Source organism: Rhinatrema bivittatum, chromosome 2 (genome assembly GCF_901001135.1).
Source record: "Rhinatrema bivittatum chromosome 2, aRhiBiv1.1, whole genome shotgun sequence".
Taxonomy (NCBI): domain Eukaryota; kingdom Metazoa; phylum Chordata; class Amphibia; order Gymnophiona; family Rhinatrematidae; genus Rhinatrema; species Rhinatrema bivittatum.
The window spans coordinates 40,581,258-40,652,608 of record NC_042616.1 but is presented as its reverse complement, the minus strand read 5'-3'; the positions used below and the strand labels follow the sequence as shown (position 1 = coordinate 40,652,608).

Here is a 71,351-nt window from a genome sequence, read left to right as displayed (position 1 = left end):
TATCAGATATCTTAAAGGTATAGAGGGTAAGAAAGCTTGCTCAAAAACTGCCCAAGACTTTTGATATGCAGACCTATGCCATTCCATCACCACCCTAAGGTGGCTGCTGCATAATACCACTTTAAGTTGGGAACCCCGAGACACAGCCCCCTCTTGCTTTGGGTAGGTTTAGGATCTTCCTAGCTACTCTAGGTTGCTTACCTCACCAAATGAATCTCAGCAACCTGGTTTGCCATTTTCCAAAAGTGGGGCGGATATTTGCAAGGGCAGAGTCTGAAACATAGTAACTTGGAAAGCACATTCATTTTAATGGCTGCTATGCACCCCAACAAGAAAACATGGTAGCGATCCCATTCCTCCATTTCTTTAAAGATGCCAGCAAGCAGTGGGGAGAAATTCAAAGAGAAAATATCACCTTTCTTACCCAGAAAAATCCCCAAGTACTTTATTTTACTGGTTGCCCATCTAAAAGGGAATTTCACCCGGAGCACTCGCTCCCTTTCAAGCAGTACAGTAAGATTTAAAATCTCAGTGTTCCAGTTAATCCGGAACCCCAAAACAGAGCTGAATCTCCCCAATTCTTCCACTGTAGCCGGAAGTGATACTTCCAGATCAGTCAGCGTGAAAAGGACATCATCTGCGAAAAGTGACAATTTGGCGGAAAAGGCTCCCATTGAGATGCTATGAATAGCTTGATTTTACCGAATTTTTGTGGCAAATGGTTCCAAAAAGATAGCGAATAATAGGGGTGATAAAGCGCAACCTTGCCTCATGCCTCTGCCTACTTTGAACATGTCAGACTAACTCCCGTTTACTTTGACACGAGCTTTGGGATCTCTGTATAGCTGCTGGATCCATCGAATAAAGAATTCCCCAAATCGCATTTTGTCTAAGATTTGAAATAAGAAGGGCCAATGGACGAGATCAAATGCTTTTTCTGCATCCACTGAAAGCAGCAGGGATGGTATCCTCTGTCTTTTAATCCACCACATGACATTGACTATTTTTTGAATGTTATCAGCCGCCATACACCCAGGTATAAAGCCAGTTTGATCAGAATGAATTTTTTAAGCAATAAATTTATTTAGTTGACAAGTCAGTATCTTCTTTTCTTTTTTTTTTTTTTTATTTATGCAATTTTACAATATTAGATAGCAATAGCTTATCTATGATGGGTCAAACAAAGTAAGTCAAAATTATATTATATATATCCATATTTTACTCAGGAAAAATCCATATCAATATACAATACTATCCCATTTTCAAGCAAAAATTCCAACCAAATATCAAGACCCGTTAAAAGAATTACAGGTGATCCAAGATTGCAGTTGGAGCGAATCAAGGAAAACAGAAAGAAAAAAACTTTCAATTTTTATCAATGTGTGAGTATCAGCACTAATACATAATTACTATGACTCGGTGGTTAACACTAACAATTTTTCAGGAATGAGAATTAAGAAAGGAACGTAGTTGCACCGGATCAAAAACCACATATCTATTATTATTGAATTTAACCACACATTTACTAGGATACTGAATCATTATCGTAGCTCCAAGTTTTCTCGCTTCTCAACACATAGCTAGGAATGTTTTCCTATGCAATTGAGTAGCCTTAGTAATAGCTGGATAAATCCAAATTTTTTGTGCAAAAAATACCTTATCTCTATTTCTAAGAAAATGTCTCAAGACAGTATTTATTTATTTATTTATTTATAACTTTTTCTATACCGAAGTTCAAAAAACAGAGTTAATTATCACTCCGGTTTACATATCAACCTTGAACAAACAGTGACAAAATAATTGTCTTACATAGAACAGGAGGAAAAACTTGGATACAACATAAGCAAAGGGAAAATATAACAAATCGAACTGTTAAGAACTAAACGAGTTGTCTTGTTGTGGTGAAAAGGAGAAATCTAAGGGAAGGGTTGAAGAGAAGGGGGATGGAAGGAATGTGGGTTAACATAGCTTTAATGAGACAAAAAATCAGTACTGGATAGCTTAGGCAGAGGAAAAGGGTGAGCTTAGGATTCTCCGCTTGGGAGGTGAGTCCGTGAAGGAGGTGGCCTTGACGAGTGGTTATGGGAAGGCTTGTCTGAACAGTAGCGTCTTAAGTCTCTTCTTGAAAGTAGTAGGGCATTTTTCTTGTCTAAGGTCGGGAGGAAGCAAATTCCACTGTTTGGGGCCTGCGGCAGAAAGCGCTCTTCTGCCTAGGGAGGTTTTGATTGTAGGTGCTCTGAGAGTGCCTCTTTGCACTAATCTAAGAGGACGGGTAGAAGTATGAAATTGCAGGGGGGTTGAGAGGTCCAGTGGGGCGATGCTGAGAATGGCTTTGTGAGTAATTGATAGAAACTTGTAGAGGATTCTGAATTTGACTGGGAGCCAATGAAGCTTTTTAAGGATTGGTGTTATGTGGTCCCTTTTGTTTGACTTTGTAAGAATCCTTGCAGTTGCATTCTGCAGCAACTGGAGGGGTTTGATGGAGTTGTCGGGGAGGCCATGAAGAAGAGAATTACAATAGTCGAGTTTTGAAAATATAATCGCTTGTAGGACAGTTCTGAAGTCTTGAAAATGAAGGAGGGGTCTTAGTCTTTTTAAAACTTGAAGTTTGAAGTAGCATTCCTTTATTGTGTTATTTATGAAGCCTGTGTAGCTGAATTGATTGTCCATGACTACCCCTAGGTTTCTAACTTTGGGAGAGATGAGAGGAAGCGCAGTAGAGAGAGAGTTGTTTAGTGAAAGATTACCATCTTGAGTGATTAGAAGGAATTCGGTTTTGTTGTTGTTGAGAATCAGGTTGAGATTTGAAAGGAGGCTGTTAATGGCGCAGAGGTAGGTGTTCCAATGGTGTATAGTGCTGTCCAGAGAATTAGTTATTGGTAGGAGGATTTGGACGTCGTCTGCATACACGTAGTGTGTTAACTTGAGCTCAGAGAGGACTTTACAGAGCGGGAGTAGATAGATGTTAAATAAAGTTGGTGATAACGACGATCCTTGAGGAACTCCGAGGGTGGAGCTAAAAGGAGAAGATTCTTTACTATTGATCTTGACTCTGTAATATCTGTTCTGGAGGAAGGATTTAAACCAATTTAAGGCAGTGTTTTTGATGCCGATTTCAGTTAGTCTGTCAATGAGACAATCGTGATTAACTGTGTCGAATGCAGCAGTTAGATCCAGAAGGATGAGCAGGCAGGACTGTTTATTTCCAAGGTTCATGAGAATCTTGTCTGACAGTGATAATAGGAGAGATTCTGTGCTTTGAGATTTGCGGAAACCAAGTTGAGCTGGGGAGAGGATGTTGTTGTTTTCTAAGAATTCAGAGAGCTGTTTGTTGACTATTCTTTCGAGTATCTTCGCAATGATAGGGAGATTTGCAATGGGCCGAAAATTAGCAGGGTTATCTGTGGAGAGGTTGGGCTTTTTTAGTAAAGGTTTCAAGATGGCAAGTTTAAGAGGGTCCGGGACGTGATCTTGGGATAAGGAGGCATTGATGATCTGGGCGAAAGGTTTAGCGAAGTTTTTGGCAGAAGCTATCAACAGGTTTACTGGAATCGCGTCAAGAGGGTGAGCAGAGGGCTTTAGTTTTTGTAGTATAATTTCAATTTCCAAGGCTGATGAGGATTCGAAAACCTCTAGTGTGTGTGCCTGTGTGGATGGGACAGCGGGTGGTTGGTTGTGTTTGGGGGTGAGAGGCTGAGAGGTGGAGTCCAGATGTGGTTGGGTAGAGGAGTTGTTAACTAAGTGGGAGGCCAGTAAGTTGGGTATTTTGTTCATGAAATAAGTGGCCAGCTCGGTGGCTTTGTTCGATGCTTTGTCATCTGGAATTTCTGAAGTCGGAGCTTTGGTAAGCGATGATACCAAGGAGAAAAGGGCTTTGGGGTCAAAGGTAAAATGGTGAATTTTCTGAGAGTAAAAGTTTCTTTTGGCTTGCAAGATGACAATTCTGTATTGGTGCATGAGAGATTTAAAGATTTGTAGGTTTGTCGGCGAAGGATTTTTGCGCCAGTTCTGTTCCCTTTTTCTGTCAGAAGAAAACACAAAAGTTACCAACAGAGTTCCTCGGTAGTCAACTTGCTCTTCTGTAGACTGCTCTATTAAATTCATCAAATTAAGAGATTCAATTTGCGGAATTACTGCTGTTTCTAGTTGAACTTCCCCTTCTTTCTTATTAAAATTCAAAAAATATAATTTTGCTATAGGTGAAATAGCCTCTTGAGGGATAGATAATATTTCTATCATATATTTTTTGAATTGTTCATATGGCGATATTAATTTTATATGGGGGAAGTTAAGAACTCTCAAATTTTTATATTTCATCTCGTTTTCAATATTTTCAAGTTTTCTGGAAATAACTTTTTCTCCTTGAATCCTCCAGACTGTGTTTTCTGTAGTTGAACTACTTGAGATTCCAAGTTACTTATTTTTTCAGTATGAGATGAAATTGATGGTTCTATTTCTTGGATACTTTGTTGTGTTTCAGTCATTATTCCCGCAAGAGTCACAATCGATGATTCTAAAGATATTAAAGCCTTCCATACAGCCTCTAAAGTAATGTTTTGTGGCTTGACCAGCTTCGAAGAAAATATGTGAGTGCTTACCGCACCTTCCCGTTGGCGTTCTTGTCCCGAGTCCGGGGCCGCAGTCGGGTTTTCATTCCGCTCTGATGTCAAGATAGTCAGGGTAGGAGTCAGTTTTTCGCTCTCAAACATTCCCTGCCGGAACACTGGCGGTGTTTGAGGCTTTGAATCCTTTTCCCTGATTTCCTGGGTGCTCGCGACCTTACTCTCAGGTTCCACCCCAGTGGGTACAGAACTTCCCGAAGCCATCCATCGCACGTTCTGCTCCGTATCCTGAAGTGTCTTGTATCGCGGAGGTGAAGAGGTCATAGGCGCTCCAGGGCTAAGTGATGTCATCAAGTCCAACGGCCCTGGAACCTGCTCCATGCCAGAAGCCGTAGCGGACAGCTCATCTGGAGTTTGTGTGCTGATAGGGGAGAAAAAGCCTTCAATTCTCGCCTGAGAAGAGGTAATAATAGGAGTGGATGAGGTTTCCAATCTAATTTTCCCCTTTCTTTTTGTATGAGGCATTGTGCAAAGAAAAAAATTCAGGCGTGTTAGGAGCGGCTTCCAACCTGACCTCACTTCAAGCGGCCATCTTGGATCGACAAGTCAGTATCTTCGCCAAGATCTTTAAGTCAACATTAAGTAAAGATATTGGGCGGTATAAACCGCACACTGCAGGGTCGCGCCCTGGCTTGGCCAATATAGTAATGCCGGCCACATTAAAATGTGGTGACAACACAGACTCTGTTCGCTTCTGGTAGAAAAAAGGGGTATAGCCATCCAAACCAGGTGACTTGACCATTTTAAGAGACTTGATGGCCATCATCACCTCAAGTTCAGAGATCTCAGCATTCAAAATATCCCATTGGGCGTCAGTTAATATAGGAAGATCAATTGGACTAAGGTAGTTATCTGTTTCATCCCTAGATGTCTGAGTATTAGGGCTATATAATTCTGCGTAAAATTCAAGAAAACGTTTACGAATATCTTTATTCTCGAATAATAAGGTTCCATCTCTGCCTTTAATTTTAATCACATTGTTTTATATCGCCCGCTTTTTCGATTTGTTTGCTATGAGTTTCCCAGCCCTATTTCCCCCCTCAAAGAAAGATTGGTGGGTTAATTCCAAGAAATGAGCAATTGCTGCTGAATCCAAATTGTCTAACTGATCTCTACATTGGATCAGTTGTTTACAGATTGATGGAGAGAGCAAAGCCTGATGTTGTAACTTCAGGGATTTTAAACGGGTCTGCAGCTTCATGTAGTCTGCCTCTCTACACTTCTTTAAGTAGGACACTCTGGAGATTAGGTGTCCACGTATCACTGCTTTCAAACCCACCCGCAGGACCATTGGTGAGACCTCCTCATTGTCATTCAACTTTACATAATCTTCTAAGTCTATCTTGAGCCTATCCATAAAACGATCATCATTAAGAATTGAATCGTTTAATCTCCAAAAGTGTTGGCCAGTGTCATAATTCTTGAAAGAGATGGTGAACCAACTGACGCGTGGTCGGACCACGTCACTGTTCTATGTCAGACTTTGTGATCCTATTTATTAACCCTTTATCAGCCAGCAACACACCTGTGTTTTGAGGCAATGATTGTCCGGATGAAAGAAATATTAACAGAATCAAAAAAGAAGCGGTGATTTAGTCATTACTGAAAGAAAAAAACATTGACATCTCCTGATGAAGCATTTACCCGCAAAACATGGGCCGTCAGTACGCTTGAGCCTGTATCTAAGATGAATGCAAGATAAATATACTATCACCGTCTATGAACAAATTATTTTGAACATTTTTAGACCGCAAATGATTAAAAGTCCGGATGGCCTTAGTTTGAAAACCAATGAGGTACATCGTCAGGCTTGCTGATGCGGCAAAAGAAAAAAGTGAAAAACAATTTTTAGTCTTTAAGTTGTGAGTGGCTTGTCATTGAAAAATAAGTATATATGATTTCCTTTTTGTAATTGTGAAAATTGTAAAATCCTCTAATAGTAAACTGTTGCGTCCGTCGGTTTCAGACGGCTTTGACCTCTGTGCCTCACCTTTCTTCCTGCTCTCTCCGCTAGCCTTGGGAAGATGGCTGCCACTGCGTCTTCATGCCGCTCTGTCCGGCGTCCCCGGAACGGCAATGGCAAGGCTATCCACCATGTTTCTCCTGAGGGCCTCCTAGGGTGTGCACGCACACGCCACCCACATCTTTATCCTCGTCAAGGCAGGAACCCTGGGGGCGTCCCCCTCGAGTGACGTCATGCCATCTGGGTATTTAGCCTGCCCTTCGTTTGCTAACAATTCGAGTTAGCAAGGATTGGAATGCTTTTGGTCTAAGCTAATCTGCCGCTTCCGTGCTGCCGCTGGAAGCTCTCTCTGCCCTTCGGAGTTATTCATCTAACCTGGGTACCCACTCCTCGGGGGCCCTTTGCTTTCTTTCAGGTGCCTATCTGGGATACCAGGAACTCGCTCCTCGAGGGCCTGCTCTCCCTGCTTTGGTGCCTGCAATCCAACTACTTCTGCCTGCTGGAGTCTCCATCTATATAGTGTGATGTAGCACAGCCCGGCCGTAGGCAGGAGCTGACAAGCTACCATAAGAGCAACACGAGTACCAGAGCCAGACAGCAGGGGACGCAGGGGAAGAGAAGAACTACGAATCCCAGCTTCCCTGAAACACCACCAGACAGGGGAGGAAAGCCTGAAGGCGAACAGGTGGCAGGCATAGACGTTAATGAGGCAGACACAGATGAGTCCATGGAGCTGGAGGAAGAGGGCGTGCCCCCTTGGTGGAACTGGCCACAAAAACCCAGCTCTTCGGAGTCGGAGGAGGAGGAGATGGAGGTAGGTTCAGGGATAGAGGAGTCCTCCAGTTCAGGCATAGATACGGAGTAATCCTGGTGGCTGGGTGAAGTATACTCCTTACCCTAAAGGGGCCTGTGGTGTAGGGGGCTTGTAATAGTGCTGAACAGAGGAGGTAAATGAATGCTCTGAACTAGCACTGCTTGTAAGGGAATCAGAGGGCTGGAGGGGGAGGGGACAAACCCCATGTAATGCATCCAGTTGTTACTTATTAAACTGCTTTGAAGGAACTATCCCTCTCTCTGTGTTGTCTCTGGGGATTGGGGGGACTGCTTACCCCCAACCCTGCCTGAAGGGAACCCAGCAGCCCAGCAAAACCAGGGCCAGCAGAGGCACAGACTCAGGGAGTTACTTGAACACATCAGCCTCCAGGGACCGGGGCAACTGGTGGCGACTGAGAACGGAAGACGGAAGAGCGGCGTTCGAGGCCTCACGGACGGTGAGCCATCACACATGGTGGCAGCAGTGGGATACGATGGAACTCGCTGTCCAGAGGACCTGGAAGGAGCAGCTGGACATACCAAGGCATTCGTTAGCCTGGGGGAAGGTAAAAGTACCTCGGCAACACTAAAATAGATTATCTGGGAGGTGGGGAGGAAGAGCCTAAACCTTCGCAGGGACCCTTAAAAAAAAAAATAAATTTTTTTGTGTTCTCTCTCACTCTTTTCACCCGGCTGTTTTTCTGTGGTCTCGCCCTGCTTGGGGACTGGGGGGGGGCTTGAGTGTTGAGCGGCCACACTTGGGTCTCGCTGTTGTTGTCTTCCAGAGATGGCGTCGGAGGAGGTATTAAAGTGGCTAACTGCACAGATGCAGCAGCAGCAGGAGGGCATGCAACAACTGATGAAACAGATGATGGAACAGCAGCAGCAGCAACAACGACCCCTGCTACAACTTCTTGATGAGCAGCAGAAGGTCACGCAGCTATGGGCGGCCCAGCTTACCGCAGGACCCTCAGGTACCTCCCAGCATGTTCCGGGAGCAATGGGGCTTGCACGGACGGAAGCTCCCTTGAACATTCACTTAGAAAAGATGGAGCCTGGTGATGATCCTGAGGCCTTTCTCGTTACTTTTGAGAGGGTGGCCAGCATTGCGGGTTGGCCCCGCGAACAGTGGACTGCCCGATTAGCACCCTGTTTAACCGGAGCAGCCCAGGCGGCCTACAGGGCACTGGCACCGGAACAAGCTGTCAATTACTCGGTCTTGAAGGCTGCTATATTGGACAGGCTGGGAGTGACTCAAGACTGGTATCGCCGGCAATTCAGGGCTACGGGTTTTCAACCCAGGGATCGACCTCGGGCCCTGGCTCAGCACCTTAAGGACTTGGCATATAGGTGGCTAGAGCCCGAGGGTAAGACTGTAACAAAGCTTATGGAAATGATTATTCTAGAGCGTTATATAGAAGCGTTACCTGCCCAGATGAGGAGTTGGGTGGTACGTCAGGGGGTAACTGGACTCGAGAAGGCCATTGTGAATGCAGAGAAGTACTTAGAGGCCGAAGCCACAGTGGCCGCTAGCCCTGCCTTAACAAAAATAAAAGCCCCTAGGGAGTTAGCCCGGGAAAAGGGAGAAGGCTTGGTAGGCCCTGTAACTGTGCGAAACCGATCCCCAAAGCCAGAGGGGGCGGCCCATCCGCTCGAGGGGCAAGGCCGGGGCTGGGAACCCCCTAGGAGGTCAGGGACCCTCAAGTGCTTCCATTGTGGGGAACCGGGGCACTTCCAGAGGGAATGCCCTCACGTGACGGTAGGCTATGTGCAACCCCCGAAGTCAGGTGGAGGGGAAGCCTCCAGGGAAACGACCCCCTATTTTCAATGGGTTAGGGTCAATGGCCATAGAGTGCAAGCTCTCCTAGACACCGGCACAAGTCAGTCCTTAATTTCGGGGAGAACCGCAGTGCAAGTGGGGCTGAATGCATCTCGGGTCCCAAAGGGAGAAGCTCAGGTACGTTGCGTACATGGGGACGTAAGAAAGCATCCGGTGTATGAGGTCCTTTTACAGTGGGGCCCTTATGAGGATATGTTGGAAGTCGCCCGGGCCGAAGCATTACCCATACCCCTCCTATTGGGGCGCGACTGGAAGCCTCTCGCGGAGGTATTAGCCGACAAACAAGCCCTGGTGACTACTAGAGCCCAGACCCAGGGCGCCTCGGACGCTGAACCCGGGATTGGGGAGGTTTTTCCCTTCGGGGAGGCGGGAGTAGTGGAGGAACCAGGGCCGAGTCGCAAACCACGCGCTGAGAGAAAGAAGGAAAAGCGAGGTCAGGTAGACTTTTGGGAGGGAGAAGAGGAGCCCCGCACGAATCAGATAGTGGGGACATTGCTGGGACGGTTTCCAGAATTCAGGGAGGAACAGCTCCAGGATCAGGCCCTTAAGGAGGGGTGGAAACAGGCAAAAATGCCCACTCCTCCTATTACTAATAAAGGAAATACATTGTACCCTTATTTCATGGTGGAAAAAGGTTTACTCTATAGGGTAGAGGAAGGATTGGTAGGGCAGGGTGCTCACAAACAGCTTTTGGTGCCCCTGTGCTTCCAGAACGATGTTCTGGCCCTAGCCCACGAACATCCCCTGGTGGGCCATTTGGGCATACATAGTACTCTAGCTCGGCTTAAGAGGAGGTTCTTTTGGCCGGGCATATACAGGAACGTTAGGAAATATTGTTCTTCATGTCCCAAATGCCAATTAGTCTCCACAAGAGCTCCGGCTCGCACGCCACTGGTACCCCTCCCCACAGTACAGGCACCCATGGACCGCATAGCGGTAGACATGATCGGACCGTTAGAAAAGACCAAGAGGGGACACCAGTACATTCTAGTGGTGCTGGATTACGCCACGAGGTATCCCTGGGCCGTCCCCTTGAGGTCCACAAGAGCCTCAGTGGTGGCGCCCGAGCTAGTAAAAATCTTCTGTGAGTTCGGGTTCCCCAGGGAAGTATTAACAGATCGAGGTACCAACTTTATGTCCCGGGAGTTGGCGAACTTGTGGAACCAGTTTGGCATAAAGCACACGTGCACTGCTGCGTATCATCCCCAAACTGATGGCTTGGTTGAACGATATAATCAAACCCTGAAATCTATGATGCGGGCTTGTTTGGAGAGGGATTCGGGGGATTGGGACAGGCTTATCCCCTTCTTATTGTTCGCCTCGCGGCAGGTACCCCAGGCCTCTACTGGGTTCTCCCCATTTGAACTAATCTTTGGGCGACAACCCCGGGGTATGCTGGATGTCATTCAGGAGAAATGGAGTGGGGAAGAGGCAGAGCCCCAAGACGTAATAAGTTACGTGGATGGTTTGAGGCAGCATGCAGAGGTTGCTTTGGGGATAGCCCGAGATAACTTAAGGCAAGCCCAAGAGAAGCAGAAGCAGTACTATGACCGAGGGGCAAGGGAGCGGGAATTCCAGGAAGGGGATCAGGTCCTGATACTGGTACCCACGTCCCCCAATAAGCTCCTTGCCAAGTGGAAGGGCCCAGGGGTCATAGTAAAACGTTTGGGACCCCTGAACTATCAGGTTAAGGTTGGTCACAAACGCCCGCAGGTCTATCACATCAATTTGCTCAAGTCCTGGATAGAGAGGGAAAGTCTGTCAGCAGGTCGGGTACCCGAGGACGAAGGGGAGCTGGGCCCCCAGGTAAGGTATCTTGATCTTAAGGAGGGAGTAAAAATAGGGGCAGACTTGACCCCATTACAAAGGGCTCAAATAGAGAAGATAGTGAGCCAGGCGGGGGATGTGTTTTCCCCATTACCGGGCCGTACAACCTTAGTCACCCACACCATACAAACACAAACTGGGAAGGTGGTCAGGAGGAGGCCTTATCGGTTGCCTGAGGCTATGCAGACAGAGGTCACAAAGCAAGTAGAGGAGATGTTGCAGTTAGGGGTCATTGAGGAATCTAGCAGCGCATGGTGTAGCCCCATAGTCCTGGTACCCAAGCCTGATGGGACCTTGCGCTTCTGCATAGATTTTAGACTTGTAAATGCCATCTCTAGTTTTGACGCATATCCTATGCCCCGAGTGGACGAGCTAGTGGAAAGGCTGGGGACAGCCCACTATCTAACCACCCTAGACCTCACAAAAGGGTATTGGCAAATACCTTTAGACCAGGAGTCGCGGGAAAAAACAGCATTTGCCACCCCGTCGGGCCTGTATCAATTCGTGCGCATGCCTTTTGGGTTGCAGGGCGCTGCTGCCAGCTGTCAGCGCCTTTTGAATATAGTGCTACGCCCCCACATGAACTATGCCGCTGCGTACATGGACGACGTCATAATTCACTCTACTGATTGGGCCTCCCACCTAGTTAAAGTCAAAGCAGTGCTCCAGTCATTAAGGGAAGCAGGTTTGACGGTCAACCCGGCGAAATGTCGCCTGGCGCAAAGAGAGGTCAAGTACTTGGGGCATGTAGTGGGGAAGGGGGTGGTTAAACCCTTGCTGGACAAGATCCAGTGTATTCAGGACTACCCTAGACCTGAGACGCAGAAGCAGTTGAGGGCCTTCCTGGGTCTGGTAGGCTATTACAGACGCTTCATACTGTGGTTCGCCGACCTAGCATGTCCTTTAAATGACATGCTAAGGAAAGGAACACCGAATCGGTTAGGCTGGGAGCACCCCGCGGCAGCCGCGTTTGAGTACCTTAAGAGAGCTCTATGCCGAGATCCAGTATTAAAAGCCGTTGATTTTGCCCTGCCCTTCATATTGCAGACAGATGCATCCAGGATGGGATTAGGGGCCGTTCTCTCGCAAAGCGAATACGGGGAAGAACACCCGGTACTCTACCTCAGTCGTAGGCTGCATGAGCATGAACGAAAATACGCCACCATTGAAAAAGAATGCTTGGCGGTGAAGTGGGTGATTGATTCACTGAAGTATTATTTGGCTGGGCGTCCCTTTGTCCTAGTTACTGATCATGCACCCTTGAAATGGCTCCATGTCATGAAAGAATCCAACGCAAGGCTGACCAGATGGTACTTGGCGCTACAGCCGTACTATTTTGAGGTCCGTCATAGGGCGGGCAGGGACCACGTGAATGCAGACTTTCTTTCACGCCTGGGGGAGGGAGCTGGAACTCCGGTACCCAAGAGTTCCAGGGTTTTTAAAAGGGGGGGGGGGGGTGTGATGTAGCGCAGCCCGGCCGTAGGCAGGAGCTGACAAGCTACCATAAGAGCAACAAGAGTACCAGAGCCAGACAGCAGGGGGCGCAGGGGAAGAGAAGAACTACGAATCCCAGCTTCCCTGAAACACCACCAGACAGGGGAGGAAAGCCTGAAGGCGAACAGGTGGCAGGCATAGACGTTAATGAGGCAGACACAGATGAGTCCATGGAGCTGGAGGAAGAGGGCGTGCCCCCTTGGTGGAACTGGCCACAAAAACCCAGCTCTTCGGAGTCGGAGGAGGAGGAGATGGAGGTAGGTTCAGGGATAGAGGAGTCCTCCAGTTCAGGCATGGATACGGAGTAATCCAGGTGGCTGGGTGAAGTATACTCCTTACCCTAAAGGGGCCTGTGGTGTAGGGGGCTTGTAATAGTGCTGAACAGAGGAGGTAAATGAATGCTCTGAACTAGCACTGCTTGTAAGGGAATCAGAGGGCTGGAGGGGGAGGGGACAAACCCCATGTAATGCATCCAGTTGTTACTTATTAAACTGCTTTGAAGGAACTATCCCTCTCTCTGTGTTGTCTCTGGGGATTGGGGGGACTGCTTACCCCCAACCCTGCCTGAAGGGAACCCAGCAGCCCAGCAAAACCAGGGCCAGCAGAGGCACAGACTCAGGGAGTTACTTGAACACATCAGCCTCCAGGGACCGGGGCAACTGGTGGCGACTGAGAACGGGAGACGGAAGAGCGGCGTTCGAGGCCTCACGGACGGTGAGCCATCACAATAGCTACCAACTTACAGGTCGATACAGTAACGTGCGGTTAAAGATTCCCCGTCTGTAACGTGCTGGGAGCGCACAATACAGACGAGTAAGGCCATCCAGCGATACAGTCTCCAGTTTCACGCGTCCTTAGCGCTTTGTAAAATAGACACATAACCCTTTCCGCACCCAGCATGTAAATGAACGAAAAAGCTGTATAATGAAGGAATTAGCTATTCCCCTCCGATACTGTAACGGGCGCTGATATTATCTCCTTAGGAACCCGCTGTTTTGCCGCGGCCTTAACGTGCTAGTTTACCGCCTCCCCCTAGTAGGAGTTAGGACTGTGAGTCTAGTAACAAATCCTTCGACACCGCTTAAGATACTCAAAAACAATAAAACAATAAGCCTGGCACCCTCCTTGATGTAGTACGTCCCGGATGCCCCCCCCCTCCCCAGCGCGCCCGCCACTACCCCTTTCATCAGCTGCATCCACCCATTATGCCCCTCACGGGCATGTCCCGCTTCACAGAGCGCTCCCACTCAAATCCGTTCATGGGTATATACCCTTTCGCCCCCCTCACAGCGCCATGCTACCACTGCGACCCGGCAGTCCCGTGAGGCCTACAAAAAAAAAAAAAATCCCCAGCTCCCGCGCCCCCGCACTGGCCCGCCGACTCTACCCCCCTCCTCCCGATCGGGCGGGTAGGCGGTGGCGAAAAGCAAAAAAAACCAAAATCAATTTTTTTTTTTTTCAAAAAGCGACATCACACAATGCATAAAATAATTTCTCCAGCCTTAAAGCGACAATTTTGGTTTTTTCCAAAAGCGACTTACTTTTGGGATCTGTCAAGATCCCAAAAGTAAGTCGCAAAAGTAACTTACTTTTCTGAAGCCATCAAGAACACGATCTTAGCTCCTCTGGACGAAGACGAAGATGGCCGCCTGCACGGGGAAAGCGTGCAATTGGCAGCTGAAGACGTGACGTCACGACGTTTGGCGTCACGAGATGTGACGTCATGTCTTCAGCGGCCAATTGCACGCTTTCCCCCGTGCAGGCGGCCATCTTCGTCTTGAGCTACGATCGTGATGGCTTCAGAAAAGTAAGTTACTTTTGCGACTTACTTGACAGATCCCAAAAGTAAGTCGCTTTAAGGCTGGAGAAATTATTTTATGCATTGTGTGATGTTGCTTTTTGAAAAAAAAAAAAAATTGCTTTGGTTTTCGCCGCCGCCTACCCGCCCGATCGGGAGGAGGGGGGTAGAGTCGGCGGGCCAGTGCGGGGGCGCGGGAGCCGGGGATTTTTTTTTTTTTTGTAGGCCTCACGGGACTGCCGGGTCGCAGTGGATGCAGCTGATGAAAGGGGTAGTGGCGGGCGCGCTGGGGAGGGGGGGGCATCCGGGACGTACTACATCAAGGAGGGTGCCAGGCTTACCGAACCGCTGCTATTGCCTCTGCTCGCAGGTCTATTTCGCCGGCTTGCTGCACGCTTTCGCTTTGCTCGGCTCTGCTCGGCTCTGCTTTTTCTCCTCTCCCGTCTGTCTTCGCCGCTGTGCCTCACCTCCTCCCGGAGCAAGGCTGCTTTCGCGCCCTGCTCCGGGAGGAGGAGAGACACAGCGACGAAGCAACAAAGACTTTTCGTGTTTTTTACACTTCCTGGTGCCTGTCATTCCAAATGCCATTTGAAATGTCATTTGAAATGACAGGTACCAGCGCACCCAGGTTACTGTATAGGCGCTGTATTAAGCGCCTATACAGTAAAATGGGTTGCGCGGGCATAACCCTTCCCTAACGCTTTAAAGCCGCAGCATGCATTTGCATGCAATTAGAAGAGAGTATCGGGGAGTTAGTGAAGAGAACTGTGCGTGCGGGGAGGAAGGGTGCGCCTGACACTGCCGCACTGTTTCTACCGCGGCCTTACTGTATCGACCCGATAGTGAGTAATCTAACCTTTATCAGTCTGTCTCATCTACAGCTCAGCACTGGGAACCTGCATCCGGAACTCCCTCTACTACCGTGTGCTGTTAACATCTACCATTGTGAGTCGGGTCTCCTCTGCCGAGTGCCCCTGGACTGCTACTATTGGATCACCTCACTACTGCCACCGCTGGTGGTATCATGCAGCTGTATAATAAAGACAAATCTTCTGTGTTTGCGAGTCTCGAGTCTAGCCTAGTACTGCGGTTCCTCCCCGTGGGAGTGGCCATCACCGCACTACCCAAGAATCCACTCCAACAACTCAAACCCTTAACAGATTGCTAACTCCATGGATTCGGCTCAGCTCACCGTATTGCAGGCCATTCCAGGCCTGGCCCAGCAAATCACCAAACAACAGAACTCGCTGGATAACTTGACTACTGCCTTTAACCAGTTGCATGCACAGATGAATACACCGACTACCACAGGTAAAGAAGTTACACCGCCAGAAGTGACGGTCAAGACTACTGTATTTTATTTAAAATCTTTTCTATAACGTCGTTAAGTAGTATACCATCACATCTAAGAAAGATTTTTAAGTTAATACTATCTATACGAAGTGCCATTAAAGTCTGGTAACATAGTTTCGTAATAAAGACTATTTGCAAAAAGTTAAGTATCTTGTCCTTTTTCTACGTTTCTCAGTTTTAATTACATATATAACTCTATCAGAATGTATGTTTTGTTTTAATAAAACATGCTTATTAAGCAGAAAGGTGCTGCGTTCTGATGTTCTGCTGCCAGATTTTATTCCACTATCCACTGCTCTCTTAGTAAAATGCTTGCTTGAACAGCCAGGTACCTTTATCTGCTCCAACACGCTTCTCAGGTGAAGTTTGGAAATGTAGAGGATTTACCTCAGGAGAAGAAAGAACATGGATGCAAGATTTTAGAGTCACTGGTCTGGTTTAGCACGGTTCCTACGCCTACATCTGAGGCATCGACTTCCACAATGACTTTCTACTACTGGACATTTGCAGAGCTGCCATGTGGTCTTCATTGCATACCTTCACATCCCATTACTGCCTAGATCAACAGGCTTCTTCAGATGCAGCCCTTGGCAAAGCAGTACTCCAATCCTTTTCCAAGCCATAAGCCTGTACTCCACTCCTTTTCCAAGCTATAAGCCTGTCCACACTATGGAACTTGAGCAGATGAACTCGCAGGTGCACAGCCAATGCCATGCTTGGACTGCAACTTCCGTTCTGCATTATTAGCTGGGGATTCCCAGACAGCTTGGTTAATTCGACCTGCTTATCGACAGAAAAAAAGCAAATTTGCTTACCATATATGGTGTTTTCCATAGATAGTAGGATGAATTAGCCATGCTGACCCGCCGCCTCCCTGGACAGCCTCACTTTTTACGGTACTTTTTACGGTATCAGCTTTGATGCATATAGGGAAAAATAACCCATACTATAATTACACAATGTTGGGTTCCATATTAGGTGCTACAACCCAAGAAACAGATCTAGGCGTCATAGTGGATAACACATTGAAATCGTCGGTGCAGTGTGCTGCGGTAGTCAAAAAAGCAAACAGAATGTTGGGAATTATTAGAAAGGGAATGGTGAATAAAACGGAAAATGTCATAATGCCTCTGTATCGCTCCGTGGTGAGACCGCACCTTGAATACTGTGTACAATTCTGGTCGCCGCATCTCAAAAAAAATATAATTGCGATGGAGAAGGTACAGAGAAGGGCTACCAAAATGATAAGAGGAATGGAACAGCTCCCCTATGAGGAAAGACTAAAGAGGTTAGGACTTTTCAGCTTGGAGAAGAGATGGCTGAGGGGGGATATGATAGAGATGTTTAAAATCATGAAAGGTCTAGAATGGGTAGATGTGAATCGGTTATTTACTCTTTCGGATAATAGAAAGACTAGGGGGCACTCCATGAACTTAGCATGGGGCACATTTAAAACTAATCAGAGAAAGTTCTTTTTTAACTCAACGCACAATTAAACTCTGGAATTTGTTGCCAGAGAATGTGGTTAGTGCAGTTAGTATAGCTGTGTTTAAAAAGGGATTGGATGGGTTCTTGGAGGAGAAGTCCATTACCTGCTATTAAGTTCACTTAGAGAATAGCCACTGCCATTAGCAATGGTTACATGGAATAGACTTAGTTTTTGGGTACTTGCCAGGTTCTTATGGCCTGGATTGGCCACTGTTGGAAACAGGATGCTGGGCTTGATGGACCCTTGGTCTGACCCAGTATGGCATGTTCTTATGTTCTTATGTTTGTTATGGACTGAGAGAAAGATGGTGCCACACAGGAAAGACAGAACAGCTGTGCAGCTGCACATTTCAAAGCTCTGTGATCTTTGTGAAGCTCCGTCGAGGCCGCCCCAGACAGCATGGCTAATTCATTCTTTCTACGGAAAACACTGTTTACGGTACGAAAACTTGCTTTTCTTGGGCAGTCCCACAATTTTCACATGGTTCCAGTGGCTGAGGTTTTCCATGTCTTCTTGCCACTCAACAGACTTTGATTTTCCTCTGCAATTAATCAATTTTTGATCATACAAGGTTCATGAGTGCTCCAGATCAACCACTCCTCCATCTCTCTCATTAATTTGAGTTTCCCCAGAAGATACTGAGACACATTATCAACCACAACTTCCTGTCTGGAATCAGTACTTTTGGTGTGTTGCTCTGAAAACTGATCCATTGAATATTGCATTAGACCTGTTACCTCTGATGAAGTTTCAGCCCAGTCCAGTTTTCCTCCTTTGAGGATGACTCACTGGCTGGGCCTGAGCCTCAGTGTTGGGAGTATTGTTTTTCTGATTTCTGATTCTTAGCAGCCTGATCTCTCATATTTTGGTAATCAGTTTTTTTTCCCAGATTCTTCAGACATATTGCAGCAGTAAGCTGCCAATAAAATATAATGACATTTTAATTTTGAGGAAGCAAAAGAAATCCCAGTGTCATACTGCTTTTCAGTCTTGTGCATCACGTGATCCACCTCTTAATATTTTTGAGGCTGATGTAACAAGGTACACAGGGCAGAGTGCACGAATGTAAGTGCGTTGGCTTCTCTCTTGTTTTCTCAGAGCTGGAAATTAGCTCACTCCATCTCTGACAGGAGTTAAATTTCCAAACCAGTGAATTTATAATAGAAAAATTATGTTTTATATGCACAACACTGTTTTATGCACACTGCTCCGTTGCCTGCCTCATTGTTCTTCCCAGATTACAGCCTGCATTCACTCCTTCAGCCAAGTCAGCAGAACATGATTGGACCCGGAGTTCTTTTCCTCACCTTCCTCAGTGAACCCCGACTGGTGTTCTTCTGTTTCCCTTCCTGTCTCCTCTCCATAAGTGAACTCTCTGCCTGGAACCTATCGGTGGTGGTGGCAGGAGATGGCTTGGGGCTGCTGCTGCTTTTTGACTTCTTGAAAACTGCGTTTTACTTAGGGTATCAAGTTTACCTTAGGCAATCTCTCCATCTCCTGGTCCCCAGTGTACATATGTATTTCTACAATGACAAGGAGCTCAACCACTTATTCCTCTGTCTCCTGGGTTCTATCCTGCCTATCCTCTTCACTCTGCCTTCTGATCTGCTGCGTGGATTTTCTGGTGCTTTCTGAGATTGTTCTTATCACTGAAATGTCTATCACATTCAGTACATGTAAATGATTTCACCCCTGTGTGGATTACCTGATGACTTTTGAGGTGGGTCTTTATTCTGAAGGCTTTGCCACATTCATTACATGCATATGGTTTCACTCCTGTGTGAATACTCCGGTGTCTTATCAGGTTAGACTTCCAACTGAAGCCTTTCCCACACTCAATACATATAAATGGTTTAACTTCTGTGTGAATTCTCTGGTGATTTCTCAGCTGAGTGTTCGAATCGAAGCCTTTCCCACACTCAGTACATGTACATGGTTTCATTCCTGTGTGACTTGTCTGGTGCCTTAAGAGTTGTTCTTTGTAAGTGAAACCCATACTACACTCAATACATGTAAATGATTTCACTCCTGTGTGGGTTATCTGGTGAGTTTTGAGGTGAGTTTTTTTTCTGAAGGCTTTGTCACACTCACTACATGTATATGGTTTCACTCCTGTGTGAATATGATGGTGTCCTAACAGGCTTGCCTTCCATCTGAAGCCTTTCCCACACTCAGTACATGTAAATGGTTTGACTCCTGTGTGGATTCTCTGGTGAGTTATCAGGTGATCTTTCCGACTGAACCCTTTCCCACACTCAGTACACGTATATGGCTTCACTCCTGTGTGTAGTGATTCGTGCTGTAAGAGTTTTACTTTGTAAGTGAAACCTACACCACACATAGTACATGTAAATGGTTTCACTTCTGTGTGACCTTTTTGGTGGCTTCTAAATTGGCTTTTCAAATAGAAATCTTTATCACATTTGGTACATGTATATGGTTTCACTCCTGTGTGGATTCTCTCATGTTCTATCAGGCGAGTCTTCTGAATGAACTCTTTCCCACATTCAGTACATGTAAATGGTTTCACTCCTGTGTGTATTATCTGGTGTTTTAAGAGTTGTACTTTGTAAGCGAAACCCATACCGCACTCAGAGCATGTAAATGGTTTCACTCCTGTGTGGATTCTCTGGTGATCTATCAGATGAGCATGCCGACTGAAGCCTTTCCCACACTCAGTACATGTAAATGGTTTCACTCCTGTATGGATATTCTGGTGACGTATCAGATGAGTGTTCCTAATGAAACCTTTCCCGCATTCAGTACATGTAAATGGTTTCGTTCCTGTGTGGATTGTCTGGTGCCTTAAGAGTTCTTGTCTGTAGATGCAACCCATACCACATTCAGTACATGTAAATGGCTTCACTCCAGTATGGATTATCTGGTGAGTTTTAACATAGCTCTTTGTTCTGAAGGCTTTGCCACACTCACTACATGAATATGGTTTTAGTCCTGTGTGGATTGTCTGATGTCTTGTAAGATGTGATTTGTGATTGAAGCGTTTTCCACACTCAGTGCATACAAATGATTTCACTCCTGTGTGGATTCTCTGATGTGTTGTGAATTCTGATTTCAGATTGAAATTTTTTCCACACTGAGTACATACAAATGGTTTCACTCCTCTGTGGATACTAAGATGGTTTGTTAGGCAGTTCTTCTGCTTGAAGGCTTTTCCACACTCAGTGCATGTAAACGGTTTATCTCCTGTGTGGATTTGCATGTGCCTCATGAGTTGTGACTTATCAAAGAAGCCTTTTCTACACTCAGTACATTTAATTGGTTTCACTTCTGGGTGGATTCTCTGTCGTCTTGTGAGTTTTGCATTTTGGCTTAAGCCTTTACCAAATTCATTATATGAACACTGGCTCTCTACTGTGTGGATTTTCTGTTTTCTCTTGTTTGTTTCCTGACAAGAGTCTTTCTTACACTCTGTACTTGTAAACTGCCTCATTCCTTTCTGAATTTTCTTGTGTTGTGAGACCTCTGACTTATGATTGAAGAAGGTTTCAGATTTAGTATAGTAGAATGACTGTTTCTCGTCGATTTGTTTTTTTGGGGGTTCTGTGAAGGCTTTTGTGTGGCAGAAGCTTTTATTATGCTCAGTACTTGAAACTGGTCTCTCACTTGGGGTAAATTTGTGGCGTTTTGTTAGCTTTCCTTTCTGCTTGAAAATTTTGTCAGAATGAGTAAGTGAATGTGGTTTCTCATTGTGGTTTTTCTGGTGTTTAGTGAGTTTTGCTTCATTAAGAAATAGTTTCCCATTTTCTGTACTTATGCACACTCTCCTATCCTTGTTGAATTTCTGGGTTTGCCTTAGTTTTCTCGACCTACCCAAGCCTTTCCCATACACAGAACATGTATTAGGTGCCTCTCCTGTGCTTTTTTCCTGTTCTGTCTTCTGACTGAAAGTTTTCTCGCACTCTGTACTTGTAGACGGTCTCTCTTCAGTGTGAGATTTCTCTTCTGATTTCAGAGTTATAGGATCCCTGAGGAATATCCTACACACATCACTTGCATATCTTTCTTCTGTACGAGTGATATTTCTGGCACTTTGCTCACACAGGGCCGAGTCTCCTGTTGAATTTCTTTCTTTCCTTTCTGAACTGCATCGATTCCTCCAATATTTTCCCAAGCCAGAAAAGGAAGCAGTAACAGCTTCGCCTCTTTCTGATAACCTCTTGCTCCCCTCTGGATTCTCACTGAGCTCCCAGTGATGGGTTCCAGTATTACTCTTTCTGGGATCATCATTTTCTAGATAAATAAAAGTAAATATTGGACATTATTCAAGTATATGGACAATCTAAATGAGTCAGTAATACAATAACATTTTTTTCTTCTTGAGAAAATCACAGTGCAAAGCATCCTGTCAACATTTTTAAAACCATTTATGCAGGTAGAGAGCAATTTAGGCACATGAATTGCTCTCTCTCAATGAGGCTAAAAGTGTGGTATTTAGAGGCATGCCCAGGCACATATTTAGATCAGGGAGGAAAAGAACATGTATCAATTGCATTTTTACATTTTGCACATTATTTTCCATTAGAATGCCCTTACCTTCACTTTTAATATTAGAGAAAAGCTCATGGGTAAAAATTAGCTGCAGACTTTGTGACACTTTGGGCTAGATTTTAAAAGCCCTGCGTGCGTAAATCCTCCCAGATTTATGCGTGCAGGGCACTCGCACGCCGGCGCACCTACTTTGCATAGGCTGCCGGCGCGCGCAAAGCCCCGGGACGCGCGTAAGTCCCGGGGCTTCGTAAAAGGGGCGGGTCCGGGGGCGTGGCGACGGTTCGGGGGCGGGCCAGGAGGGCGGTCCCGAGTCCCTCGGCACTGCGGCCTGTGCCAGGGAATGCGAGGCGGCGCTCGCAAGTTACGCCTGCTTCAAGCAGGCGTAACTTGCCCAACAAAGGTAGGGGGCAGATTTACATAGAGCCGGGGGGTAGGTTAGGTAGGGGAAGGCGGGGGGACGCGAAGGAAAGTTCCCTCCAAGCCGCTCCGATTTCGGAGCGGCTTGGAGGGAACGGAGGCAGGCTGTGTGGCTCGGCGCGCACAGGCTGCCAATTTTGTGCAGCCTTGCACGCGCCAACCCCGGATTTTATAAGATACGCGTGGCTACGCGTGTATCTTATAAAATCCGGCATACTTTTGTTCACACCAGTTGCGCGAACAAAAGTACGCGCACGCGTACTTTTTAAAGATCTACCTCTTTGTCGGTTGCCCCGTGCTAAGCAGTGAGAGTCACGTTACAGGAGGGAGCAGGGAACATGTAAAAGGTAGCCCAGCACAGGAGGGAATATTACAGCGAAAGAGTTGGGGCAAAAGACAGACCCACAAAGACTGAAGACAATAATTACAGCAGGCAAATGTTGCAGTCCTGCGCATTCAACTTCAGAGGAGAAGGAGGCAGAGGAAGCAGGAAGTGCTCTTCATCTCAGCAGTTTTACCCCGGTCCCTCTTATTCCTGCACTCACCTGAGCAGCTGCTTCTCCCAGTTTCTCTTTCCTCTGATCCTGGCTCACCCCTGATGTACGGCTCTTCCCCTCGTTCAATGTGGGAGATGATATCAGGGGTGACAGTCGGAGAGCCTGTTCCTGGGGTGAGAACACTGCATTAGGTTTCCCATAATCACTCCGGGTGTGATTCCCCCACATTCAGATCTTAGAAACATTTCCAGCATGAAGAACTTCAACAGCTTCAGGGAACAGAAATATTCAAACCCTGAAAGGAAGAGTTTTGAGGCCCTGCATGTCTCAGAAAAGCCTTTCCTCATCCCTTCAGTCTGGCTCCCACTATGAATAGTGCAATACGTTATCAGCCTCATTTCAATACACACGAGACTCATGATCCCTGATAGCAGGATTAAGCATAATGGGGGGGGAAGGGAGCTTGAAAAATCCTAAAAGGAGGGCATAATGGCTACCCAATCAGGAGAGAAAAAATGGCTACACTCTTGAGTCTCGTTGCCATGGAGGCGCTGCAAGCTCAAGAGGGAGGAAGCTGCCAGAACACAGTGACATCATTGTAAGCATGGAGCCATGGGTCCGTTTTGGGGAGCCAGGGAGAGGAGCTGCTTCTGCCGTGTGGGACCCAGGAGGGAAACATTGACTGCAGCAGATTTAGATTTTTTATATTCTGCTTTCTTCTCTGCGTTCAGCTGCGTCCATCTCTGGACTCTCCAAGGAGCAGATTATACTATCTGCTACACTCTGGTCTCGCAATGGCATAAAATCCAATTTAAGTTTTGGATCTTCCAAGAAAAAGATCCCTTCTCTATTCCCAGATGGCGGCTCTGGTGTCACTGGTGCACCAGGGGTTAAAGATGTCTCTTGAGTCTGGAGAATCATCCCCTGCTCCCGGTTTGATCCTCCTGCGACTCCTCCTCCTGGTATATCTATGGGAGTCCTTGCAAAGCAATCCTCTATTTTGGGTTGATTAGCAGTCACAGGTGTAGAAGACAATTCTCTCAGCTTTGCCTTCCTCTTTGTGTGTGGCATTACAAAGAGGAGGCTTAGCCGAGCCCAATATTGTAAGTCAAAATTGAGAAGAAAAACAACAGAAGAAAGTCTTACCTAGGATCCTTTGCTGTTGACAATATGTAAAGGCCTTATTACCGCTCCATAGACTCGTGGCTGCGGATCTATTTAATCAAGATTTTCTGCCAAAGCCAATCACGCCAAGTTAAGCCAAACAAAGCCGCGCGCCCCTTAGGCGCACGCGGCTTTGGCAGTGCGCCGGTAGGATGTCGCTTTTGTAGGCGTCTCGTTCAGCTCCGCTCCCAACGTCCAAGCCTCACAGAGAAATCAGGTGAGAGAAGTAAATTCGCCGCCAGGCAATCAAAGGAAATCCGCAGCAAGTTGGGAATTGTAGGACGCCACTTTTGTAGGCGTCTCGTTCAGCTCTGCCCCCGACGTCCAGGCCTCGCAGAGAAATCAGGTGAGAGAAGTAAATTCGCCGCCAGGCAATCAAAGGAATTCCGCAGTGAGTTTGGAGTTGTAGGACACTGCTTTTGTAGGCGTCTCGTTCAGCTCCACCCCCGATGTCCAGGCCTTGCAGAGAAATCAGGTGAGAGAAGTACATTTGCCGCCAGGCAATCAAAGGAATTCCGCAGTGAGTTTGGAGTTGTAGGACACCGCTTTTGTAGGCGTCTCGTTCAGCTCCGCCCCCGACGTCCAGGCCTCGCAGAGAAATCAGGTGAGAGAAGTAAATTTGCCTCCAGGCAATCAAAGGAAATCCGCAGCCTGAAATTTCATTTTTTAGTTCTTTCAGAAACCTGGGGTGTATACCATCTGGTCCAAGTGATTTGCTACTCTTCAGTTTGTCAATCTGGCCTACTACATCTTCCAAGTTCAATGTGATTTGGTTTAGTTCATCTGAATTATCACCCTTGAAAACAATCTCTGGAACGGCTATCTCCTCAACATCCACATTATTAAACACCGAAGTAAAGAATTCATTGAAGGCAGATGTGGTTCCTATTCATAAAAGTGGAATTAAGAAGGAGGCTGGGAACTAAAGGTTAGTTAGTCTGACCTCTATGGTGGGCAAACATAATTTTTGGAATCCAATGAGGCAGCATGGTTATAGCAGAGGTAATTCTTGTTAGACAAAACTGATCAATTTCTTTGATTGGGTGACCAGTCAGTTGGATCAAGGGAGGGCACTAGACATGGTGTACTTGGATTTCAGCAAGGCCTTTGACACAGTTCCGCATAGAAGACTTATAAATAAATTGTGCGCCCTTGGTCCTAGAGAGACTGACTGGGTTAAAAATTGGCTGAGTGGAAGGCGACAAATAGTAGAGGTAAATGGAGTTTCACTCAGGAAGGCGTTGTTACTTTCTGTTTCCCTCAGGGATCAGTCCTTGGACTGTTTCTTTTCAACATTTTTGTGAGTGACATAACAGAAAGGTTGATGGGAAGGTTTGCATTTTGGCTGATGATACTAAACTTTGTAACAGGGTGAACAACCAGGAAGGTGTGGAAAACATGAGAAGGGATCTAGTGAAGCTCAAGGAATGGTCTAAGGACTGGCAGCTAAGATTTAATAATAAAAATTGCAGAGTAATGCATTTAGAATGGAAAATTTCAAGGGAAAGGTACAGGATTGGAGGTGAAATTCTTCTAAACACAAAGGAATTATGGGATCTAGGAAAAATTGTATCTGATGATCTTAAGGTGGTCAAACATTTGGAGAAGCTATTCAGATTAGGAGTTTAAGTATTTTTGGACTAAAGAGTAGTGGGGAGGTATTTGGATCCCCCTTCCCCACAGAGATTGACGTGCTCTGAATAGCCTGGTTCCCAGATTTTTCCACCGAGAAATCACCTAAGAAACAGATAAGGAGAATGAACTACTGAATCCAAGGAAGAGAAAGAGAAGGAGAGCCCGTCTGGATTTTCCCCCAAGGAAACAGGACAGGCTGGGTGTCCATGAGAGAAAAGATTTCTAAAGGTAGGATTTTTATAAAAGCAACACAACACAGCTACTGGGAGAGTAAGTGCCTTTAAAATTGCCATGGGCTCTACCCAAAGGTCTGTATTAAGAACACCTACCTCAACAGAAAGAAACCCTGTAACTAAGGTCAGATGTACACTCATCATTTTGGACTATGGACTTTAATTTGACTTTAAGAATCAGTAAACTTTATTTTAACATCCAATCCTTGTCCTGTCTGAGTTCTTACAGCCTCTCACCTCATGGAAAGCACTTAAAGTACAGCACACTTTCTGGTGACCTTCTTTCATCATCTGGGTCATAAGTGAGAGCTTCCCCCTATGAAAAGAATCAAACCCCCCCCCCCCACCAAGGATTAAGAGTCAGCATTGGAGTGAATAGTTAGCTGGAGAAGCTCAAGAAGATAAAAATATGATTGTGTGCCCCTAGGAGAACCTCTCCTAAAAAGGGGGGGGGGGGGGGTTAAATAATTTGGCACCCAACGTGGGGCTTTCAGGATGGTGGAAAAATATGTATAGTGTGTTTGGAAGTAAAATATGAAATGTATCTGGAAAGGAAAACATCCTAGAATAGCCCAAAGAATTCTATTCCAACCCAAAATGCAAGATGGTCTAGCAGTACCTAATCTTTGGCTTTGGAAGAGGGCTTGATAGGTGTGTGGAGGTAGGGCTCTGCCAAATGCAGTAATGAGACACTCTCCTTTTCTTTCTGTCACCATAATGAAGGAGGTTTCCATCCTGAAATGGGTACTTTGGTTCTGATAGGTTTGAAGAAGTCCATCTACATCTGTCCATAGCTACAAGAGACAGAGACTACTGGCAAGGGCTTACAACCACTCACCATTTTATAGCCAAGAGTGAGGTCATGAAAGGGGTATTCCCTCCAGGCGCTGTGGAGCAGGGAAATTACAAGGGTAATGGACTGGTCTAGCAGTAGGAAAAGAAGAGGGATTTTACAGGACCAGGAAGATTGGACAGAGGGATGTTATCTCTCATTTCCCCTCTCAACTCAGCCAAATGTCCTCACACACATAACCACACCCAGTGTTCTTCAAATATTGTCTCTCACTGAAACAACTCACTAATCTTTTATTCCCTCAGTACCCCGGTGATGGTTTCCTCATATCCACACATTGATAATCCCCCCGCCCCCTCACTCACATACATATGTGTACTACTAATAAGATGATAAGGGATCATGGCAGCACGCTTATTTATTTCTTAACATATTAATTAATTAATTAATTAATGTAAACCTTAATGATATGTAACTTTGCTACATGAATTGCGGTATATAAAAATGTTAAATAAATAAAATAAATAAATAAATAAAATAAATATTACATAAGGAAACCCTCACAGAAATGTCTTTAAAATTATATGCCAGGGCTGGTAATCAAAATATAAAATTATTCCTTACCCACTGAACTCAGCATTTCATAATTCTCCTTCATCACATCCTTGTAAAGCTCCTTCTGCCATTCTTCTAAATCCTCCCACTCCTTCTGGTTGAAATTGACAGCGATGTCCTCAAAGGTTACCGAAAGCTGAAACACAAACCAGAAACAAACTCAGCACCTTCTGCATCTCATCCATCAGGAGACCTCCCAGTGCTGGGGTTCATAGTAATGACGGTAGAAAAAGACCAAATGGCCCATCCAGCCTGCCCAGTAAGTTTCTTATGGTAGTAACTGCCACTCCGTGCAGGTTACCCCCAAACCTTATGTTAAGAGTAACTCTCCAACCATACCCTCTACAATGAACTCTAAGATCGCAAAACAAAGGACTATTAACAGTGCCTACAATGTGGAATACACATCTTACACAAACAGGAGACTGACGGTTCTCCATAGCGGGCCCCGTGTTGTGGAACTCTCTACCAGAGTCGCTACGTCTGATAACAGAAAGAGCTTCAACCGCGAGCTCAAACATGGCTCTTCAAAAGCGCGTATGACCTAACAAAAAACAATAAGATGCAGGAAATCCCAATATTAACAACACAGATACTATTAGATAAATGAGTGACAATCACTGAGAAACACCTACTCTAAAGACAACCGTCTGATTAATATGTAAAGAACTGAAAAGGAACTTATGTATAACAAATTACTATATCAACAATCTAATTAACATGCTCTGATCCTGTAAAGACCCATAATGTGAATGTTGCTTATGTAAACCGCTGTGATCTTCTTTTGGAATGACAGTATATAAAATGCCTAAATAAATAAATAAAATAATATTTACAATCAAAACCAAGTAACTGTCAAACCCGTAACAAAATTACTGCTAGCAACAGTTTTATGGGGTGAGCAGCCTTCTTGATAATTCAGACAGTGCTGCTTTCCCCCTAATGTCTGCATATCAGTACTTTGGACTGTAAAAGTCGGACTGGCTCTAGTCTGAATCCAAATGTCCTTTTCCCCCTCTGCCGTCGAAGTGGAGAGCGATGTTGAGGTTGCATCAAAAGCATGAAGATTAATTAAGCGTAATAACTGACACACAGTGCAGGTTACCCTCATGCACCCCTTTCTTCAAATCCGTCCTCTAGCCTTTAGGGATCCACCATTCCCCTTTGAATTCTTCATCCTCACCACTTCTGGATGGGCATTCTAGGCATTCACCACCCTCTCCATTAAGAAATATTTCCTGATGTTGGTTCTGAGTCTTGCCCTCCCTGGAGTTTTATTTCATGACCAACAGAAAAGGTTCAAAGGTCGTGCATCATTAAAACCCTTCAGGTATCTGAAGGACTGTATCATATCTGCCCTGCACCTCCTCTCTTCCAGGATATACATATTTAGATACTTCGGTCTCTCCTCATTAGTCTTCCGATACAGACCCCATACCATTTTGGTTGCCCTTCTCTATACCGCCTCCATCCTGTCTCTATCCTTTTTGAGATAGGGGCTCCAGAACTAAACACAGTACTCCAAATGAGACCTGTATAAGGGCATTATCACCTCAGGACACAGAGAGTTTTCTGGGTATTTATAATGCACAGTCACATAAACCCAGAGCAGGACTACAGAAACTGGAAACCAAAATAACTGATTCACATCTACCCATTCTAGACCTCTCATGATTTTAAACACCTCTATCATATCTCCCCTCAGCCGTCTCTTCTCCAAGCTGAACAGACCTAACCTCTTCAGCCTTTCCTCATAGGGGAGCCATTCCATCCCCTTTATCATTTTGATCACCTTCTCTGTGTTACGGTACCGGGCCGTGCCCCGATCCCTCATCTCGGGGCCTGCCCACTGTTGCTCCGTTCCGGCCGGCAGTGCCCGTTGGGGCCTTTCCCGCGGCCCTCCCTCCTCAAGGGAGACGCGACCGATTCGTCACGGCTGGCCCCGCCCCCTAGGCGCACGCGCAGGAGCTCCAGAGTTAAAGGTGTCAGCGCGGGAACAGGCAGGACGGCCCCAGATGACATCAGACGCTGCAGGGGTATTTAAACCCTGCAGCTAGGCCTGGGTCCTTGCTTTGCAACAAGGTTCACTCTCTTTCAGGTCTATCCAGTAAAGTGCGGCCGCGTTTACCCCGCTCCTAACCCGCGTTCTACTCACTTTCCAGCCGCGTTAGCCCTTCCTGCGATCCCCAATCCCCTTTAACTTACTCCTACCGCGTCCTAAAATCCCCGGGCAACCCCTTCCGCACGCGGCATGTATATTGCATGTAAACGAGCGAATTAGCTATTCCCTACCATCCAGTAACGTGCGCCCCGAGTATCGCTATTTTACCCTGCCGTTTTGCCGTGCGTTTAACCTGCTAACTTACCGCCTACCCTTACCCCTGCCTCTAACGCAGGGGTAAGGGTAGGCGGCAAACTTTCCCCCAGCCCCCGCCGCGTCCATGGGTGCTGGTCTCCGGGGCAGCCCCAGTCCTCTCTCCTCCTCCCGAAGCAAAAAAAAAAAAAAGCGAAAAAAAAAGTTGCAAGAGAGAGAGGGGAGAGGACAGGCAATCCTACGCTTGGGATTGCCAGTCCCCCCTCCCCTCCTCCCGAAGCAGGGCGCGAAAAGCAGCCTTGCTCCGGGAGGAGGGGGGAGGGGACTGGCAGTATAAAGCGACTTACTTTTTGCAGCCCTCATCCGGACATCGGCGAAGATGACCGCGGCTCCCCTCTCCTGCCTCCAGCTGCCCGCGAAGATGGACGCCTGCACGGGCGAAAGCGGCCCCTGTTCGTGCAATTGGGCCGCTCAAGCCGTGACGCCAAACGCCAAACGTCGTGACGTCACGCCTTGAGCGGCCCAATTGCACGAACAGGGGCCGCTTTCGCCCGTGCAGGCGTCCATCTTCGCGGGCAGCTGGAGGCAGGGAGCCGCGGTCGTCCTCGTCGATGTCCGGAGGGGGGGCTGCAAAAAGTAAGTCGCTTTATACTGCTAGTCCCCTCCCCCCTCCTCCCGGAGCAAGGCTGCTTTTCGCGCCCTGCTTCGGGAGGAGGGGAGGGAGGACTGGCAATCCCGAGCGTAGGATTGCCCGTCCTCTCCCCTCTCTCTCTTGCAACTTTTTTTTTTTTTCGCTTTGGTTGCTTGCTTTGGGAGGAGGGGAGAGGGCTGACAATCCCGAGCGTCGGAGAACTGTCCACTTCCTGGCACCTGTCATTTCAAATGTCATTTGAAATGACATTTGAAATGACATTTGAAATGACAGATACCAGCATGGCCGTGAAGCGTTAGGCCCGCACACCCAGGTTACTGTATAGGCGCTCTATACAGTAAAATGGGTTGCGCGGGCCTAACGCTTCACGGACGCTTCTTAGACGCAGCTTGCATTTGCAAGCTATTTACATACAGGATCGAGCGGTAGGTGAGCTGCACTGTGCGTGCGGCAACCGCGGGTGCGCCGGGCACTAACGCAGCTCTTCCTACCGCTCGGTACTGGATTGACCTGTTTGAGAGCTACTAGTTGCTACCTTCATCTTCTGGCTATCGACCCTGGCTTCTGACTACTGGCTTCCGTCTTCGGCTTCTGACCTTGGCTTGGACTACTGGCTTCTGATTCCGGCTTCCGACTTCTGCCTCTGACCTCGGCTCGTCCATGGCTTCTGATTCCAGCTTCGCTCCACTGGTTCCTGACTCTGGCTCTCGTCCAGGAGGCCCTTCCTAAGTCCAAGCGGCTCAGGTCTTCACGAGCTCCTCTCGAGAGGACCGCGGGCTTCCAGTGGTGAAGCTCCAGCTGGCCTTCTGGCTTCGGCCCTTCTCTTCTCAGCCAGCTCAAGGGTCCACGAATCCAACACTCTGTACCTTCTCCATCGCAATTATATCTTTTTATAAGATGCGGCGACCAGAAATGTACACAGTATTCAAGGTGCGGTCTCACCATGGAGCGATACAGAGGCATTATGACATTTTCCATTTTATTCACCATTCCCTTTCTAATAATTCCTAACATTCTGTTTGCTTTTTTGACTGCCACAGCACACTGAACCGACGATTTCAATGTAATATCCACTATGACACTCCTAATATGGAACCTAACATCATGTAACTACAATATGGGTTATTTTTCCCTATATGCATCATCCTGCACTTGTCCACGTTAAATTTCATCTGCTATTTGGATGCCCAATCTTCCAGTCTTTTTCAATTCTTTATTAAGGTGGAGACGTGTAAAACAATTGCCCGACTCAGGCCGAGTTTCACCACTATTGAAGTGGCTCCCTCAGGGGCTTAGTGATTCATTGTTTCTCATTGTGAGATGAAAGCCTTTTATATTGTAAATGATCAATGGTGCCAATGGGAAAAATATACTGACAAAGGTCCGTGTCGAATGAGGAACTTATTAAGATTTCCTGCTTTCCGTTCCACACCCGGGATTGTAATCTCCACTCTTAACTGGAAAAGGTCCTCCAGTAATGTATCACAATCCGCTTCTGATTTAACTACTCTAAATAATTTTGTATCATCTGCAAATTTGATTACCTCACTCGTCATATTCCTTTCCAGATCATTTATATATACATTGAAAAGCACCGGTGCTAGTACAGATCCCTGAGGCACTCCGCTGTTTACCCTTTTCCACTGAGAAAATTGACCATTTAATCCTACTCTCTGTTTCCTGTCTTTTAACCAGTTGTAAACCATGAAAGGCCATCGCCCCCAATCCCATGACTTTTTAGTTTTCTTACAAGCCTCTCAAGCGGGTCTTTGTCAAATGCCTTCTGAAAATCCAAATACACTACGTCTACCGGTTCACCGTTATCTATGTTTATTAACCCCTTCACAAAAGTGAAGCAGATTTGTGAGGCAAGACTTCCCTTGGGTAAATCCATGCTGTGTTCCATTAAACCATGCCTTTCTATATGTTCTGTGATTCTGATCTTTAGAATAGTATCCACTATTTTTCCCGGCACTTAAGTAGGGCTCGCCGGTCTATAGTTTCCCAGATCATCCCTGGAGCCCTTTTTAAATATTGGGGTTACATTGGCCACCCTCCAGTGTTCAGGTACAACAGATGATTTTAATGATTTATTTATTTATTTAATTTTTTTTATATACCGACATTCGTTAAGGAACATCACATCGGTTTCCATAAAACAAGAAATCAGCCAATGGGGCTTTACAGTGAAACTGATGATTAAACTGGGGAGAGGAGGAGGGAAGGGAAGGGTAAACAATAGGATTTTGTGAACAGATAGATAGATTGCAAATTTTAACTAAGATCTGAAATTTCATTTTTGAGTTCCCAGGTGATTTGGTACTCTTTAGTTTGTCAATCAGGCCTATGCTCCGGGTGATACTCCTGAGGGAAATTCTGTGCTACTGCGGAGTGACGAATTTGCGCAGAATTTCCATTTTCTGTGCAGGGTTTGGCGCAAGCCCTGATGTGCCGCAAGCTGATTCTATCCTGCTCGCAGCGAACAAGGAGCAGGTTCCGGCGTACCGTTAGAGAACTCCATCCTTCTCACAGCGAAGAAGGAGCAGGTCCTGTTGTGCCACGTCATGGCAAAGAGTGTGCAGGTCCCAGCGTCCATGAGTGGAGCCCATCCCGCTCGCGATGAAGAGGGAGTAAGAGTAGGCCCCAACGTGCCACTTGGCGGTGAAGAAGGAACAGGAGCAGGCCCCGTGGTAAAGGAGCAGGCCCTGGCGTGCTGTGTCACAATGAAGAGGGAGCAGGCCACAGTAAGCGGCATCACAGTTTACAGGAAGCAGGCCCCAGTGAGAGAGAATCTGTGTGTAGGTTGTTTGTGTGACAGACTGTGTGTGTGTGTGTATGTAAGAAAGACTGTGAACCTTTGTGTAGGGTGTGTGTGTGCGTGTGTGTGTATCTAAGAAAGACTGTGAACCTTTGTGTAGGGTGTGTGTGTGTGTGTAGAGCATGTGTGAGGGTGGGTGTGTGTGCCAGAGAGAGGGTGTGAGGAGTTTGTGAAGGAGTGTGTATAAGTTTGAGAGATTGTTAGTTGGTGTGTATGAAAAATGTATTGTGTGTATGTGAGGGAGCTTGTTTGTTTCTAAGAGAGGCAGCCTGTGTGTGTGTGTGAGGAGCCAATGTGCAGAGGTGTGTGAGAGAGATAGGTAACCTGTGTGAGGGTGTGTGAGAGAAAAAGGGCGCCTGTATGGGTGTGTGTGTGCAAGAAAGAAAGGGAGCCTCAGAAGGGTCTGTGTGTGCAAGAGAGAGGGAGCCTGTATGAGGGGATGTGTGTGAGAGAAAGAGAGGGAGCCTGTATGATGAGATGTGTATGTGCATGAGAGAAAGGGAGCCTGTGCGAGTGTGTGAGAGAGACAGGGTCAGTGGGAGCCTGTGTGAGAAGTAGTACTGAGAGATGGGTCAAACTCTGGGATGAAGATAGAATGGAAGGGATTAAGCCTAGTGGGGAAGGGGAGAGATGGTGGAGGGCCTGAGATAGGAAAATAAATGGAGGCTGACCAGGGGACTAGGAAGAGAGGGTGATTCTGCTCAAAATATTTAAAACTCTTCATCTTTAAGTAATAAGTTTTTTCTGTATTACATTTTAAATTAATTACTTAAAGCCTGTCATGTATACTCTGTTATTTTGATCAATATAAAGTATGCAGAATTTTACAGCATTTTCAAGTTTGGAGGGAGAATTTTCAATTTTTGTGTGCAAAATTCCCCCAGGAGTAAGATCTGCAGTGTCCCAGGTTAAGAAAGCTGCAGCAGGGTCTGATTAGAGAGGGCAGGAAGTCGGGGGCAATCTCCTACCTGAGCAGAAGCTCCTGCAGACATTTTCCTCTCTGCTTTTGCTGCCTTCAGGATTAGAAATGAATTGGGGGCACTTTCTCAGGATGGGGGAAGAGCTGAGTGTTTGCCTCTTGCACTGCAGCTCGGGGGCTGTTACAAGGGCAGAAGCTGAGATTTGGGGCTGGAGTTTTCTGGATTCAGTTGTCAATCTGCAAACGAAAAGATAAACGAAGGAAACAGTTTTTGTGTCTCTCTGCTTGTATCCACCACCGTTCAGTTCCTCTTCCTACCAGGCGTGGCAGACTTACAGGACACGGGAGAAAGGAGAACTTTACGCTGAGGGCGCGAGCTAATGACATCACGAAGGGGGGCGGAGCTTTACACGGAGGGCGCTGGCTAGTGACGTTGTGGTGTTTGTTATCTATGAAAACAGCAGCCTGAGGAGCTGCACTGAACTGCAGGGCAAACATGGAGAACTGTATTCTTGCAGAAGCTAAACAGAACTAGAAGTGAACTTGCAGCTGCAGGGCTAGCAATGTCCCGGGCTGACCTGCAGAAAGACAGGAGGTGAATCTCAGCAGTAGGCTTCTTAAAGGTGCAATTTCTTCACACACTTGCTAATAAAAAAATAAATGAATAAACCTCTCCCGATGCACAACTAATGGCATGTAAGTTACTGTGGTGGTAAAACATTTACATAGACAAGTTGTGCACATAGTGCTGCAGTAATTTTTTGGTATACATTAAGATGGGGGGGGGGGGGGAGGGCGACAACTCCTGTTCTGCTCTAAAGAGCCACAAACAACCTGGTTTTCAGGATATCCATAATGAATATGCATGGAAGAAATTTGCATGCACTGCCTCCATGGTATGCAAATATATCTCATGTACATTCATTATGGAATTCTGAAAACTAAGTCTCTTTATGGCTCTTGAGGACCAGAGTTGGCCAGCCCTGCAATAAAAATATTAGCAAAATGATATTTTTTATGTCAGGTGTCAACATTTAAAATCAGATATACCTGCTGCTTGATGCCAATAGTTCTATTATCAAATTAAAATTCTTCACTACATTTAGGAAGCCCATTAACAATGTGTACATTGACATTTTGATATAAAGCTTTCACCCTTGATATAAAGTTGCCAGGAAAGCCAAACCTTTTAAGAACTGCAAAAGAAATTTGATGAAAAGCCTTAAGAAATTTGATCAAAAGCATTATCAGTATCAAGTGAAATAATCACCTCTTATATACTAACAGGTAGATTTTCAAAGGAGATGCACATATAAATGTAACACACATGTAAATGTAACATACTTTTGTTGTTATGAATGGGGTAGTGGACCCTTGGGCCGGCCATGCGGAGTGAAGGCGGAACGTGAAGGAGACTCCGCAGAGATGGAATGGCCGGGAGGCGGCACAGAGCCGGGAGACCGAGCAGGAACTTCGCCCTGGAAGCCCGAGGTCCGCCCGGGAGGAGCCTGTGAGGACCCGGACCGCTGGGACTTAGGAGGGGTCTCCTGGGACGGAGGATCAGCAGTGTGAAGGACGGTCCAAGTCCAGGGCTGGCGGCAGACAAGGAAAACCAATAGACGAACCAGAGTCAGGAACCAGGAAGACAGTCCGAGGGCAAGGCAAGGCATGGCTGAGACTGGAACGGAGGCTGGTCAGGAGCGGAGGCTGGATCAAGGCTGGAGCAGGAACGGAAGCTGGATCAAGGCTGGAACAGGACTGGAAGCAGGATCAAGGCTGGAGCAGGAACGGAACAGCAACTAGATACACTGAAGTGAACCTTGTTGCAAGGCGATCTCTTGGGGCAGGGCCTGGGTTTAAATACCCTGCTGGCGTCTGACGTCACTCTGGGGGCCGGTTGAGGTTTCCCGCGCCTGCAGCTTTAAAATACAGTGGGCGCGTGTAAGCCCGACTTATTCGCACAGCCCCTAAGATATGCGCCCTGGGCTTTTAAAATTCACTTTTAAGAATGTAAATGCTTTTGAAAAATCAGGCCCAATACTTTCTGGTAGAGATATGCCGGCAAAATATTTTTGATTCATCAAATTCGTTTTTTGGCCTGTTGTGGATACATTTTATTTCAGGGAGGGGGAACATTTTTTCATTTTATTATTACTGTTATTCATTATAGCAAGAGCAGAATCACTTTCTTGTGTTATCCATGGATTGCAGGATCTGCCTTCACATGTGAGCGATGTCATCAGATGGAGACACTGAAGGTACAAGCTATATTTTCTCCTAATATCAATATTCCATCCACTCAATGAGAAAATAATTGATTAAATAATATCATTCAATTTTTTTTTTTAAATTGTTATATCAAACACTTTCCAAAATGTATGCACTTTACAACATTTATAACAAACCTAACTATACAATAAAAGCTATCTAACTCACACACACCATCACACATTCATACTTCATTAAAAATACAAAATCTCAGAAATGCAAAATATCTGAAATAGGTAAACATGGACCGTATTATTTATTTATTTAGTTGAAAACTTTTATATACCGGTATTAGTATGCATACATCATACCGGTTCACATTGTAACTAAAGGCAGAAATTACAATCAACAGGGAGGGGAAAACAAGGAGGATTATACAAGAGCAGGGGGCATAGAAATTATGAATAAACATACTAAGAAATTATGAATAAACATACTAAGAATTGGTTTAACTGGATTTCTAAACAATATCCTGACTACATATATTACTCCCATATGCTTCTTCTAAAAATTCTTCTGTAATATAATCCCAACTCTTCTACAATGTTCTCCCATAGCCACTCTTCTGGCGGTGACATTTTATGCCACGTGACAGATATTTTGCATTTCTGAGATTTTGTATTTTTAGTGAAGTATGAATGTGTGATGGTGTGTGTGTGTGAGTTAGATAGCTTTTATTGTATAGTTAGGTTTGTTATAAATTTTGTAAAGTGCATACATTTTGTAAAGTGCTTGATATAACAATATTACAAAATTGAATGCTATTTAATCAATTATTTTCTCATTCAGTGGATGGAATCAGCTGGAGCCCGGCATGGAAGTTTGATCTCAAAGCTTCCAGCTGCATCGAGCATGCCCCACTTGGCATGTGCAGCACTGATCATTCTTCCACATCCCACACAGGGCTCCAAGTACACAATAAAGCTAAGACTTGGAGAAAACAACTCTGAGGGGAAGCGAGAGGGGTTTAGTGAGTGCTGAAATCCTGCTTTCTTCGGAGAACACCGGTTACAAGTAAGCAACTTGGCTTTCTCTGAGGACAAGCCAGATGGCAGTCCTCACATGTGGGGAATCCCTAACGACAGTCTGCCCCAAATAGTGCCAATGGGAAAAAAAAAAACCTGTTGTTGGGGGCAACAAGCCTGTTATTATTTTTTCTTTTTAATGTAGCAGACTCGTCAGGTAATACAAGAAAACTTGCTGCCAAGGCTGCCACTGAGGGGCAGAATGAGAGCTGCAGGTTTGTTTATAGCAGTGAGGGAGATGAGTCCTGTGCCCCAGCTCTCCTCTTTCTTCACATGCGCAGAACCTCTTTTTCCTCTTTTGTGTCTATCCTATTCGATATAACAAGGTAATCCAGGAAATACCACATCAAAAAATTGCTTCAAAAAAACTTTACTGACAACACCAGAAAGAAAACATAGGAACAAAGTCAGGAGGAACAGCTGTAGCAAAAGAAACATATAATACCAGAAAAAACCAAGGATAATATTAAATGTAATCAGTTTAGGCAACAGCAATAAGAAAAAAACAAAACAATAAAATTCCCCTTCACTATAGCTTTAACACTCTGGATACCTAGGAAGTCTGAACACCCCCAAAACAGCCCATTCCTGAAGAGTGTGCACACAGAAATGGAGGGGCCCTGGCTCTTTATTATGCAGGCAAAGGTAGCCAACAATTGGTGAACACTGTGGGCTTGCGAGGTGCCTCACTCCGGGAGAAACCAAAATCTTACCATTTCTCCAACAGAAAAAGGGGGCAGGCTGAGTCCCTAGCCTATTGACAATTCACTGGCATATATTGTAGCAATTTTCAAAAGCCACTTAATGCAGGTAAAGTGCATTTTCACATGTAAAACCCAGCTTTAAGAGTGTAAATGTTTTTGAAAATCAGGCCCTATATAAGCAAACTGACACCACCATTCAGACTTTGGTAAACAGTAGCTACCCATCCATTCCAGGCTTGCAATGGCCCAAAACCATTTTCCCTTCCAGAAACTGGGTCTTCCTCTACAACCAGGCCCACACTAAAGACAAGTTCCTGTCAGCTCTGGACAGTGCCTATTTTCCACCCCAGAGCACGCATTTATTAAAGAAAAGATTTAAATATCCTAGAAAAGATGAAGAAAATGATGCCCAAATTAAGTTATATGGCAAAAGAGGCTGAGTAAAATGAATTCCTGCATAACCTCACCATCCCCCAGGCCCTTAGTAAACTGCACAGCAACCTGACCACATGCCGGCTCTCCAGCCTCAAGTGCACAAAACACCCTTTGTCATTTTATCTCTGTGCATCCTCCCTTACAAAGCCAAAATGTTACCCCCAGATCTGCTCTATAAATGTGTATTTCAGTGCAACAGAAATAGTCATATATCCCGTCTAATAATAATTCAGTGTTTAAACCCCATTGGATAAAAATAATAAAAGATCAGAAACATAAAACATAAGAACATATGAAATTGTCATACTGGGTCAGACCAAGGGTCCATCAAGCCCAGCATCCTGTTTCCAACAGTGGCAAATCCAGGCCATAAGAACCTGGCAAGTACCCAAATACGAAGTCTATCCCATGCTACTGTTGCTAGTAATAGCAGTGGCTATTTTCTAAGTCAACTTGATTAATAGCAGGTAATGGATTTTAGGGATGTGAATCGTTTTTTGACGATTTAAAATATCGTCCGATATATTTTAAATCGTCAAAAATCGTTAGAGGCGATATTTAATAGGAATTCCCCCGATTTATCGTCAAAAATCGTAAATCGGGGGAAGGGGGAGGGCGGGAAAACCGGCACACTAAAACATCCCTAAAATCCACCCCGACCCTTTAAAATAAATCCCCCACCCTCCCGAACCCCCCCAAAATGCCTTAAATTACCTGGGGTCCAGAGGGAGGGTCCCGGTGTGATCTTTTACTCTTGGGCCTCCGGTGCGTTGTAGAAATGGCGCCGGCGCTACCTTTGCCCTGCCATATGACAGGGCAAAGGTAGCGCCGGCGCCATTTTGTTTTTGTCCCCCGACGTCAGGAGCGTAGGAGATCGCTCCCGGACCCCCGCTGGACCCCCAGGGACTTTTGGCCAGCTTGGGAGGGGGGCCTCCTGACCCCCACAAGACTTGCCAAAAGTCCAGTGGGGGTCCAGGAGCGACCTCCTGCACTCGAATCGTTTTGCCGTACAAAATGGCGCCGGCCATACGGTGTATGGCCGGCGCCATTTTGTACGGCAAAACGACGTCAGGAGCATAGGAGATCGCTCCCGGACCCCCGCTGGACCCCCAGGGACTTTTGGCCAGCTTGGGGGGGGGGTCAGGAGGCCCCCCCAAGCTGGCCAAAAGTCCCTTCGGGGACCTTTGGCCAGGGACCCCAGCGATCTCCTGACGCTGGGCCCCAGGAACTTTTGGCCAGGGACCCCAGCGATCTCCTGACGCTGGACCTCAGGGACTTTTGGCCAGGGACCCCAGCGATCTCCTGACGCTGGACCCCAGGGACTTTTGGCCAGCTTGAAGTTGCACCCGCTGCCTCTCAGCCTCACCCGATGTTGGGGGTTAGGTCCCCGCCAAGGTTTACCTCTGAGGGATCGCGGAAATCACCTCGGGAATTCTCAACTGGGGGAAGGACCCAATGGGTGACACCGCAGGAGAGCGGGGCTCATCTGTCGAGGTAAATTTTCTTCTTGTTTTGGTTTTCTTTGGTAATTTACTCTAACGCTGTGCTAGTGTGCATAGAGTCCCGAACTGCTTTGGAAACGGAAAATACTGGAGAGCTGCACTTCCTGTAGGGGTATATGGACTAGGACTGATGTCAGATTGAAATCTGATCCGCCTCCAACTGCTATCAGGAGTACACTATACCCATTGGTCCTGAGTCCATCTGCTACATGCTAGGAAATAATTTTTGCTGCACAATACTGTATCTGATTTATGTCTGTGATAGCAATGGATTATGGCCTTGTTCATATCATTTATCATGCTTTTAACTCTGGATGTCAAATTTGCCTTCCATAGTCTTTTCCTCTCCAAGGCCCCAGCAAACCTGCCAATTCTTCAGTCTTCCGATTCCTTTCTTCATTTTTATTTATTTATTTTATTTATTTATAGACTTTTCTTTGCCGACATTCGTGAGGCACATCATACCGGCTTACATTGAACTGAAAGGAGGAAAATACAATGAACAGAACAACATGTCATAGTTAAACGCAAATGGTGTAGGATATAAGTATCGTAAAAACATTCAGAGATTATATATAATAACAAAAGAACTAAATAGCTATGGAGGAAAAGGTAGAAAGAAAGAGAAACTTTGTACAAACTAAGAAAACTTTATCTTTAACAATGAGAAAGTGGTATAGGGGTTATGAAGTGCAGCAAAGTTCCAGGGGGGGAGGGTAGGGGCACAGATGGAAAAGGAGAAGAGCAAGGGGGGGAGGGGCACATAATGGAGATTCTTAGAAAGGACCTCAGGCTGTTATCAGCTTAAAGAGCTTCCTTTATTTAATCATTTATTGTCATTTGTCCACCCACCCGTTACCTTTATTCAAACTGATTCTATAACAATATAAATTTTTAAATTATCAACCTTTCTTAAAACTGAACATTCTTTAAATGTCAAATTCAAAAAATAGAATACTTAGCCGTAAACGTTTTCAATCAAGCAGCTACAGTGCATTGCTGTTAAATTTTCCCTTAACAGCAATGCACTGTAGCTGCTTGATTGAAAACGTTTACGGCTAAGTATTCTATTTTTTGAATTTGACATTTAAAGAACGTTCAGTTTTAAGAAAGGTTGATAATTTAAAAATTTATATTGTTATAGAATCAGTTTGAATAAAGGTAACGGGTGGGTGGACAAATGACAATAAATTATTAAATAAAGGAAGCTCTTTAAGCTGATAACAGCCTGCGGCCCATTGCGTGGCGAGAGGCTGCAGATTATACTACATGAGCGTATATCTTTATGATATTGTCATTTGTTGGGTAATTAATTGTTGCACAAAAATTCTTTTGAAAAGTGTATGTTGGAATTATTGAGTGGGTTTAGGCTCCTCTCTCCTTTGTTTCTTGATCAATTTGGAGAGGTAGTTGCTTCATTAGTGTTTGATTCTTAGAAAGGTCCATTTAGAGAGGTCCATTTAGGAGAAGTCTACGTATTGGTTGAGTCGAGGTATGCCTGCTTGAAGAGCCATGTTTTGACTCCTTTTTTGAATTTGTTGAGTGATGGTTCTATTCGGAGGGAAAGGGGGAGGGAGTTCCAGAGGTAGGTGCTAGCTATGGAGAAAGCCCTTTCTCTGGTGAGGGACAGATGCGCAGCCTTCAGGGAAGGAATGTGTAGGGTACCTGCATGAGCACTTCTTGTGGGGCAGTTGGAAGTGCAGAAGCGAGGCATTTCTTCCAGCCAGGTGTGATTGAGTTGGTATAATGAGCAGTGAAGAATGGTGAGTGTTTTGTATTGTGAATGGAAGGGGATAGGCAGCAGTGCAGGTCTTTTAAAATTGGAGTGATGTGTTGTGTTTTGCGGGTGTTTGTTATGATTCTGGCCATGGAATTTTGGAGGATCTGGAGTGGCTTGATAGTGGTAGCAGGGAGGCAGAGTAGAAGGGCGTTACAATAGTCCAGTTTTGACAGCATAGTAGTCTGGATTACAGTTCGGAAATCGTTGGTGTGGAGCAGAGGTTTGAGTTTCCTGAGGATATTTAATTTGTAGAAGCCTCCCTTTATGATGGATTTGATGTAAGGTTTAAAGTTTAGTTGATGGTCGATAAGGACGCCCAAGTCTCTTACAACCTGTAATTTGTGTTGTGGAGCAGTTGTGTTCTGAGGTGAGTCGTGGGGAGAGCAGTCAAGATGGGTGGAAATGATGAGTAGTTCTGTTTTTGCAGCGTTTAGAGCTAGGTGTAGGTTGGATAGCATTGACGTTATTGAAGAGAGGCAGGATTCCCAGAAGTGCATGGATTCCTCAATGGATTTTTGGATTGGGATAATAATCTGCACATCGTCTGTGTAAAGGAAAAATTTGAGGCCTAAGTCAGATAGTAATTGGCAGAGGGGTATGAGGTATATATTGAAAAGGGTTGATGATAAAGATGAACCTTGGGGGACACCTTGTGTGATAGGGATGTGTGAGGATTGGTGTCTGTCAATTTTTACTACGGATTCTCTATGGCTAAGATAGGAGGAGAACCATGAAATTGCAGTGTCAGCAATACCTATTTCAGCCAGGCGGGGTCATTAGGATTTGATGATTGACAGTGTCGAACGCTGCCGAGATATCTAGGAGGGCGAGCAAGTATGAAGTTCCATGGTCCATACCTTTGAGGATGGTATCTGTCATTGATAGTAGTAGGGTTTCTGTATTGCGTGCTTTCCGGAATCCAAATTGAGAGGGGTGGAGGATGTTGTAGTCTTCTAGGAACTCGGAGAGTTGTTTGTTAATGACTCTTTCCAAAATTTTTGAAATGAAAGGCAGGTTGGAAATGGGTCTGTAGTTAGCTAGGTCTGACGGGTCACGGTTTGGTTTTTTAAGGAGGGGTCTTACTACAGCAAGTTTGAGTGGGTCTGGAATGCTACCATGTATGATGGAGCAGTTGATGAGTTTAGCAATGAATTTTGCAATGGTGGATGGGATAGCGAGGAGAGTTTTTGAGGGAATAGTGTCTAGGAAGTGGGATGCATGTTTCATTTTCTTTAGAATAGTTTCAATTTCAGCATTTGTTATAGGGTCAAAGTTTCTGAGTTTGCTCCTGTTGTCAATGCATGGCGGCGATACAGGGGAGGGGTTGGTGGGCAGGCGAGAGAGGATGTTGTCAATTTTGTTCTTGAAGAACGCTGCTAGTTCCTGGCATCTGTTACTCGAATTGTCCTCGTGAAGAGGTGTGGTAGCGGGGTTAGTGAGGTCAGTGACAAAAGTGAAAAGTGAATTTGCATTGAATTTATAGGCATGGACTTTTTTGGAGTAGTAGTCCCGTTTGGCTTGGGTGATGGCTAGTCGGTAGGTATGTGCAGCGTTGATGTAAGTGGCTTTGAGAGTAGCAGATGGTTGTTTACGCCATGCACGTTCTTTGGATTGTAGGTCATTTTTGATCATCTTTAAATCCTTCGTGTACCATGGTTTTCTTTTTTCACTTTGCGTAAGGGGAATTTCCTTGTGGATGATAGGGCATAGCTCATTAGCGATGGTGGTGGTGAGATTGTTCCAGGAGAGCAATGCTGTGCCAGGGTCTTTAAGGTCGAGAGTGTTGGTTGTTTTGTCAAATGCTAGAGCGATATCTTCTGTGTTACAAGGTTTGCGGAAAGAGATGGTCTTGCTGTGCTTCTGCAGGGAGGGAGTTGGGGTGTTGGATGTGAGACTGACATTGATTAGGGAGTGGTCGGACCATGGTACAGGGGTAATTACAGGTGGGTTAAGTGTAGAAAGTTGTGAATTAACGAAAATGAGGTCAAGCATGTGGCCTTCTTTGTGTGTGGGTTTGTTGATGATCTGACTAAAACCTAGGGCTTTGAGGGTATCCAGCAGGACCTCGCAGGCTGAGTTGGAAGGGTAGGCGTCTACGTGGAGATTGAAATCTCCTAATATGATTGTGGGGAGTTCTGTTTTGATGTTGTCAGTGAGATATTCAATAATGGGGGAAGGGTCATGATCAATTGTGCCTGGGGGGGCATAGACTAGGCAGATTTGTAGTGATTTGGATTTAAAAAGTGCCATTTCTAATTTAGGGGGGGACTGTAGAGGTATAAGTTTGAGGCTGAGGCTTTTCTTGGCAGCAAGAAGTAGACCTCCACCTCTCTTCTTTGGCCTTGGTCAGACAGGATGTCGTAGGTTTTTGTTGGGAGCTGGTTTAGGAAGACATGGTCAGTGTTTTTCAGCCATGTCTCCGTGACTGCACATATGTCGGGGTTGGTTTCAGTGAGCAGGTCAAATAGTATGTGGCCTTTTTTTTGAATGGATTGCGAGTTGAAAAGGGTGATAGCTATTGTTGTTAGGCCCAAGAATTGAGTGAGTGGGGATATCATGATGGGGACCAGGGATTTGCGTTGGTTGGAGGGGTGCGGGTGTGTAGAGTGGGGTTTGCGTAGTGCAGGGCAGTGACACCTGGGTATGGTGAATAAACACGTTTGATGTAGAAAGGGGGGTTCTGTAGCGAGGAAGGATAGGGAGTCATAGCAGCACAAATGGGGTAAAGATACAGCTTATGTTGTTTGCTACCAAAGGTGGTAGAGGCTGGGTAATGTAAAATTTCAGAGTGGGAAATTAGAGACCGCTGGGATAATTACATATATTGAGGAGATTGTTGGGGGGGAGTGGAGTCTTTCGCAGGTTGTAGAGCTGCCTTGTTTTGATTGTGATGGGTGTTGTTGTGAAAGGTCAATGTGGATGGTTTGGTGGCGAAGCTTGCATTAATTGCCTCTGTTGTAGAGGTAGTTGCTTGCGGTGGTGTTAGGGTACCAAGGTGCTAGGGCCGCCTCCCTGGCATCAGTTGGACGTGGCTTCATAAACTGGGGCGTATGACGTGTTAGTGGTTGGTGCAGATCGATGGGGCAACTCTGGCCTTTGAAGATCCTTTGTGTGTTTTCTCCTTTAACTTTAGTACTGGATGTTGTTCAGAAGATAGACGTCTGCTTGAGTGATTCGCTGGATTGTTTGGGTGGATAATGCCTGTGATGATAGAGGATCTTCCTTAGATGGCGTACTGAGATGGAAAGCTGTGGTGACTTTTGCTTTCTGACCTAATTTACCCTACTCCCTTTCTCCAGAAATGCACCTGTAATCTTTTATCTTTATCCTGGTGGTCTTTGGCTTTTCTGGTAGCTTTACTGTGGTGTTCTTAAATTGCTCAGACAACTCTCCCCTGGGGTTCCTTTCTGCATTTCCTTCTTCTGCAACTACCTCTTGTCCAGCATCATCCTTCAACCATTTTAAGACATCAACACTTAGGGGCGGATTTTCAGAGCCCTGCTCGCGTAAATCCGCCCAAAACCGGGCGGATTTACGCGAGCAGGGCCCTGCGCGCCGGTGAGCCTATTTTACATAGGCTCACCGGCGCGCGCAGAACCCCGGGATTCGCGTAAGTCCCGGGGTTTTCGGAGTGGGCGTGTCGGGGGGCGGGGCCGGAGCGTGCGGCGTTGCGGGGGCGTGTCGGCAGCGTTTTGGGGGCGGGTACGGGGGCGTGGCTACGGCCCGGGGGCGTGGCCGCGCCCTCCGTACCCGCCCCCAGGTTGCGGCCCGGCGCGCAGGAGGCCCGCTGGCGCGCGGGGATTTACGCCTCCCTCCGGGAGGCGTAAATCCCCCGACAAAGGTAGGATGGGGGTTTAGACAGGGCCGGGCGGGTGGGTTAGGTAGGGGAAGGGAGGGGAAGGTGAGGGGAGGGCAAAGGAAAGTTCCCTTCTAGGCCGCTCCGATTTCAGAGCGGCCTAGGAGGGAACGGGGGTAGGCTGCGCGGCTCGGCGCGCGCAGGCTATACGAAATCGATAGCCTTGCGCGCGCCGATCCAGGATTTTAGCCGATACGCGCGACTACGCGCGTATCTACTAAAATCCAGCGTACTTTTGTTTGCGCCTGGAGCGCAAACAAAAGTAGGCTGTTCGCGCTCGTCTGAAAATCTACCCCTTAACCAATAAGCCTTCATACTGTTGATGCAACTCCATGACTCCCTGCTTCAACGGCAGGGGGAAAAGGGGAATTGGATTTGAACAGCAACCAATGAGGGCCCCGACCTTTATAGTCTGGGAATCTGATAAGCACGGGGATAACCTATACGGCGCAGTAGATGCTATCATAAGCTTGCTGGGCAGACTGAATGTATCATTTGGGTTTTTTCTGCCGTCATTTCTATTTTTCAAGGGTCATAAATGGTAGATAATCCTCTTAATTTTGTCATAGCTTCTGTGGTTTGTTGGATGCTGCAGTGGGTCTGGGAACAACTTCACCAAGGTCTATAACTGTTTTATCTTCACCTGAAGATTCAGCACTATCACTATCATTAGCCCTAGTGCTTTTTATGATGGGTGACATGTAGCCAGTATGACTTTCTCTTTTTTTGCTTATCATACTTCAATAGTAGTAGTCACCTGGCTGAGACTTAGTCCAGATATTATACAAGAGTTACCACATGATGATACTCAGCAAGTCTGGGTGAGAGTCACTTACTCCATGTACTCCATCTGATTATTCCTTCACCCCTAGACCCCTTTCTCATGGGGGAAGTTTCTCCAAATGGGATTGTTTTGTGCATACCTTGACTGGAAAGAAACTCATTCATAATGTTGGGGATGATCTTAATCTCTCAAATTTACTGCTAATCACCCTTCTTAGTACTTGCATTATACCAAAAAGAGCCTCCTTCTGGAGTTCATAGGGTGTAATTATAAGAGGCAACATATCAAGGAGTGCTGCTACATTTTCTTGGTCTCCAATTGCCTCTCTTGGTACTTAAGGATCTTTGCTTTCTCCATATGATCTTCTGAACAGTCACTGGGTACTGATAGCTCTATCAGTAATGCTGTTCTTCTTCACCATAATATCTGGTTTTCAGGCATCAATCTTCCTGTTGGTAGGAATAGAAATGGATTCTCATGGGGCAATTTCTGCAGTTGGGTTTGGTTTGTGCATGCCTTGACAGGAATGAACCTCATTTGTAAGCCAGGGCATGCTGGGGATGAGCTCAATCTCTCAAATTTACTGCTAATGCCCTTATTACTTGCATTGTACCAAAGAGAGCCTCCTCCTGGAGTTCATAGGGTGTAATATTAACAGGCAACATATCAAGATGCACTTGAAAATTCTTAATCAGACTATGACTGAGGCTATTTTTGTATCTTTTTGCCACATTTTCTTGGTCTCTGATTGCATCTCTTGGTTCTTAAGGATCTATAATTTCTCCATATGGTTCACAGAATAATCACTGGTTACTGACACCTCTGTCACTAGTGTAGATTTTCTGGTGGCTTGTAAGGAAGCTTTTCTGAGTGAGGCTTTTACCACCTTTGGCACACATAATCAGCCTTTCTTCTGCGTGGATTCTCTGTCGTTGGAGGTATGTCTTTTTCCTGAAACTTTTCTCATATTCAGAACATGCAAATGATCTCTCTCCATTGTGGATTTTCAAGTGTTTTGTGAGGAGCCTTTGTGAGACATGTTCTGTGACGCTTTTACCAAACTCAGTACAGGTAAATGGTTTCATGTACTGATTGGATTCTCAGATTACTTTAAATTTCTCTTCCAACTGTAATTTCTTCCCCAACCAGAGCATGAAGAAATATTTTTTCTGTCTTTTTCTGATAACATCGTGTTCCCTTCTGAATTTTCTCTGAGATCCCAATTATGTGTTTCCGAGATCATAATTTTCCAGATAAAAAGGTAAACTGGCATTGTTTGCTGGAGACACAGAATAGACTTTAGAGAACTGAAGGTCTCTGATGTAAGTGGAAGTTAGATGCAGTAGGGAATAAAGGATTTTCAGATAACAAAGGAGAGAATTCCCCACTGAGAGACTCCAGGCTCCAGCACAGATCCTCTGACCATGGGACAAGATCTGGAACTGTAGCTAAAGTACTTCCTGTTCCCTGAATAAAACTATAAACTATACTATATGTAGAGCAGAAGGCTCATAAATAAACTGAGCAACCTAGGGGTGGGGTCTTAATGTTGATGGTACAGTAAGATAAAAAAAAAGATTTATGACAGACAACAAAGAGCAGAAGTAAATGGATGTCACTGCAAAGAAAAGAAAAATCAATGGAATGCCTCAAGGATCTGTCTTTGATCTGAACTGGTTCCATATTGCCATAAAATATATTGCAGAGGGTTTACTATGGAAACATTTTATTTTTTTCAGAAAATATTAAGACCTGATGTGGACAAAATGAGGAACCATCTAAAAAGGCTTACAGAGTTGATAATTGCTTTGCAATTAAGATTAAACACAAAAGGGAACCACATTGGTTGCACTATGTAGATGTCCTTAGGATATTTTTCCCTGCTGGCAAATTTAATATATTTCACTATCCTACTTTCTCAAGGAAAAGAAAGCTAATGAGATTGATGTATATGTGTGTCCCCTCACAACTTTTCTGTCTGGTGTCCTATCCATACCAAATTTACAGAACAAGTCGGGGAAAAGAAGATTCTGACAGGGATGTGTGGGGAGGAGTAGGAGGAGGGAATTTATACTTAAATGCATAAGGAAAACAAAGGTTTTCCTTCTAAAAATGATCAAGCAGGGGGACTATTGAAGTAACTGTTGAAGACTTTGAAATGCCTGGTGAAGCCTGCTTCCTCGAAGGAACTGTTGACAATTGAAGAAGACTGACATTAAGCCCAGCTCCTTATCATTCTGCTACATCAGTTCAGATGTGTGGAAATCTAACTCCCATCAGAGATGGAGTGAGCTAATTTTACTCCACCTCTGACAAAGGGCTACATTTTCAGCTTTAATAAAAAAAAGGAAGTAAGCCAACACACTTCTCTGGAGTAGTTTCTCCAAATGGGTTTGTTTTATGCATACCTCATTCATAAACCAGATTATGCTAGGAGTGATCTAAGTCATATTTTTTGCTAATGCCCTTCTTAGTATTTGCATTGTGCCAAAAAGTTCCTCCTCTGGAGTTTTTAGGGTGAAATCTGCATATTCAACATATCAAAGTTTGTTTAGAAATCAGGCCAGTGGCCCAAACATAGTTGGGACTATTTTTGCATCTTTATGCCATATTTTCTTAGTCTCTGATTGCATCTTTTGGTACTTAAGGATCCTCACTTTTTCTATATGATCCACAGAATAGTCGCTATGTACTGACAGCTCTACCAGCAATGTATTTTTCTGCTTCATCACTATATCAGATTCTCTAGCATTAATCTTAACAGGGAATGTTCTGGGTGATCACAGCTTCTTCATTCTCTTCTGTTAAGTTTTTGCTTCTAGGGCCTTTTGGTTACATCAATGTTATAAGGTTTACACAGTTTGCAATGAATAATCTGCGCCACCTTTTTGTGGCTTTATGTATACAGAACTTCTGACATAAGCCCATTACACTCAGTGATAAGATGTGTAACCATTTCCAGTTCTGTTTTACAGAATTTGCATTTGACTGTTTTACCATTTTTTCTATGCTAGCAATGAACCATCTTGTCTGTATTCCACTGTCCTATGTTGCAATTATCTCTTGGCTTAAGTTCACATCTCCTTAACTATTGCTGCATAAACATTTTGTCTATGTGGGGTTGTTGAAGAAAAGTTTCGTAGTTCCCACTATATTTATGCTTCTGCCAATTATCTCTCCTTGTTTGCTAGTTTGATTCTTTAGAGAGGTTTTTCTCTTCTTTTGCTCATTCTGTTTCACTCCTTGTGAATTTTTTGATGGCTTCTAAGATGACTATTCAGACTGAAACTTTTTCCACATTCAGTACATGTGTAAGGTTTCACTCCTGTGTGAATTCTCTGATGTGTTGTGAGGTGTGATTTCTGATTGAATCTTTTTCCACATTCACTGCATGCAAATGGTTTTACTCCTGTGTGGATTCTCTGGTGGGCTATAAGGTTGCCTTTTTGATTGAAACCTTTATTACACTCAGTACACTGAAATGGTTTCATTCCTATGTGGATTCGTTGATGGAATGTAAGGTGAAGCTTCTGACCAAAACATTTACCACATTCAATACATGTAAAAAGTTTAACTCCAGTGTGAATTATCTGGTGGCTAATGAGCCGTCTCTTCTGCTGGAAATCTTTACCACACTCAGTGCATATATATGGCTTCACTCCTGTATGGATTCTTTGGTGGATTCTAAAGTGGGCCTCTTGATTGAAACATTTACCACAATCAGAACATGTAAATAGTTTTACTTCGGTGTGGGTTGTCTGATGATTTTTGAGGATCTTTTTCAACCTGAAACATTCACCACACTCAATACACTGAAAAGGTTTCACTCCTGTATGAATAGTCTGATGAACTATGAGGTCTTTCTGCTCCCTGAAAACTTTACCACACTCAGAACAAGTAAATGGTTTCAAACCCATATGGATTCTCTGGTGTCTTATCAAGTGATACTTTGAACTGATGCCTTTCCCACACTCACTACATGCAAATGGTTTCACACCTGTGTGAATTATCTGGTGGCGTATTAGCTCCCTCTTCTGATAGAAACCTTGATCACACTCTGTGCATAAAAATGGTTTCATTTTTGTGTGGATTCTCTGGTGAGTTATAAAGTGGGTCTTCTGCTTGAAACCTTTATCACACTCCGTGCATGAAAAAGGTTTCACTCCTGTATGGCTTGCCTGATGATTTGTGAGATTCTTTTTCAACCTGAAGCATTCACCACATACAGTACACTGAAATGGTTTTTCTCCTGTATGAACGGTCTGGTGGACTATGAGGTATTTCTTCTCTCTGAAAGCTTTACCACACTCAGAACATATAAATGGTTTCAGTCCTGTGTGGATTCTCTGGTGTCTAATCAGATTAGTCTTATGCGTGAAGTCTTTCCCACACTCAGTACATATAAATGGTTTTACTCCTGTATGGATTCTCTGGTGACTTGCGAGTTCTTTCCTGTGGCTAAAACTTTTACCACACTCAGTACACTTAAATGATTTCATTCCTGTGTGAATTCTCTGGTGGATTACAAGGCAATGCTTCCAAATAAATCCTTTACTACATTCACTACATGTAAATGGTTTCACTCCTGTGTGGATTATTTGGTGGCGCAGCAAAAGCACCTTACGACTGAAACCTTTCTCACATTCAGTACATGTAAATGACTTTACTCCTGTGTGGATTGTCGGGTGGCTTTTGAGATTCTGCTTGAAACTGAAGTTTACATCATCCTCAATACATTTGAATGACTTCACTCTTCTGTGAATTAACTGATGTTTTACAAGGCCATTCTTCAATCGGAATGTTTTACCACATTCATTACACGTAAAAGGTTTCTCACCTGTGTGGATTGTCCTGTGTCTTACCAGTTGTTCCTTCTGACTGAAACATTTACCGCACTCAGTACATAGAAATGGTTTTAATCCAGTGTGGAATTGTTGGTGGATTTTAAGGTAACTATTCCTGCTGAAGCCTTTACCACATTCAGTACATTTAAATAGTTTCAAGCCTGTGTGGATTTGTTGGTGGCGTTTAAGATAACTATTCAGACTAAAGTATTTACCACATTCAGTACATGTATATGGTTTTACTCCTGTGTGAATTCTCTGATGCACAGTGAGGTGCGATTTCTGTTTGAAACATTTTCCACACTCAGTGCATGCAAATGGCTTTACTCCTGTGTGGATTCGCTGATGGGTTATGAGGTAGCTTTTCTGACTGTAGCCTTTACCACATTCAGTACACTGAAAACGTTTCATTCCTGTGTGGATTGTCTGGTGGCCTATCAGGTGGATCTTTTGACTGAAGACTTTCCCACACTCAGTGCATGTAAATGTTTTCACTTCTCTATGGACTCCCTGATGTCCTGTGAGTTGTGCATTTTGACTGAATCCTTTACCAAATTCATTATATGAACACTGGTTCTCTACTGTGTGGATTTTCTGTTGTTTTCTGCTGTTTATTTCCTGACAGGAATCTTTTCCACACTCAGTACCTGTAAATTGTCTCGTTCCTGTTTGAATTTTCTGTTGTTCCTCTTCTCTCTTCTGACTAAAGGTTTTCTCACAGTCTGTACTTGCAGATGGTCTCTCTTCAGTTTGAAATATTTGCTGTGATTTCAGAGTTATAGGATCCCTGAGGAATATCACACACACATCACATAAACATTTTTCTTCTCTCCTTAGGTTTCTCTGCTCCTTCCCTGTGTGTGTGATATTACTGGCACTTTGCTCGCACAGTGCCAAGTCCCCTACTGAATGTATTTGCTTCCTTTCTGAGATGCATCGATTGCTACAATTTTTTCCCAAGTCAGAAAAGGAAGCAGTAGCAGCTTCTCCTTTTTCTGAAAAACTCTTGCTTCCTTCTGGATCCTCACTGAGCTCCCAGTGGTTGGTCCCCATATTACTGTCCCTGGAATCATCATTTTCTAGGTTAAAAAAAAAAAAGTAAAAAGATTGGACATTATTCAAGGAGAAGGACATTATAACGAGTCAGTAATACAATAACATTTGTTTTTCTTCTTGTGTTTCTGATATTCTCTTGAAGAAGTCACAGTGCAATATGTTTACAAGCATCCTGTCATCATTTTCAAAGCCATTTATGCAGGTAAAAGGCAATTTAATCATATAAATTGGTTCTCTGAGAATTGCCCTTCCTCCATAAGGCTAACAGCGTTGCATTTAGAGGCTTTACTAGGCATATCTATAGATCGGGAGAGGAAAAGAACACATATGGATTGCATTTGCACATTTTGCATATATTAGTTTCCATTAAAATGCCATTACCATCATTTTTAATATTAGAGAAAAACTAATGGGTAAAACTGCAGACGTTGGGACACATTGAAAAATGCTCCTGTGGTGAGCAGTGAGAGAGAGTCACACTGGAGAAGGGAGCAGGGGGACGCACAAGAGGTCAGCCAGCACATTTCAGCTAAAGAGTGGAGGCAAAGGACAGAACCCCAGAGACAAAAGACAATAATTCCGGCTGGCAACTGTTCTAAAATGTATTGATATTGATTGGAGCAATGGCATTGATAGCAGGGATAACATCATCTACCCCTCCACCCTCTCAAATGATCCTTTTTAATGTATTCTTCCCTCCTGACCCGTAGGAGGAGAGCATTTCATGCAGAGTCTGCCTCCTCCTCTGTTGCAGTCCTGCGCATTCAACTTCAGAATGAAGCCAGAGGAGGGGGAAGAGGCAGAGGAAGCAGGACGTGCAAGCAACTGCTTTTCCCAGGTCCTCTTTCCTCTGACCCCGGCTCATCCCTGATGTACGGCTCTGCTCCTCATTCAATGTGGGAGATAATATCAGGGGTGACAGCTTGAGAGTCTGTTCCTGGGGTAAGAACATTGCACTAAGTTTCCCATAATCACTCTGGGTGTGATTCCTCCACATTCAGGGCTTAGAAACATTGCTAGCATGAAGAACTTCAACAAGTTTAGGGAACACAAAATAAAATCAATAAATAGAACAGAAATATTCAAACCCTGACGAGAGGAGTTTGAGGCCCTGCCTGTCTCAGAAAAGTCTTTACTTATCTTTTCAGTCTGTCTCCTTCTACGAATTGCGCAATACATTATCAACCTCATTTCAATATGTGTAAGCCTCATGATCCCTTATAGCAGAAATAAGCTAGCTGGGGGGATGAGCCAGTGGGGATTTGAACAATCCTAAAAGGAGGGCATACTGGCTGCCCAGTCAGGGAAGAAAAATGGCTACGCTATCAGGACTCGGCACCATGGAGACACTGCAAGCTCAGGAGGGAAGGAGCTGCCGGAATACAGTGACATCATTGTAAGCATGAAAACACAGGGAGTAGATCCAAGCAAAGCCTCACATTAGGCAAAGATGGCAGAGGAGTGTGAGGAAAGTTCAAAACTACTAAGGAAATAAACTTAATTGTAATGATGACTGAATTTCCAATTTATAATCCATGATTAATGCGGCAATGGCCAAAGCTCTCAAATAACAGATTTACATATGCAGTAAATATATCATAAAGCAGTCCCCCAATATGGCCATGTTTCACCAAGTGGTTTCTTCGGGAGGGACATCACTGTAACAAGAAAAAGACATTTACAACGTATAAAACATTTTTACTCTCAAAACCCGTACAATGATGCAAAAATAAATAATGTAGCACCATGAACAAGCAAAACAAGGTAAAAGCTAAACAACCCTGAACCCGGGGATTCCTAGTTATCAAGTGAAGACAAGAAACACAGCCTTTCCAATTTTATAGTAAGCCGTGCGATCTCAGGCTGATTGATTTAAGAAAGGACAGAAATGGCGCAAACCAATTACGTGATGAGAGAAACCAATCAAAAAAGTAGTAAAAGACAAAAGGGATTTAACTTACACTAGTGTGTGTGCAGAAAAATGGAGAATACATTCAGAAGAAGCAAGACTATTCGATCTCACAAATCAGACCGGATGGGTGAAGGGAATGTAATAGAAAAATCTAACGTTGTTCTCTCTATAAGAGTTTATCATCTGAATTTCCCCTCCCTTCCCATGAGTGGTGACTGCATCTATGGCCAAAAAGCACAAATCTGAGATCTCATGTCCAGCTGCTTGCCAGTGGGTTACTGGGGTGCATTCTCATTAAGATATTATGTCAATATTTGTACATTCATGTTCTAAGTGCTCATGAAGTTTTGCCAACATAAAGAAATTCGCAGGGACATTGTATCACAAACAACTTGTATTGAACCACAATCAGAGTGAAAGCAAAGGGGATTATTTAGCATGAGCAGTAGGATGAACAAAACAAGATATGGTTGGTGAGAGGGAACATGCGTGTCAATGTCTACATTGTTGATGGCCCAACTTGTCCAATGTAGATGTAACCACTGATGGTAGAACAGAAGAGACAAACAATCCCTCAGACTCTGCCCTCAATAGAATGCAAATCTGGGTTTTTCCCAAAAAAACCTTAGGGGAGCAAGAACCAGCCAATAATGATAATCTTACAAATAAGGCCAACGTGGTTAGAAAACGGAAGGACACAAGTTAATGTGTTAGAGGTGTCTTTAGTTTGTGGTTTATATAAAGTACGTTTGTTTCATCTCTCGACATGGGTTATCCCATTCCAAAAATTGATTCTTCATCAACTATACTTGTTGGATGAAGTCAGAGTAAAATGAACTCATCATAATCTAAAAAACTGGCCCATTGGTACGCTGTCCCATAGAGAACGAGGGTGATGACTAGAATATAACAGAACAGCATTCCGGTCAGTATCCTTTTTGTAAAGTGAAGCTATAAATGTGCTACCCACACCCTTACCACTACCATCTAAAAACTATCTGGCTAATACTCAGATGATATGTGAAATGGAGGTTATAATTGTGAGTGCTCAACCAGTCCATATTGTTGCGACCGTCGCTGCCCGACGTCTTCACTCCGCCCTTTTTATATCTGTGGCGACTCCCTCCGGGTCTGAAGGACGGCTGGCTGCCACGGCGTCTCCCTGCCGGTTCTCTCCGACGTTCCCGGACCGAGATCCGCCATGCTGCCTGAAGCCTAGGGCACGTGCTCTGAGTGAAGTACCAGCAAGGGCACAAACCTCAGGGGCGTCCCCTGAGATGACATCATCCGCTTTCAATATTTAAAGGTCTCTTGATATCGCTAACAAACTGAGTTAGCAAAGACATGATTAGGATTCGCTCCTACTCTATGCTACTCTGCCTCCTCGGACTCACCAGAGGTACCCGCTCCTCGGAGGCCTCGCTGCCTCTTGCTTTTCAGGTTACAGACAGGAAACCGGTGTACGCTCCTCGAGGGCCCTTGTTCCTGACTATCTGCTGTTTTCTTTACTGCCTGGAAGCCATCACTGTCTACAACATTGTGAGTTACCATCTCGCTCTCAGAGCTTTCCCTGGAACCGGGTACTCGCTCCTCGAGGGCCTATCCTTTCCAGCTCCTGAGCCCAACATATGTGAGTGTTGTCATATAAAGTTCTGTTTATGAACTCTGCATACCCTGCCTACTCACTGTCTACAGTTTCTCAACAGCTCAGCCATCCAGGGATCGCTGTTCCAATATCTGAGGGACGTCAGCCCTGCCGGGCACTCCAGCTCACTACTGCCACCTCTGGTGGTTTCAAATACTTGTTTAATAAAAGAACTAGTGTGTGTCTGTCTCCATATACTAAGCCTAGCCGGTGGTCCCTCTCGGGATCTCCCCCTTGGGGCGTGGTCATCTGCCACCGGCCCAAGGATCCACCTAGTACTATCTCCAGCAGTCTATACAACAGATTGCTAACTCTGCATTTGGAACACCACAGAATGCTAACTCCGCCCGTGGAACATAACAGATTGCTCCTCCCACCAGCATAGCGGATTATAATAGATTGTTAACGCCACCCGCGGAATACAACACATATTAAATAAAACAATCTCCATGCCACACCAAATCAGGAAAATATCATCGATGAATCTGAGCCAAGTGGTGATAAAGTGACAAAATGGGGAACTGTATATCCATAATGATTCAAAATGCGAAACGTAGAAGTAGGCAATATCAGGGCTATTGTTGCCCCATTGCCAAGCCCTTTATTTGCAGAAAGAAATGATTTTCAAACGTATTGGAGAAATTACTTACCTGATAATTTCATTTTCCTTAGTGTACACAGATGGACTCAGGATCAGTGGGTTTATGCTTCCCTGCCAGCAGATGGAGATGGAGCAAGCTGACGTCACATTATATATAACCCTGCAGTGACCCCAGCCTGCCAGTATTCTCTTCAAAAGCAACTGTGGACAGACTAGCAAAAAACTTGATTAAAAACAGGTAACCAAGCAGAAACACAGAACTCACATACGATTCTAGGTACCCCAAGCTAGGGACTGGATGGGCACTTACCAATAATCTCTTGGGACCCTGAGCCCCACAGGAGGACTATTGACACACTCATGCGGCAGTCGAGGGCAGGAAGCTGAGTCCATCTGTCTACACTAAAGAAAACAAAATTATCAGGTAAGTAATTTTTCCATTTCCTAGCGGGTAGACAGATGGACTCAGGACCAGTGAGTTGTACCAAAGCTACTCCCCAACAGGGTGAGAGGCTGCCCGCGGTCCAGTCAACACCGCACATGCAAAGGCTACATCCTCCCGGGCCTGCACGTCCAGATGATAAAACCTGGAAAACGTGTGAAAGGAGGACTACGTCACAGCTCGGCAGATATCAACGAGAGACAACAGACTAACCTCTGCCCATGAGCCCTAGTGAAATGAGACCTAACCTGAGTAGGCAATGACTTTCCAGCATCCACATATGTGGCTGTGACTACCTCCTTAATCCAATGAGCTATGGTAGCCTGCGAAGCCGTAGCACCCTGCTTACTCCCGCCATGGAAAACAAACAGGCGATCCATCTTTCAAAAAGGTTCAGAGACCTCCAGATGCTGTACAACAAGTCACTTGACATCCAAGGAGCACAAGAAGCGATATTCCTCCACATCCCTGACCTTATCCAGCAATGGTAAGGAGATGGATAGATTCAAATGAGACTACCTTGGGCAAGAAGGACAGAACAGTACACAGCTGTAGCGCCCCCGGAGTCACCCAAAGGAACGGCTTCCGGCAAGACAAGGCTTGCAGCTCAGAAATTCGACACGCAGAACATATTGCCACCAGGAACACAGTCTTCAAGGTCAACAATCATAAGGAAAGGAAAGGTCAACAATCATAAGGAAAGTGATCAGAATGTAGAGCCCACCAAAAAATCCAGCACCAAATTAAAACTCCACAATGGAACCAGTAACCTCAAGGGAGGCCTAAGAAGCTTCACACCCTTCAAAAAAACAGGCCACATCAGGATGAGATGACAAGGAAACATCATTCACCAGGCCTCTGAAACAGGCAAGAGCCGCAACCTGCACCTTCAAGGAATTAAGGGCCAATCCTTTATTCAACCCATCCTGCAAAAATCCAGAATGAAAGGGATCTTAACTGAACAAGGAAGAACACCCCCCCCCCCCCCCACTCCTCACACTAGGCCTCAAAAACTCTCCAAACCCGCATACAACCCAAGGAAGTGGAGAACTTCGGCGTAAGGTGACAATCACCACAGGGGAATAACCATGCTTTAACAGGCAAGCCCCTCTCAACAGCCAAAGCATAAAACAGAATCAAGTTGGATCCTTGTGAAGAACCGGTCCCTGCTGTAACAGGTCCATGTGTGGCAGAAGACGAAGGGGGGGCCTCCACCAGGAGTTTTCACAGATCTGCATACCACGGACACCTTGGGCCAGTCCAGCACCACCAGGAATACTAGCCCTCCATGGAGCCTTCGATCTTGTGAATTATCCTGCCCAGCAAGGGCCACGGTGGAAAGGTATAAAGCAATCTGTCTTTTGGCCAAACCTGTATGAGAGTGTCTATTCCCAGGGACCACGGATCTCTCCTGTGACTGTAGAATCGAGGAACCTTCGCATTTCGAGAAGTCACCAGCAGGTCTAGGAACGGAAGGCCCTAAACGATCCACAATCAGCTGAATCGCATCGGCTGACAACACCCACTCTCCTGGGTCCAGACTCTCCCTGCTGAGAAAGTCTGCTCTTACGTTGTCTTTTCCTCCAATGTGAGAGGTCGAGATCATCTGAAGATGACCTTCCGCCCATTCCATAAGCTGGTCTATTTCCTGCAACTCCTGCTGATTCTTAGTTCCTCCCTGTCGATTGATATAGGCCACCGTCAAGTTGTCCAACATCACATGAACTGCTTGATCCCACAGCCTGTGGCTGAACTGCAAGTATGCCAGCCGTACCACCCAGGCCTCCAGGCGATTATGTTCCAGTGGGACTCTTTGGCACTCCAACACCCTTGGGCCATTAACTTCAGCCAGTGAGCCCCAACCATGGAGTATCACATCTGTCATGAGCAGCAACCTGGTCGGAAGGACAAGGGAACTCCCTTTCTCAGTTGATCTTCCTGCAACCATCACTGGAGTTGGGAGCAGATTTCCATCAGCAAATGGAACTGAACCGCATAATCCTGAGACTGCGAGATCCAACGAGATAGACAGCGCTGAAGAGGATGCATATGCGACCTTGCCCACGGCACCACTTCCAGGGTAGCCGCCATCAAACAGAGCACCTGTAGATAGGACCACACCATCAGGAATATGGTGTTCATCAACCGTTGCACTTGGAACATCAATTTCTGGATCCAAAATTCCGGTAGAAAGACTCTGTCCTGTCTCCATGTCGAACCAAACCCCCATATACTCCAACAACTGGGATGGCTGTAAATTGCTCTTGGTCAGGTTCACCACCCAACTGAGCTCCTGCAATAAGGAGATCAACTTGTGTGTCACCAGTGGCTACTCTTCCTGAGACTTGGCTCGAATCAGCCAGTCATCCAGATACAGATGCACCAGGATTCCTTCTTTTCGCAAGGCCGCCACTACTACCACCATAACCTTGGAAAATGTTCTGGAAGTGGTAGCAAGACAAAAAGGCAGCACCCAAAACTGATAATGGCGCCCCAACATCGCAAAGCATAGAAAGCGTTGGTGTTCCAATCAGATGGGAATATGAAGGTAAGCCTCTGACAGGTCCAAGGAGGTCAGAAATTCTCCCAACTGCATCGCCATTATCACAGCGTGTAAGGTATCCTTGCAAAAATGAGTCGCCTTCAAATGACGGTTGACCCTCTTGACATCCAGGATGGGTCAAAAGGAGCCCTCCTTCTTGGGCACAAAACAATTAATGGAATATCGCCCCATACTTTCTTAAAATGTGGGCACTGGATTCACAGCCCTCAGCCTGAGGAGCCTCTGAAGCGTAAACTCCACTGCCTGTTTCTTCTGAGGGGAGTGGCAAGGGGACACCATGAACACGTCCTGAGGAATACTGCAAAATTCCAGTGCATACCCTTCATGTATCACCTCCAGGACCCACTGGTCTGACATGATCTCAACCAACCTCCGATAGAAGACAGAGAGAGACGTTCCCTATTTCCTGTTCTGGAAGGTGGGTCGGCAAACCTTCATTGGGCAGCTCGTCCCCGACAGCCCCGAGCCCACTCCTCTTTTGGGCTGCCGGGGACGAAAGGACTGAGACCTACTGAAAAGCAGAGTCTGCTGAAAGGTTGTCCCTCTGTAGGGATGAAAATGCCTGGAACCCAGAAACGCCCCCTCACACCAAAGGGGTGCTGTAACAGCTTCTTATCCTCCAGCAACCGAGGAACCTGAGACTCGCCCCACTTACTTGCCAGTTTCTCCAACTCGTTTCCAAACAAAAGCGAGCCTTTAAAGGACATCTTGGTAAGATTGGCTTTGAAGTCTGCATCAGCCGATCAATTTTGCAACCAGAGTTGATCCCTGGCCGCTATCACCGAAGCCACTCCTCTGGCTGAGGTTCGGGCAAAATCACAGCCTGCATCTGCTTTAAAAAAAAAAAAAAAAATCGGCAGCAGGTTCCATAATCGCTCTGGAATTCCATCCAGATTCATCAACTTCCTGAGAGAGAAGCAGACAAGATCGCGCCACTAGGACGCAACAGGAGGTGATCTGTAAATTCATTGCCACTGCCTCAAAGGCCTGCTTAAGAATAGCCTCAATCCTTCTATCATGTACATCTTTCAAGGCCGCTCCTACCTCTATGAGGATAGTCGTTCGCTTAGAGATGGCACATACCAGAGCATCCACTTTGGGAAAACACAAATACTCTCTCACAGCTGGATCCACGGGGTACAGGCTTTCCAACATCCGACCCCCTTTAAAATTTGCCTCTGGGGCATCCCATTCCAGATTAATCAATTCCTGAATAGCATCCATCACCGGGAAAAAACAAGAGAAGAGGTTTTACGTAAAGAAACCAAAATGGGATTCTTCTTCGGCTCCAACATAGCATCTGAACCAGGGACACCCAGCTGTTTCAAGGTCTGGGAAATTAGGGTTGGCAATTCATCTCTATGAAAGAACCACACCATGGTTCGATACGGTTCCAGTCCTGGAGGAATTTCCCCTTCTTCCAGGGAATCAGGATCAACCTCACCATCAGTGCCATCCGGATTCCTGTCGGGAACACCTGCAGGTAGCTGAGACAAGCCCTGGCTCTTAAGCATAGGACTGGAAGAGTCCGACCAAACAGAAATGGGGGAAGTGGAGGACTGCGCCTGAAGAAAGGTTTGTAAGCCTTGAAAAAATTCCACCCAAGAAAAAGCAGCCGGGTCCAGACCATGCTCAGAAGGAACTGGAGCTGGTCCCACAGAACTGCCCTCGCCAGCGGAGGAGCCAGCAAGGGAGAATAAAGATCTGGCATCCCCCCAGTCAAAGTTATGACCAATCCATCAACAGATTGGGAAGAGCCAGGCTTAGCAAAATCCGAGGAAGACATCTCTCCCTGAGCATCTGAACAGCACTGACACAGGTTAGAAGCCAGGTCAGGCTGAGAAGCCCTAACATGACAGGCAACACAGATAGAAAGACGCTTAGGCGTCTTGCTTACCAGCGCCACCGTGGCGGTTAGCGTGTGTCGGAACGGCTCATGCTCAAAAAGAAATGCGTCCAAAAAATAAGCGCCATGAAGAAGCGCGGCAAGACACACGCACAACCTTTGTGCCAAGTTAAGCGTGTAAAAAAGTTTGTGCGAGTAAAAAGCGTGCCCAAAAACCGTGCGCACAACACATGCGCAGAGCCAATGCACTGCACACACTGACAGCCTATAGAGGGCAGTAGCACACGCACAAGAGCGTAAGAAAATGACCGTCACGGCCTACCATACAGTGTGCAAGAACAAAGCCTAAGCACAGAGCCTAGCCCACAGGGGGGCCACTCAACCTGCCCGGCTGCCCAATTCCCCAACCCCAATGGCAGAGGGAACGAACATTGGTACAGCATTTCGAGAACAGAGACTGAAGGAAGTCCTGAAACCCTTCTGTCTCTGATTGAGGTTAAAACTTTCTTCTCTTTTTTTTTTTTAACCTTACCTAAGCTCAGCGCTTACTGGCTGAGTACAGAGATGGTCTCTGGCTGCAGGGGGAGAGGGCATCTGCTGTCACCGCTGCATTCAGCCTCCTGCACCTGCTGCCTTTCAGCTGAACTAGCAGCTAAGTCCATGCCAGGAAATCCAGCTACTGGACTGAGGCACACCTCTGAGGGACCACGGAAATCATCTCAGGAATTCTCAACTGGGGGAGGGACCTTTAGGTATCACCACAGGAGAGTGAGGCTCTCTTTTCCTGAATTTAGAATTTCAAATTTCTCGTTCCAAAAAGTTTGAAGCAATCCCCATAGGGAGATGCACGTCCACCATCTGCTGGAGACAGAGAATACCGGCAGGCTGGGGGTCACTGCAGGAGTATATATACTGTGACGTCAGTTTGCTCTGTCTCCATCTGCTGGCAGGGGAGCATAAACCCAATGGTTCTGAGTTCATCTTTCTACAAGCTAGAAAAAATAGTATTCTGGGTGCGCCAAACGGGCAAGGCCAACCAAAAAGTCTCTAAGAACATGAATAGAGAGGGTATGCCTATCTAGAGCTGACTGGACTATCAAAATAGACTCTTCCTGAGGAATATTGGAAAATAAAGATTATATAACTAAAGTAACCAAAATGAACCGAGTCAATGGTAATTGAAGGGAATTAATGATAGAGATGAAATGTCCCAAATCGTGAACGGTGCAAGTGATACCAAAAACGCAAAAAAACAGTCCACAAATTTGGACAGGGGTTCCAAAATGGAACCTATTCCAGAAACAATCGGATGACAAGTGTGTGTGTGTGTGTGTGTGTGTGTGGGGGGTAGTGTGAGACAAAGCAAATCCATATTTTACATATGTAGATAATTGGAGTGACTGGATGTTTTTCAATTAAAAAGTCCACCTCCCATGTTGTAGTGAAACTTGAGTCTAAACCCCATTGGACATATGATCTGATGTCTTTCTTTGAGTTGTCAAGGGGGCACTGAAAGAAGGGTCAAGCTAAATGGATAATGATTTCTGCTACGTAATCACACCCAGTCACCAAAACTATCCCGCCCCCTTTGTCTGCTGGTTTAATAACAATAGACCTGTCAGAGGCCAAAAAATGTTTGTTTTATAGATTTTTTTTTATACCGCCTATAATTGGAAAAACTGTGCTAAGTGGTTTATAACAGAATAATAATACAAAACAGATAATGTAAAAACAATCAATGAAAAAAAAAATCATATAGCAACACATAAGCCATTCATTATGCACAAAAAAGAAACCGGAAATTAGGTAAAGGCCAACTTAAAGTAATGGGTTTTCAATTGTTGCCTAAAGATCTTATAATCAGTGACATTTCTAGGGGCCACAGGTAGGGTGTTCCACAGGCTAGGGCTTTAAACCGAGAAGGCTCCGGCATGAATAGTTTGCAAATGACTCCTTTTTACGGGTGGAACAGTCAATAGACCTTTGTCAGCTGAATATACCTTAACTAGTTTATTGGCCAGATGAGCTGGGCTATCTGAATGATGGGCTTTGAATGCTATGGTCATCAGCTTGAACTGGGTCCTGTACATAAATGGAAAGCCAGTGGAGTTGCTGTAGCACAGGAGAAATATACTCTCTGACCGATGGGAAGCAATTAAAACATGCAGCAGCATTATGCAGCAGTTGGAGGATCCTCCACCATATTCTGCAGCAAACCAACATATAGGGAACTGCAATAATCTTCACCACCTTCACGGAGCGGAAGGATGGAGGGCTGCCATCTCCAAAAAAAACAAAACAGGGGTGGGTAAGAGTATGGGGCAGGGGTGTGGCCTGCTTGTTACAGCGGTTGCTACCCCTAATTGAGCTGGACGTTCACTTGGATGCAGATCCGGCGCTGCTCTCTACATTGGTGGTGGGGTGGAGGGGAATTAGGGCTGGAGGGTACTGGAAGCCAATAGTAACAGGTGGGAGAGAGAAAAAAAAAAAAAGGATAAAGTGCGTAGCTTGCTGGGCAGACTGGATAGGCCGTTTGGTCTTCTTCTGCCGTCACTTCTATGTTTCTATCTAAAACAGACAAGATAAACACTGACACGGTTTTAAGCCCTTGTGCTGTGGGGTGTGGTTGATGCAACTTAGTAGGCAAAGCTACGCTGACAGCTGGTGGACACGCCCTACTGGGACTATCAGGAGCTTCACCAGCCCCGTTCCCCTTGAGTTCCAGGGGCCGGCAGGACTTAGGCGAATGTACCTTGAGGCGCATACAGAGAGTCCAGACGCAGGCAGAAGTTGGGGTAGGCAGCAAGCAGAGAGAAACCAGGTCTAGGCCAAGGGGGTCAGGACGGGTAACGAGCAGAATGAGGTCTAGGTCTGTAGCAGAGGTCAGTACCAGGCAGCAGGCAAGAGAGTGGTCGAGGTCCGTAGCAGAGGTCAGTACTGGAAAAGTAGGCCACGACAAACAAGACAGCAGGGCTCAAGGCAGGGCAGGACGGACCAGACAAGGCAAGAGACCGGGAGGATAGGAGTGAGGCAGGTACAGACACGACAGGAGCAGGGCACAAATAAGGCAGACAGGGCCGGGACCAGGACAAAGGCAGAGAGAGAGACAAGGAGAACGAGGAAACAGAAGAGCAACACGTGCTGCAGGCAAGGCAAGAGGACCTGTTGCTGAGGCAACGTGTCAGTACAGGGCTCATACTGAAATAGCCCGGTAGGGCCGATGTCATGAGGGAGCGCTGGGCAGGAGTTTCCACTGTGGGGGCCTTCACAGAAAGTGCAGGTGTGCAGGTGGACGCCTATGGGGACTGGTGGTGGTGGAGTTCTGATGGCGGTGTGCAAGCCGCGAAGAAGCTTGCTAGCGTCCTGGGGTGAGTGCTGCCCATCGTGGGACAGCCCCGTTACCAGCCGTTAGAAACACCTAACGCACGCAATAAACCCCTATCACACGAGAAAAAAGGCCTTTTCGCGTGTGATAGGATGCAAATGACCGGAAGGGGAGGAGTCAGGGCAGGGAGAAGGAAAGGAGTCGGCTGCAGCACCACTGCCGGCGATAATGTGAGGAACATTCTCGCCGGCAGTAGCACAGCGAATAGCACCACCTTTTACGGTGGCCCTATTTGTGTGAAAGGCTGCAGCCGGCCGCACTGCGGCCAGCGAAATCGCACCACCGCGGTGCAAACGGCTGCGGCCTTTCGCAGGCCTGCCCCCCCCCCACACCTTTGCCCCGCCCCCTTTTTTGCGGGATTCATCATTCCGCGAGAAATGATGAATCCTGCCCTTAGAGAGTTACCCCAATCAAAATGCAATAAAATGTAATCAAATAAAGCAATACAGTATCAGTGCTATGATTAGCCCTGAAGCCGCACTGATTGGGATGTAAAAGATAATTATTCTGGACAAATGCAGTACACTGTGAGAAGAAAGACTTCTCTAAAAGTTTAGCAAGAGTTGGAAGATTCCAAATTGGTCTTTATTTTATTTATTTATATTCCATCTTTTCAGGTCGATCAGAGCGGTTTACAGGATAAAAACACACATTATAAAATATACAACACGTAATAAAAAAAAAAAGAATATACAAAACAAACAAAAGAATTGACCTTCGAGTAAAATGCTTTGCTGATAAAGAGAAAATAAATCACAAAAGAAACTTTTAATCTCAAGAGCACTTTTCAACAACCATGGTTTTAACTCACGTTTAAAGGATGTAAACTCAAATTAATCTCAGGTTTTCAGGCATTTCAGTCCATTATTTGGGGCCAGTGACAGAGATTGCTCCATCACGAACTTCGCCTAAGTGGGCAGAACTTAATGCTGGAACATTTAATAAGCCTTTAGTGGAAGAGCTTAGCATTCTAACAGAAGAAATGGACAGATTAGCTTTTTTTTTTTAAACAGGGGTCACCATGGCTTGTTTGTAAAAATCTGAAAGATTCAGTAGACCAGTAAGCAAATTTGAAAAAATATACAGTGAACCAATCAGAATACCAGCTGAGCAACAGTCAAGAGAACAACATGAGGACTGGAGGGATTTGAGGAACATTTCAACCCCAACATTACTAGCCTAATCAAACAGGGACTAGCAAAGGGCCGTGGCACCCAACATGGCAGGATTGTCCATGGAGGGAGCAGCTTGAGCAGTTTTATCCTGGCAATATGAGGCAAATGACTCCTTATCTCTGTTAAGCTTATTCACGGTACTTTTAGACGGCTGAGACAGACTGTTAACGACAGCAAATAATTCACGAGGATGATTAAGCAAGGACTGTAAGCAGAAGGTATAGAGTGTACGCTTACAGGAGTCAAAAAGCGAATGATGACAAGCTTGAGCTGATTTATAAATGAGCCTCGGAGGACGCTGACATTTGAGAACGCCATTGTCGACCATCTTGTTGCATAACTCTGTTTTCTCAAATTAGATGTAAAACACAGGACAGCTTTAGAGTCCTTCCAAGGGCCTACTCTATTAAGAACAGTAGTCATGGTGTTGTTAAAGGAACATGCAGCCTGATTAACATCAGCAATATCCAGCTTAGTCTGAGGAGGTAACGCGGCCCATTCAGAAACAGACTTATCCAAGTCAACTTCCCTCTGAAAGCACTTAGGGATATTCTCTTCAATCAGGAACCACGTCAAACAACTGACACGGATTGAGAAAGAGAGCATATAGTGATCAGACTACAATACAGGGGCAACAGAGGGTCCTGCCACAGACTCGGGGACCCATCTCAGATCTAATATGTGCCCTTCCTGATGGGCAGGGTGGTAACTAGCTGGTGCGTATCAAATGAGGTCGGGGGGGAGGGGGGGGGGAAACAAACCTCATCGACACAAGATTAAGAAAAACTCCCTTCATGAATATTGAAATCCCTGTGAACAATCGAGTCGGTATATTGGAGGTAGGGAGGTAAACTCCGTAATAAGAACAGGATTGATGCTGCGAGAGCCCGCGGGAGGGGCGATATAGCAAGCACAAAACCCAAGAACCAACTTTAACAATAAGGTTTTTTCAACCGCCAACTAAGACCTCAGGTAACACAGCTTCTCTAAGTTTATGAAGATAATGAGCATAGCCAGGAGAGAGAGCACAGTTGTTGCAGCAGGACACTATCAGCAGCAGAGAGCTGACCAGACAGGAGCAGGAGCAATGTGGCACCAATGACTAGCGCAGGAGGACCCTGTTGATGAGGCTCTGACCAGTTGCAGAGGACGTCCTTCTGTTGATATCGAGCTTTATGAAAGACTAATAACATGTTAAACCCTTGGTACTGGGATCCCCCAGTACCATGGGACCTGAATGTTGTCCCGCATCAACTGCTCGAAGCCACATTTTGAGCCATTAGGATCAGCTTCTCTTAAATACTTAACATGGATGATAAGGTTTTCTGGTGGAGGTAACATCAGCCAGAAGAATCAGCAAACTCCAAGCCCTGGTTCACTGTCCACCATATATGAAATTCTCACATACTATGGTGGTGCTTTGCACTCACTCGAGGTTCTCCCAGAAGTCATATCAACTTTCTATATCAGTCAATCCATCATATTGCTTACCTTCTTTCAGAGGCCATTTGTGCATGAAGGAGAGAAAGCCCTTCATACTTTCAACTGCAAACGAGTCTTAGTCTACTATAGGAAAAATAAAACTTAGCTGCATTATCAAGACTTTGCGGCCTTACAGTCCTAACAGACTTGGCATAACAGTCACCAAACATACATTGTCCAACTGAACAGCAGACTGCATTCAGCCCTGCCAAACAGTCACAGGTCTGCAAGTTACTGTCTCAGTCAAAGCTCATCAAGTTAGAGCTATGGCCTCTTCTGTTGATCTTCTGCAAGAGCTGCAACTTGGTCATCAGTTTACACCATGTCCCATTACTGTCTGGAGAATCTCTCAAGGACTGACAGTAAATCGGGGCAAACAATTTTGCATAGTCTATTTACCCAGTAGTCTATTCTCCACAGTGGGGTCCGGGTTGTCTACTAACTAGGTAAATGCTCCACTAGAGTCATCAGCTTAGGACTCCCCACATTATAGCTAATTCAGGCCTGTTTTATTTATGGAAAAAGCAAGTTTGCTTACCATACATGGTGTTTTCTGAAGGTAACAGGGCAAATTAAGTGCACTAAATGCCCACCCGCCTACCTGAAGAGCACTGAAATCAACTGAGGAGATTTATGAAGGCAACGTCCAGGAGGGAATTTTTGCACATGCTCAGTAAAGCGAAAAGCTCTACAAAGTAGGAGATATGAGTTTGTTTGATGTAGCCATATGATGTAAGCCGCATGTCATGGTTAATTCATCCTAATAACTACAGAAAACACTGTTTATTGTTTAGCAATCTTGCTCTACTAATCAAAATGTAAAATTATCCCTTACCAAGTGAACTCAGCATCTCATAATTCTCCTTCATCACATCCATGTAAAACACCTTCTGCCATTCTTCTAAATCCTGCCACTCCTCCTGGGAGAAATACACAGTGATGTCATCAAATGTTACTGGGATCTGAAACACAAATCAGAAACACAGTCAGCACTTTCTGCATTGTGTCCATCAGGGAATCTAACAGCACTGGGGCTCAGCAGAGCAGAGGGAGAGGTTTCTGGCTGTAAATAATTCAGTCACATAAACCACAGTCCTCGAGCAGAATTACAGCAACTGGAAACCATTTACACACAGAACCTGGGACATAAAATCTCACTTTGTTGTTGCGGAGGAGATGGACCCTTGGGCCGAGGTGGGGATGACGCTACCCGTAGGAGGGTTCTGTGTGTATATAATCCACAATCACATAACACATAGTCCCAGAGCAGGATTATAGCAACTGGAAACCAGTTATACACAGAACCTGGGTCACAAAATATCACTTTGTTGGATTCCTGAGCTCTCTCCTTCCGCTCAGATGAGTCCCAGAGTTAACTTCCTGTGCCCTAGGTCTGCTCAGGATCCTATTAAAAGTCAGGGCTGACTGCAGTGTCCCTGGCCAGAAAGCTGCAGCAGCGTTTGTAGAAGAGGACAGGAAACTGGAGAAGTTGGGGGCACATTCTCTTACCTCAGCAGAAGCTCCTGCAGGCATTTTCCTCTCTGTTATTGCTGCTTTCAGGACTAGAAATGAACTGGGGGCTCTTTCTCGGACTGGGGAAGAGCTGAGGGTTTGCGTCTTGCAGTGCAGCTTGGGGAGGGGGGGGCTGTCACAGGGGCAGGAGGAGGGGGAGAGAAAGGTAAAAGCTGAAATTTGGGAAGGGAGACAAGCAAAAACTCAGCGTCTCGCTGTTCCTCTCCAGCGCAAGTCCTGCCAGGCATCAGAAACTGAAGACCTCACCTAGAAGAGGGCGGAGCTTTTCACTGAGCACAGACTGGTGACGCTTTGGTGATGCTGTCTTTGAAGGCAGCAAGCAGAAGCCTGAGAAACTACTGGAGCAGCTGGAGACGCACAGCACTGCAGGACATACATTGAAAACTGCTGTATTGCAGGAGCTAGAGGTGAACTTGCAGCTGCAGGGCTAACAATGCCCTAGGCTGCCTTGCAGAGAGGCAGGAGGTGACCCTCAGCATCAGGCTTCTTAAAGCGTCAGTAGTCTGCATTAGAGCCCCCTTTACCTGCATAATAGTTCATCAGCTCATCTAAGTGCTTTTTGAAATTCAGCACACAATTTCTTAACACACATGATAAACTAAGTATGTAAAACACTGCCAATGAATTAAACTAATGGCATGCAAATTACTGTAGTTGTAAGCTGTAGTTGTAAACAGTGTCCTGCACACACTGCCATACAGTAGTACATGCATAGGTTTGCTGCACCGGATGCTGTGCACATAAATCTTAACCTTTGCACACAAAAAGGAATGTGGGTGGTTCTATTTGCTTAAATTGTGATTTCCTGTGCACAAATTCTCTTTTTTGTGTGCTGCATAACTAACATACAGAAAGATCTGTGTCCATACAATTTTTTAGTATCTGTAACCATGTTATTATTTTAACGTTTTATGCATACAAAATAATTTATTCTGAAAAACAGGCTGTCTCTGTGCAGCAAAATAGTCATAAAGTGCAACAAGTGCTGTAAAAGTTCAGGGATTCTAGGATCACCTTGCTGGTGGCTGAAAGGAATCAGTAAGTTTTGCTTGGGAATTTATTTTTTTTTAAGTACTGGGGAGAAGTAAACTATTGGGGCATATTATTTAGTGTGTTTGTGCTCTTAATAGTTAGTAAGGCAGCTAACAAGCAGAAGTTAGTGTCGGTATGCGCAAGGGGGTGCACACTAGTGCAAATTGTGTGTGTCGAGCCCTCGGGGAGCCCTGCTGGCTTTCCCCGTTCCCCCACCCCCCCAACTTCCCCTCCCTGTCCTGCCCCCCAGCCCTAAAGAACCCCCCCCCTCCCCCGGGTGGCTGGTGGGCGTGAGGATCACCTAGTAACATGCCTACCTGGTGCAAAGGTGGCAGATCTCATGCGTCATCTAGATAGGATTTTAGACAGTGCTGGGGAGGAGCTGGCTGTTGTGGTACTTGTGGGCAACAACAACATAGGAAAATGTGGGAGGGAGGTTCTGGAAGCCAAATTTAGACTCTTAGGTAGAAAGCTGAAATCCAAAACCTCCAGGGTAGCATTCTCTGAAATGCTCCCTGTTCCACGCGCAGGTCCCCAGAGGCAGGCAGAGCTCCGGAGTTTCAATGCGTGGATGAGACAGGAAGAGGGATTCAGTTTTGTTAGGAACTGGGGAACCTTTTGGGGAAGGGGGAGTCTCTTCCGAAGGGATGGGCTCCACCTTAACCAGGGTGGAACCAGACTGCTGACGCTAACCTTTAAAAAGGAGATAGAGCAGCTTTTAAACTAGAACAAAGGGGAAAGCCGACAGTCGCTCAGCAGCACATGGTTTGGAGAGAGGTATCTTCAAAGGATACTAATGATGCATTAGAATTAGGGCATCCCGACACTGAGGTTCCAATAATAAGAAAAGTACCTGTCATTTCAACTGACATTTGAAATGACAGGTACCAGGAAGTGGATGGTTCCCCCCCCTCCCGAAGAAAGGCGCAGGGCGAAAATTAAAACAAAATGGAATAAAGTGTAAAAAAAAGTAAACTTACTGGCAGGAGCCGGCGGGCGCGTGTTCGATCCAGGCGGCGGCGGGAGCCTGCGGCGGGTGGGCGCCCGTTCATCCAGGCGGCGGAGGGAGCCGGCGGCGAAAGCGGCCTCCGGCAGCCCCCGCCAGCAGTGAATGAATGCACGCCTGTGTACGCCCGTGCGATTTCGGTGCTCAAGGCGTGATGTCACGACGCTTGACGTCACGGTATGTGACTGCCTTCAGCGCCGAAATCGCACGGGCGTACACAGGCGTGCATTCATTCACTGCTGGCGGGGGCTGCCAGAGGCCACTTTCGACGCCGGCTCCCTCCGCCTGGATGAATGCACGCCCACCCGCCCGCCGGCTCCCGCCGCGGCCTGGATCGAAAGCGTGCCCACTCGCCCGCCGGCTCCCGCCGCCGCCTGGATGAACGGGCGCCCACCCGCCCGCCGGCTCCCGCGCCCCTGGATCGAACACTCGGCCCACCCGCCGCCGGCTCCGCAGACGCCTGGTTATGAACGGGCGCCCACTCCGAACGCGGCTCCGCCGCCGCCGGATGAACGGGGGCGACCACCCGCCCGCCGGCCCCGCCGCCGCCTGGATCGTAACCAGCGCCCACCCGGCCCGCGCTCCCGGCCCCGCCTGGAATCGAACAGCGCCCACCCGCCCACGGCTCCCGCCGCTGCATGGATGAACGGGCGCTCACCAGCCCGCTGGCTCCGCCGCGCCGGATGAAACGGGAGGGCCCCACGCCCGCT

The 71,351-nt window shown here is 45.8% G+C and overlaps 2 protein-coding genes across 3 annotated transcripts; both read right to left on the bottom strand.

Annotated features, from left to right (window-relative positions):
• Positions 1–17,382: 17,382 nt before the first annotated feature.
• LOC115085897 (zinc finger protein 665-like) lies at positions 17,383–34,070 on the bottom strand. The gene is made up of 4 exons (XM_029592430.1): positions 33,815–34,070; positions 27,072–27,198; positions 22,671–22,790; positions 17,383–21,450 (listed from the first exon to the last, which is right to left on the bottom strand). The coding sequence occupies exons 1-4, from the start codon at positions 33,836–33,838 to the stop codon at positions 18,788–18,790; spliced, it is 2,934 nt and encodes a 977-aa protein (XP_029448290.1). The 5' UTR covers positions 33,839–34,070; the 3' UTR covers positions 17,383–18,787.
• A 13,773-nt stretch (positions 34,071–47,843) lies between these two features.
• On the bottom strand, positions 47,844–68,717 carry LOC115085900 (zinc finger protein 27-like). 2 transcript variants are annotated; one of them, XM_029592435.1, is made up of 3 exons: positions 68,580–68,717; positions 67,906–68,032; positions 47,844–52,042 (listed from the first exon to the last, which is right to left on the bottom strand). In XM_029592435.1, the coding sequence occupies exons 1-3, from the start codon at positions 68,601–68,603 to the stop codon at positions 49,356–49,358; spliced, it is 2,838 nt and encodes a 945-aa protein (XP_029448295.1). In that variant the 5' UTR covers positions 68,604–68,717; the 3' UTR covers positions 47,844–49,355. The 2 variants fall into 2 exon arrangements, with proteins under 2 accessions (XP_029448295.1, XP_029448296.1); XM_029592436.1 differs by lacking the exons at positions 67,906–68,032; positions 68,580–68,717 and adding an exon at positions 67,080–67,133.
• Between the last annotated feature and the right edge of the window lie 2,634 nt (positions 68,718–71,351).

What these genes read in the sequence shown, in the direction of transcription:
- LOC115085900 (XM_029592435.1), bottom strand. Translation starts at nt 68,603, where the DNA reads ATGCCTGCAGGAGCTTCTGCTGAG. An exon ending in CTGCAGGAGCTTCTGCTGAG is followed by an intron (nt 68,033 to 68,579) that starts GTAAGAGAATGT and finishes TTTGTGTTTCAG; the next exon opens with ATCCCAGTAACATTTGATGA. An exon ending in TGAGATGCTGAGTTCACTTG is followed by an intron (nt 52,043 to 67,905) that starts GTAAGGGATAAT and finishes TTTTTAACCTAG; the next exon opens with AAAATGATGATTCCAGGGAC.
- LOC115085897 (XM_029592430.1), bottom strand. Translation starts at nt 33,838, where the DNA reads ATGTCTGCAGGAGCTTCTGCTCAG. An exon ending in CTGCAGGAGCTTCTGCTCAG is followed by an intron (nt 27,199 to 33,814) that starts GTAGGAGATTGC and finishes TTTGTGTTTCAG; the next exon opens with CTTTCGGTAACCTTTGAGGA. An exon ending in TGGGAGAAGCAGCTGCTCAG is followed by an intron (nt 21,451 to 22,670) that starts GTGAGTGCAGGA and finishes TTATTTATCTAG; the next exon opens with AAAATGATGATCCCAGAAAG.